Genomic DNA, 72,089 nt, shown 5'->3' with positions numbered 1-72,089 from the left:
CATGATTTTGGTTCGGGTCATGATCTCACGGGTCCTGGGATCAAGCCCTGCATTGGGATCCCCATTCCGTGGGGAGTCTGCTTGAGATTTTCTCCCTCTGCCCCTCCCCCTCATGAATGCTCTCTCTCTCTCTCTAAAATAAATAAATCTTTGAAAAAATTACCTCAGAATTTAGATGTAGTAAAGTAGGTAAATCAGAATTAAAATATTATATAAGTGATCACCTCTGCTTTATTTACCAATGCAAGATATTTGAAATGTGAACTTTTTCATTTTATATTTAATATTTTCTAATTGATTTCAAATATTGAACTTGGTTTTCATCTATTACTATCACAAAATTATTTGTGTAGTGATCGGTAATTAAATGTACTCTACTACTGTTTTTGCTACCTGCTATGAGTGGCAATATGGGAATTATTGGTCAGACAACATTACAAACAAAAACTGAGAATATTCTTCTAATACTTTTTAACTTTTATACTTTTAAAATATTTTTCTATTGAGTAAATTTTTCTTTCAATATAATATTATTTTCCTTTTCAAAAATGTTAGTATGTATGAAAGTATCTATCTTTTAGTAATTTTTTAGAAATGGGGATAATGCAATTTTTGGAAGTGGGTTCACTGGGCTTTGAAAATTATAATTTGTGCTTTTCCATTAATGCTAAGATGACTAGTTCAAATATAAAGTCTGGATATGTAGGTTAATTTTGTCTTCTATAAAATTATTCTGATGCCAGTAGAGGATAAACAGATTTACTAAATGGTTTACAAAGAGCACCCTGTTAAAGAAAAATACATACTATCACAGTCATTAGGTGGATTTAAAAATTTGATCCATGAATTTTCTTAATGTTGATACAAAAGTTTTCACATTTGAAAGGTATACAATGGGTAGTATATAGTTACTCTAACCAGTAATTGAACAAATAATGATATAAATAATCAAATGAGATATAATTTGCTGAAGACTTTCTTAATTAGAAACAAAAAAGAAAATAATTTATCAGATTTATTTAGTCTTATTTGAATTTAGTGAAAATGTTGAAAGCATAATGTCTTATCTTACCTACCTTCTGAGTGCTTTAGGAATAAAGAAAACAATATCTGTGAAAAGACATTAATTTATTTAAAAAATAATTTGTACATGTTTTAGGTGGTTCTCCAGAAGCAGAGTTGGGGATGGGTAATTGGATGTTACAGTTTATTAAGAACATCTCAGGAGAGGGCGCCTGGGTGGCTCAGATGGTTAAGCGTCTGCCTTCGGCTCAGGTCATGATCCCAGGGTCCTGGGATCGAGTCCCGCATCGGGCTCCCTGCTCCTAGGGAGCCTGCTTCTCCCTCTGCCTCTCTCTCTCTCTCTCTGTCTGTCTCTCATGAATAAATAAATAAAATCTTTAAAGAAAAAAAAAGAACATCTCAGGAGAACAGGTAAAAAAGTCAGAGAAACAGGATAGGGAATGTGAAGGAGCTCTGTGAGAATGTGTTTTCAGATGAAGTCTAGCTGATCTCATGGGGAACTCTGCAATGCAATTTGTGGTGCTGAGTTTGCTCATACCTGAGACAGAGCAGTGGGTCACTTCTACATGTATCCAACTCAGTTACTGCCTATGGAGCTGTGCTATCAGTGTGGTAGTGTGCAGCATAAATCCCAGGACCACAGGGCTAGGCAGCTTCAATCATCAAAGAGTATCATTCAGAAAGTTTGCATACATGAGACATTAGTCTCAGTACCTACACCAGGATCAACAAAGGGGTGGGGACACCAATTTATATGGTGATTTGGGGTATGGTACTATATTAGTTTTCTTTTGGTGTTGTATCAAAGTACTGAAAACTTAGTGCCTTAAATTCATCACCTTAAAGTTTATTTTCTTAACAATTCTTACAGATCAGAAGTCCAAATCTTACCTTACCTGTCAGAAGTTCAAATGGGTTTTACTGAGTTAAGTCGTTTCGATAGTATTGTATTCCTTCTGGAGACTATAAGAAGAATCTGTTTCCTTGCCTTTTCCATCCTCTGGAGGCTGCCTATATTTCTTGGCTTATGGCCACTTCCTATATCTTCATGGGCTTATGGCTTCAATGCCTATATACCTATGGGCTTCAAAGTAGTCCTGTTGGTGTGGAGTTCATAGCCAAAAGAGCAGTATATTTCAATATTCCTATGAACCCTACTCTCCTGTCTCCTTCTTATGAGGATTTTTGTGATTATATTGGGTCCACATCAATAATACAAAATAATCATCCAGCTGTGAATTGTGTAAGACTGTTGAATCACAGACCTGTACCTCTGAAACAAATAATACACTATATGTTTAAAAAAAAAAAGAAGGTAGCAGGAAGGGAAAAATGAAGGGGGAGAAATCGGAGGGGGAGACGAACCATGAGAGACTATGGACTCTGAGAAACAAACTGAGGGTTCTAGAGGGGAGGGGGGTGGGGGGATGGGTTAGCCTGGTGATGGGTATTAAAGAAGGCAAATACTGAATGGAGCACTGGGTGTTATATGCAAACAATGAATCATGGAACACTACATCAAAAACTAATGATGTAATATATGGTGATTAACATAACAATAAAAAATAAAATCTTAAAACAAACAAAACCAAAACAAAATAATTATCCATCTCAGAAAACTTACTCATATCTGCAAAGTCCCTTTTGTCATTTAAGGTAACATAGTCACAGGTTCTGGAGATTAGGACATGAACATCTTTGGGAACCATTATTCTGACCACCACAGGCATCAAAAGACTCAGCTATAACAACTTATCAATAATAAGTCATTGTAATCATATAGAGATGTACTCTCCAAAAATTTCAAAAATTAAGTAGTAAGTAAGGCAATATGTATAAAAGTAGAAGAAAACATGATTGTTTCTTTCCTGACATCATGACCTTGCGACAAAGCTAAGCAGCTTGCATTGTCTGGAACTGGGAGTACTGGTTCATGCATTCTACATTTAGTAAAAAGCAAATATTGGTATGCTTATTTTGTTTCTGAGCTTAAGAGTTAGCAGATAATAAAAGTATATTGAGACATATTTGGTTCATTTCTAATTATGTCAGTAGGCTACCAAAGAGAGAGAAATTGGGGAGAAAAGGGAACCTTTTCAATTATTTATGTTTTGGCAGCACATATGCAGATACAACAACATTCTTTTGTATTACATTAAGTATAGGTTAAATATATTAATCCTCAGAAAATAAAACCTTGGGAACATTTGTCTGGAAACTGGGAAGGAGCAGTGAGACATCTATAATTAAGTTCTAATTGAAACTGGTCTAAACAACAACAGCAGCAGTAACAATAACAATACAAGGAATTAAGGAATCACATCTTGAAAAGTCCAGAGGGTAGAGTTTAATTCAGACATAGCTGGGTATAGGTGTTAAAATAACATTACCAGGTCTCAGGCTTATTATCCTATTCTAATAGATGAATCGTATTCCCTTTTGGACTCTCTTCTAGGAGTGCCAAATTGTAGGTAAACAGTAAGGTTTTACTTTATCTTCCAATCATTCCAAGCATATGCAGAAAAATGATGACCCAACTATCCAAACAGAGGTATCAAGTGAACTGAAGTCTCATGGACTGAAATTCAAGGAGGGATGGTTTTCCACAGTAAATAGGGTGTTGGTTTCAGAAGTTGGGTTAGTGGAAGCTGGGCATTCATAAGCCACAGATGTGTATGACCTATGGGACCAGATAGATATGGTTAGTATATTCCAATGTTGTACATGGCTGCCTATGGGCTTCAAAGTAGTTCTTCTGGTGTGGAGATAGTTCTTTCTTTGGGGTCATAGTGCTGCAAAGTAGATGGAGAAAGGTAAAGATTTGTTTTCACTTCCTCTTCTCTCTCTTTCTGACATATACACTACTTTTCATAAGGAAAATTTAAAATTAATTGGAAGCAGAAAAGAAAAGTAGAAGTCAATTTATGCCTTTAAAACCAGCACTCCATGTTTTGATTCTTATTTTTATGGAAATTACTCTTAACACTTGTCTTTAATTCTGATCACTTTCCAAACTATAAAAATGCATCTACTATTATGGATTACATCACTTGGAAATAAAAATAAAAATATGTCTAAAACATAAGACCCATGAAAAAGGACTCAGTTTTTTCTCTGATGAGCAACACAATCAATTTTGTAAACTCTAAATCTTAAAGTGTCTACCTCTTTTATTTATTTTTTCCCTTCTACATCAAAAGTCTTATCAATTGTGGTTACCTCTTCAATCTCAATAACATGTTTGTTTCTCTTTACCTTAAACTAATGAAGAAGATCAGGAATCCTTTCTTTAATTTATTACTGTCCTGGTTTCCTAACTGAACTCAGTCTTATTCTTCTGTACCCAACGAGAGAAGTACAAATTAATTTTAAAGTATGTATTGAATAAAAATTTACTTACTGAAAGAAAATAGCTCTTTATAAGCTATAAAATTAAGTTCAAGTTCCTAGCTTGGCATTCTAGATACTCCAAATCTAGACTAAGCTGTGAAACATCATTAAAATCTTTTTCTCCCCTTGAATTGTTACTACCCTTGAAATGCTTAACATTTTTTACAGCTGCCTCCTATGTAGACTCCATTAAGTTTTTCTTGGTAAATTTTACTTATCTTACAGAACGATGTTTCCCAAAGTGTGAACTGAAGTTCATTTGCTTCTGAATCATCTCCAATGTTCTTAGGAAATTCTGATTTCTGCCCTAAACCCCAGGCCTACTCAAAGGAAGTCCTGATTCTTGTCAAGCTTCCTTGTTGACTCTTTGATACATTAAAGTTTAAGATTCTACTTCAGAAGTTGACCCTCCATTTCCTTCACAAACCTCCTCAGTCACCAAAGTTCACCATAATATTAAAATTCCATTGTTGGAATTAAAACATCTTAGTCCCATTGCTGTATTTATTTTAATGCTGCATAGTTTTTATTTTTAACATTTTCAAGGACAGAGGAAAGTAACTGCTTATTCAACATTTTAACATAACCAAAGAAATATTCTGGACAATTCAAATTTTCCAAATCTTATAAAAATGTCTTTAAATACCACATTTACTTATTAAAGTATTGTAACTACTTATTAAAGTATTGTAGGATACTTATTAAAGTATTGTAACTACTCAAATTAATCCATAGAAAATATTGAACATAGTTTAATCATTTTTGAGCTTAGGTATACTTAACATTCACATCTGATATATTTCTAACAATTGTCTCTAAAGTTGATACTGTTATCTCCATTTTATCAATTCAGAAAGTAAGCCATTGGAAGTCCTGTGGTTGCAAAGTACTTATATTTTTCCCAATGTGATCACAAAGTTACTAAGTATGTCGCTGCCTGGGCTTTTGTCAAGTTATCTAACTGTAAACTTAAGTACTTTGCCATTATGAGACATTGCCTTATATAAATCATTCTATGTTGAACTAGCTTTTGGGGCTAGCCAGAAAGGCAAATGCCTAGGGCATAGATTTAAAGGGAGGGAGTGCTAAAATATTCTTTTAAACACATTGGTGTTATGGTGCCCATTAACTGAGGTTTGCATATAGAAACCCCTATATAAATGGTTAAATGTATATCGATCAAACTCTTATGGATTCAGACAAGATATAAATTTTTTTTCACAGATGGCAAAAAAATTTGTTGATGTTTTTTGGCAGAATGACTGTGAACATATTCACTCCAGTGAATAGAGAACAATTGCTAGCAAAAATCATCTGAAGTCAGAATTCAGTCTAAAACCAAATAATATATAATTTTGGTTTTGTTTGGTTAATGGGAATGGCTTGTTTTGTTATCTAAATTTTAAATAGGTTAAGAAGTAACTTTGCCATTAGAAAATCACATATTGAATATTAGAATAAATATTTACCTAAAATATAAGACAAGGGGTGCCTGGGTGGCTCAGTCATTAAGCATCTGCCTTCGGCTCAGGTCGTAATCCCAGGGTCCTGGGATAGAAAGCTGCATTGGGCTCCCTGCTCAGCAGGAAGCCTGCTTCTCCCTCTTCCACTCTTCCTGCTTGTGTTCCCTCTCTCGCTGTCTCTCTCCATCTCTGTCAAATAAATAAATAAAATCTTTAAAAATAAATAAATAAATAAAAATATAAAAGTGTGTGATTTTTATTTAGTAAAACATGTATTTCTTTTTACTTCCATTAAGTAGATAGTATACAAATATTGATAGAATATAATTTGAATCAGGACCCACACGATTGGTCTCTTAAGTATCCCTCATGTTTTAGTCCAGGCCTAAATATGTGTTTACTCTTTCGAGCTATGATTTTGCTTAAATGCGACATTTGTTGATACATTACATTGCTCTCAGAAATGCTATTTTCAACCTTGTGCATATTTTCCTTTTCAGTCTTTACTGCTTCCTCACTGTCAAAGATCAGCTGTCATTTTCTGCATTTGCACTGTGACTCTACCAGCCAGATGAAATAGAGCATTTAAAACTTAGATACCATATACCGAGATCCTTGAAAATGCTTGTATGTAATCCGATGTACCCTTGGAATCCAGATAACAAATTAGATTTTTAAAAAATCATACAGAAATTGTAAACATATTTAATTAAAGGAAACACTGAGGGGAAATTTCTTGAAAAATTGCATGAGTTTAAGTATTTAGCTATTTGGTCTCTGTCGTGGGTCTTCACATTTGTTTTATTTATTTGTAATTTCTTTGCTGTTTAATAGATTGTTGTTTATGTATGTATGAGGTTGAACTTCACATTGGACAGATTTTTTTATATACACATACTGACTAGCTTTTATATGGTTCAATGTTAATGCTTATTAAATTGTTGAATGACTTAATAAATGGATTATTCTATTATAAATTTCTACAGTTAAATCAACTTTGCTGTAAGTGGGAATATATCAGTATCTGTATTTGACAGATAGAGGATCCAAAATACATGGAAAATGAATGTATTTTAAAGGTCATATAACAAATAAGTGTCATATATTTTGAAGTACTTTGCATATTAGTTTCTCAATCCACAAACAGACTATGGGTTGCCTTAATGAGTAGACAGTGACATCATGAAGATGATGACATAGGTCATTCCTGCCTTCATTCTCCCTCACAAGAGCAATTAACAATATTCAAAACAAGACACCACTGAGAGAATCCTAGAACATGAGGTGAGATTGAAGCACCCTCCTATACCTCAGAGACAGACTGCATTAGAAGTATGAGAAATGGCTACACTTTGACTACATTGCCCCTTTCCCAGTCTAGCACAGCATCACATAGACAGGACTCCCCCTGAGCCTTCAGTTCCTCCAGTGAGAAAAGAGAATCCAGGAGGGAAAACCAGCCTCCCCCAGTATTGTGGGTTGTTTTGTGGGATCACCTACTCTTATCTCTTACCACAGCAATTGCAGGGAAATCTGCAGGGTTCAACCACTGGGAATCTGACTGTGACAGAGAACTGGGTGGGGGTTGTAACAATCAGCACACAGATCTTGGCAGAACAAACTGCCAAATGGCAGTGCCCAGTAGTAGTCCCAAACAGCACCTTTGCTCATCTGCAGAACCAAGTTGGGGTGCACTCTGACAAGGGAACGCAGCATAGTGCAATTCTGTGTGATTTGGATCCTCAAAGAGTTTTGCTGGCCTAGAGCCTGGTTTGCCCACGCCCATGCAAGGTGCTGAGTCACAGCCCTACCTGCAGTGGAGAGTGTCTTTCCACCTCATCTGCCAGAAAGGCTGGTGAAAACATCTGGAAACCATGCTGCCAAGAGACACTTGAGCTGAGAGTCAGGTGAAGACAGCAGATTGCCCCCAGAGCAAAACCAGTATTGGGCAAAGAGTCTTCCTGTGTTATGCATAGGCAGGAGGATTAATTCATAGCCAAGGCTGAGGGTAGGTCCTGGCCACTCCCAACTGGAAAGACTTTTTGGGTAATTGAGAGTAACCTAGAGTGGTCCCTCCTCCTTCCACTCAGGCAAGGAGACTGAGACGCAGCCTGACATGCTATGGAGAATGGCTTCCATTTGATCAGAAGGGCTGGTGAAAATACCTGCAAGCTTTGTGACCCACTGGAGCTTGAGCTGAGAAAAGCATAGACAGAGTTGATAGTTTGCAGATTGAAGCCAGTGGCCATGCTCTACCAGGGAACGTGGGCTGTGGGTTGACTTGAGTTAAAAGAACAAAATGCGTTACCAGATTTAGAGCCACTTTTCCTGCTGCAAGAGCAGGGAATCTAATTTATAGCCCTACTCATTGCTAAATACAACCTGCAGCCTATCTGACCAAGGAACCTAGGGTCATGGGAAGCTGCATAGCCCATTGTTCAGCCTTGGTACAGTGACACTTAAATAGAAAGCACAGCCCATAGCTTCCCCTATTTGCATACCAAAACTGGTTGCCTGATCTGTGAAATCAGTGCACACTTAGGCTTGATTCAGGTTCCCAAACATTAAGCTGTACAAGGCCTGGGCCCTGGCCTGCTGCCCTATCAGGGCAGAGAAGCTAATTCATAATACCTACTATTACCCAATATAGTACTTAGAAAATAGCAACCATAAAAAAAAAGAAAAAAAAAACACAAGAAATCCTGGAGTTGAAAAATGAAATAACTAAACTGAAGAATTCAATAGTTTCAAAAGTAGATTCAACTACGTTGAAGAAAGAATCAGCTACTTGTAGGATAGGACATTGGAAATTATGCAGTCAGGGAAGCAGGAAGAAAAAGAATGAAAAGGAGTAAAGAAAGCCTATGGGAATTATGGGACACGATAGAAAGAAACAATATTTGCATTTTGGGAATCCCAGAAGAAGAGACAGAATAAAGGATAGAAAGTATGTTTAGGACAATAATGGCTGAAAATGTCTCAAACCTGGAGAGAGAAATGGATATCCAGATCCATGAAGCCCAAAGGATCCCAAATAGATTGAACCTGAATAGGGCTACACATTATAAAGACATGTAATTACATGTCAAAAGTAAGACAAAGAATTTTAATAATGGCAAAAGAAAAGATAAACATTACATAGAGGGAACCCCCCATCAAACTACAAACAGATTTCTTAACAGAAGCCTTTTAGGCCAGGAGAGAATAGGATGAAATATTCAAAATATTAAAAGAAAATAACTGTCAACTAAGAATTCTACACCCAGCAAAGATACCCTTTAGAAATGAAGGAGAGAGGGGTGCCTGGGTGGCTCAGATGGTTAAACGTCTGCATTCAGCTCAGGTCATGATTTCAGGGTCCTGGGATCAAGCCCCGCATCAGGCCCCCTGCTCGGCGGGGAGCCTGCTTCTCCCTCTCCCTCTACTGTTCCCCCTGCTTGTGGTCTCTCACTCTCTCTGTCAAATAAATAAATAAAATCTTAAAAAAAAAAGAAAGAAATGAAGGAGAGATAAAGTCTCCCAAACACACAAAAGCTGAGGGAGTTCAATACCACCAGATTTGTCTTTCAAGAAATGATAAAGGGAGTTCGTGGAGTGGAAGTGAGAAATTAATTAACATCATAAAAACACAAAATGGTAGCATAAATCTCTCTTGCACTGTAAATATATAGTCATATATAGATTCTGCAATATGGTAACAGTGGTGCATAACTCATAACTATAGTTTAAAAGTTAAAAAAACTAAAATAATTATTATTACAATAACCTGTTATTAGTTAACACAATATAAAAAGTCATGTAAATTGTAACAGCAATAACCTGAAATATGAGGGAAAGAAGACATAAAAACGTAAAGTATATGAATTCTATTGAAGTTGTTCTCAGTTTAAAATAGGGTATTATGAGTTTAAGATATTTTATGTAAGTCTCAGGGTAAGCACAAGAGAAAATCTTGTAGTAATTGCACAAAAACACAATAAAAAATCAAAGCATATTAATACAAAAAATATCAAAACACAGCAGGTTAAGAAACAAGGAACAATGATACAAATGTAGGGATCTGAAGGAGTACGTGCACCCCAATGTTTATAGCAGTAATGTCCACAATAGTCAAACTGTGGAAAGAGCCAAGATGTCCATCGACAGATGAATGGGTAAAAAAGATGTGGTATATATACGCAATGGAATATTATGCAGCCATCAAAAGGAATGAAAGCTTGCCATTTGCAACTACGTGGATAGGACTGGAGATTGTTATGCTGAGCGAAATAAGTCAATCAGAGAAAGACATGTATCATATGACCTCACTGATATGAGGAATTCTTAATCTCAAGAAACAAACTGAGGGTTGCTGGAGTGGTGGGGGGTGGGAGGGATGGGGCGGCTGGGTGATAGACATTGGGGAGGGTATGTGCTATGGTGAACGCTGTGAATTGTGCAAGACTGTTGAATCATAGATTTGTACCTCTGAAACAAATAATACATTATATGTTAAAAAAAAAAAAAGAAGAAGAAGATAGCAGGAGGGGAAGAATGAAGGGGGGGAAATCGGAGCAGGAGATGAACCATGAGAGGTGATGGACTCTGAAAAACAAACTGAGGGTTCTAGAGGGAGGGGGTGGGGGAATGGATTAGCCTGGTGATGGGTATTAAAGAGGGCACATTCTGCATGAGCACTGGGTGTTATATGCAAATAATGAATCATGGAACACTACATCAAAAACTAATGATGCAATGTATGGTGAGTAATATAACATAATAATTAAAAAAAGAAACAAGGAACAATGGATCTATAAAACAACCAAAAAATTAACAACATATCAACAGTAAGTCCAAACTTATTATTAATTACTTTAAACATACACAGATTAAAATTTCTAATCAAAAGTTATAGAATGGTTAAATGAGTAAAAAAACAAGATCCAACCTATGCTGTTTACAAAAGACCCATTTTAGTCTTGATAACACACATAGATGAGATTGAAGAGATAGAAATAGACATTTCAAGCAAATGATAATAACAATAATAGAAATAATAATAAAAAAGTTGTGGTAAATAATAATAATAAAGAATAGCTGGGATAGCCATATTTATATCACACAAAACAGACCAACTACAAATGGTAAAAAAAAATCATTATATAATGATAAAAAGGTCAATACATCAAGAAGATATAATAGCTGTAAATGTATATTTGCCCAACAGTGGAACACCTAAATAAATAAATAAACCAAAACTAACAGAGATAAAAGGAGAAATAAACAGTGATATAATAATAGTTGGAGACATTAATACCCACTCTCAACAGAGAATAAATTATTGGGTTTTAACAACACAATAGACCAAATGGACCTTACAGACATATACAGAACATTTTATCCAAAAATAGCAGAATATACTATCTTCTCAAGTACACATGGAACATTATTTTAGGGTAGACCATATGTGAGGCCACAAAACAAGTCTTAGTAAATTTAAGAATATTAAAATCATGCTAAGTATCTTGTCTGACCACAATGACATGGAACCAGAAATCATTAAGAGGAGGGAAACAGGAAAATTCACATACACATGGAAACACTTTCCTGAACAACTAATGGGTCAAAGACGAAATTAAGTGAAAAATCAAAAGTTTTTGGATGATACAATGAAAACAGAAACACAATATACCAGAACTTATGGGATGCAGCTAAAGCAATTCTAAGAGGGAATTTCATAGCAATAAATGCCTACATAAAGAAAGTAAAGTTCCCAAATAAACAACCTAATTCTATGCCTTAAGGAACAAGAAAAATAAAAAGCTGAGCCCAAAGTTAGCAGTAGAAAGGAGATAATAAGAATTAGAGCAGAAAATAAATGAAACCGAAAACAGAAAAACAATAGAAAAGATTAACCAAGCTTAGAATTAATTCTTTAAAAAGATAAACAAAATTGACAAATGCTTAGCTAGACTAACCAAGGAAAAAAGAGAAAGGAACCAAATTAAAAAAAATTATAAGTGAAAAAAGGAGATATTGCAATTGACACTACAGAAATTCAAAGGATCATAGGAGGCTACTATGAACAATTGTACACCAACAAACTATAAAACCTGGAAGAAATGGAAAAATTCTAAGAAACATATAACTTACCAAGACCAAATCAGGAAGAAATACAAAATCTGAATAGACCGATTATTAGTAAGGAGTTGAATCAATAATCAAAAATCTCCCAACAAAGAAAAGCACAGGACCAAGTGGCTTGCGATTATTTAAAGAAATAATACCCTCTCAAAGTCTTCCAAAAATCTGAGTAAGGTACATTTCCAAACTCATTTTATAAGGCCAGGATTATTCTGATATCAAAACCAGAAAATGACACTGCTAGAAAAGAAAACTATGGCCAATATCTCAGATATATAGAGTTGTGAAAATTCTCAGTAAAATACTAGCAAATCAAATTCAGCAGCACATTCAAAAAATTCATTCACCATGAACAAAAGGGATTTACTGCTGGGATACAAGGATGGTTCAACATATGCAAATCAATAAATGTGATGCATCACATTAATAGAATGAATCATATGATTATCCCAAAAGATGCAAAAAAATATTTGACAAAATTCAAATTCATTCATGATAAAATATCTTAACAATTTAACCATGGAAAGAACATATCTCAACATAATGAATGTCATCTGTGACAAGCCCACAGCTAACATCATGCTCAATGGTGAAAGGATGAAAACTTTTTCCTAAGATCGTAAGACAAGGAGGCTCACTCTCAACATTCTTATTCAACATAGTACTAGAAGTCCTAGCTAGAGTAATTAGACAAGGAAAAGAAATGAAAATTATCAGAATTGGGGGAGGAAGAGGTAAAATTATCTCTATTTGCAGATATGACATGAAAATCCTATAGACTCAACCAAAAAATTGTTAGATCTAATCAATGAATTCATTAAATTGCACATTTCAAAATTAACACACAAAAATCAGTAACTTTCCATACACTAATCATGACATTTCTGAAAGAAGAAATAAAGAATTTGATCCCATTTGTAATAGCCTCAAAAACAACAAGTATTTAGGAATAAGCTTAACTAAGGAGGTGAAAGATCTCTGTGATGAAAATGATAAGATACCGCTGGCTGAAAGAGACCAAAGAAGACACAAATAAACGAAAAAGTATCCCAGGTTCACAGATTGAAAGAATTAATACCGCAAAAATGTCAATAGTCCTAAAAGCCATGTATAGTTTTGATGTAATCTCTGTTAATGTTCCAATGGCATTTTTTTACAGAAGCAGAAAAACACTCCTAAAATATATATGGAATCACAAAAGACCCCAAAAAGCCAAAGAAATCCTGAGAAAGAACAAAGCAGGAGGTGTCTCAGTTCCTGATTTCAAGCTATACTATAAAGCCATAGTCATCAAAATAATATGATATTGGCATAAAAACAGACAATAGACCAAAGGAACAGAATTGAGAATTTAGAGATAAGCCTGAGCATATATGCTCAGCTATTATTTAATAAGGGAGCCAAGAATACTCCATGGAGTAAAGACAATGTCTTCAATAAATGGTGGTGGGGAAAACTGGATAGTCACATGTAAAAGAATGAAACTGGATCTATATCTTACATTACTCACAAATATTAACTCAAAATAGGTTAAAAACTTAAGTGTAAGACCTGAAACTATGAAACTCTTAAAAAAAATAAAAACAAAAAGAAAGAGAACATAAGAACAAGGGTCTTTGACATGAGTCTTGGTAATTTTTTTTTGAATATGACATCTAAAGCACAAACAACAAAATAAAAAATATGTAAGTGGGACTACATCAAACCAAAAAGTTTCTGCAGAGCAAAAGAAGCCATTAACAAATTGAAAAGCAAACTTATAGAATGGGAAAAATATTTTAATCATAAAGCAAGCCTATAGAATAGGAAAAATATTTTAATCATATATCTGAAAAGGGGTTAATAGTCGAAATATATAAAGAACCCACACCACACAGTAGCAAAATAACAAATAACCGAATTACAAAATGGGCGAAAGATCTGAACATTTCTCCAAAGAAGATATACAAAAGTCCAACGGGTATATGAAAAGATCCTCAGCATCACTAGCCATTAGGGAAATGCAAATTTAAACTACAGTAAGATATTACTTCACTCCCATTAGAATGGCCATAAGAAAAAAATAGGGGGTAACAAATGCTGGCATAGATGTAGAGAAAAAGAAACTCTTGTGCACTGTTGGTGAGATTTTAAGTTGGTAGAGCCACTATGGAAAACAGTATGAAGGATACTGAAAAATATTAAAAATAGAACTGCCATATGATCCAGTAACTCCACTTCTGGGAATATATCCAAAGGTGATGAAAACACTAAGTCAAAAAAATATCTACACCCCATATTCATAATAACATTACTTACAGTAGCCAAGACATGGAAACAGCCTGGGTTTCCATTGAAGGATGAATGGATAAAGAAGTTTTGAGATTTTATATATATATATATATATATATATATATATATATATATATATAATCTCAATATATATATGTGTGTATATACACTCATATATATATGTGTATATATATATACACATATATATCACACACACAATGATTTCTTATTCAGCCATAAAAAATGAGGAAATCCTACCATTTGTAACAACATGGATGGATCTTGAAGACATTTTGCTAAGTGAAAAAAGTCAGACAGAGTAAGACATACTATATGATATTATTTGTATGTGGAATATTAAAACAAACAGACAAAATCAAACTCATAGAAAAAGAGATGAGATTTGTGGTTACCAGAAGTGGGATGAGGGTAATTGGAGGAAGGTGGTCAAAGGGTACAATCTTCCAGTTATAAGTAAATACTAGGGATGTAATATCCAACATAACTGTAGCTAACACTGTTATATGATATATAGGAAAATTGTTAATAGAGTAAATCCTAAGAGTTCTCATCGCAAGGAGAATTTTTTCCCTTTATTCTTTTCTTCTTTCTTTACTTTTTATTATATCTACATGAGAAGATGGATGTTAGCTGAAACTATTGTGGTAATCATTTCACAACGTATGTAAATCAAACCATCACACTGTATACCTTAAACTTATACAGTGATGTATGTCAAATATTTTTCATAACACTGGAAAAAATAAATGCAAACAGAAAAAAATTATTCAGGAAGCCATATATGGAAGATAATAGTAGAAAGCTTAAGCGATTTTTATAAGACATTTAAAAATACCTGTCACAAAGTGTTCAACCTGCATAATTCATTATGTACTGATACAATATGAAATCTGTTTATAAGTTTCTAAAATGAAAGATAATAGCCCTTGTATAATGCATAGGCATGTATCTTTTCCTGTTTAATAATATTTTCTGCATATGATTTATTTTCAAAGTGCTTTGGAAAATATTATTTTACTGTATATTCAGTGTATGAGAAAAAAATCCTTTCCTGAAGTGTGTGTATGTCAGTTTACAAATCATTCTCTTAAATCATTCTTTTAGGAAGAGTGCATAAATTCTGAGAAAGCACAGCACATATAAACATAACTTTGAATATAGATACAGAATAGTAATAAATAATCCATATTTTAGCTACAAATCCTTTTTAGTCATAATTATGTTTGAAGATATTATAACATTTGTAGATCAAACTGCTTATACATAAATGAAATAACAACATTCAAATTGGTCAGAATTTCCCCTTCCCCATCATAACAGAATATATTATTATTTTCTCTCCCTAGGATATAAATCACACACTTTATTTTTTTTTTAAGATTTAATTTATTTGTCAGAGAGAGCACAAGCAGGGGGAGTGGCAGGTAGAGGGAGAGAGAGAAGCAGGCTCCCTGCTGAGAAAGGAACCGCATGTGGGACTCCATCCCAGGACCCTGGGACCATGACCTGAGCCGAAGGCAGTCACTTCACCGACTGCCACCCAGGTGCCCCTAAATCACATCCTTTAGAAAGGAATATCAACATAAGAGAATGATGTCATGTAGGAAATTATCTCTTGTGAGTAGTGTGTGACATAGTTCTCCTCTTCTTTCAATGAGGATTAACAGTAGTAGAAGTTGTGACCTCCATATCAATATATCATTTGACATTTCTTTACCATGATGAGTTCTGAAAAAAGGACTATTTATAAAAAAAAGCAATACAACTTTAAGACATTAAAATTATAAAAATAGAGGGGGCGGAGCAAGATGGCGGAGGAGTAGGAGACCTAGATTTTGTCTGGTCTCAGGAATTCAGCTGAATAGGGATCAAACCATTCTGAACACCTACGAACTCAACAGGAGATCGAACAGGAGAGTAGCAACAACTCTCTGAACAGAGAAGCGACCACTTACTGGAAGGTAGGACGTGCGGAGAAGTGAATCCGAGGCGATATTCGGGAGGATAGACGGCGGGGGAGGGGCCTCCGCCGGCCGCTTCTGGCAAGTGCTAGAGCCGCGGAGCACAAAATCGGACCTTTTAAAAGTTGGCTCGGCGGAGGGACGTCGCTGCAGTGGCTAAGCGGGGGGTGGAATCCTCCCGGGACAGTGTGGTCTCAGGACCTTTGGGATCACAGAGAGACCGGGGGTGCCTGAGTGCAGCAGAGCTCCCAGGTGTCGGGGCGGGGAAGCCGGCTGCAGATACGGAGCAGAGTCGCGGGCTCTCAGCTCGGGGTTGCCATAAACTGTGATCTGCGGCCCAGTCGGGGCACGGCTCCCCCAGCAAGGACCCAACAAGCAGCAGATCCGGGGAGACTCCCCTTCCTTCCCGGGGAGGAGCGGTGCGGGAACGCACTGCAGGGATCTGCTGGGTTTGGAGACTCCGAGCGGGGTCGGGTGCCAGAGATAGCAACGCTCGATCACAGGCTGGGTGAGCACGGAGTGCGGCCAGAGACCGGGGACACGGGAGTGACTGCTTTTCTCTGGGGGCGCACTGAGGAGTGGGGCCCCGAGTTCTCAGCTCCTCCGGGCGGAGACTGGGAGGCCGCCATTTTCGCCCTGGTCCTCCAAAGCTGTACCGAGAGCTTGCAGGGAACAAAAGCTCCTGAGAGCAAACCCGAGCAGCTTGCTTAGCCCGGACCGACAAGGGCGGGGCAATTCCGCCTCCGGCAAAGACATTTGGAAACCACAGCAACAGGCCCCTCCCCCAGAAGATCAAACAGCCAGCAAGCCAAGACCAAGTTGATCGATCAAGGAGAATAGGAGAACTCCAGCGCTAGGGGAATACTGCACATAGATTCATGGCTTCTTTTTTTTTTTTTTTTTTTTTACCACGATTCATTATTTCATCAAAGTTAATTTTTGTTGACTTTTTTTTATTTTTCTTTTTCCCTTTTTCAACCAACATCTTATAAATCCCTTTTTTTAAAAAAAAAAACTTTTTATTTTTTTTTCATTTTTAGAGTCATATTTTATCCCTTCATAGTAGTTATCCTTGTTTTTGGCATATATATATAAGTTGTTCTCTCTTTAAAATTTTGAGGTACAGTTTCTTCTAACAGATCAAAATATACCCTAAACCACTAGTGTATGGCTTTGTTCTAGTCTCCTGCCTGATCACATTCTTTCCCTTTTTCCTTTTTTTTTTTTTCCTTAAATCTCCTTTCTTTTTTCAAACAACTTATCTTACCAAGTCCTTTTATAAAATCTTTTATAATTTTCATCTTTACAGTCATCTTCCATCCCTTCATTGTATCAACCCTTATTTTGTACATATATGTCTTTCTTCCTTTAAAATTTTAGGAGGCACTTTTTTCTAACAGACCAAAATACGCCCAAAATCTAGTGTGTGGCACTGATCTATGCACTAGCCTGATCATATTTGATCATATTCTGCCTTTTTTGAATTGTTTTGTTTTTGTTTTTATCTTTTTTTTCTTTTTTTTTTCTTTTTCTCTTTCTTTTTTCTTTCTTTCCCTTTCTTTTCCCCTGGTTTCAGGTCTTTTCTGATTTGTATACAGTATATTTGCTGGGGACGTTGTAAACCTGTTAGCCTTTTGTTCTCTCATTCATCTATTCTCCTCTGGACAAAATGACAAGACGAAAGAAATCACCTCAGCAAAAAGAACAAGAGGTAGTACCGTCAGCCAGGGACCTACTCAATACGGACATTAGTACGATGTCGGACCTAGAGTTCAGAATCATGACTTTAAAGATACTAGCTGGGCTTGAAAAAAGCATGGAAGTTATTAGAGAAACCCTTTCTGGAGAAATAAAAGAACTAAAATCTAACCAAATCGAAATCAAAAAGGCTATTGATGAGGTGCAATCAAAAATGGGGGCACTAAATGCTAGGATAAATGAGGCAGAAGAGAGAATCAGCAATATAGAAGACCAAATGATAGAAAATAAAGAGGCTGAGAAAAAGAGAGAGAAACAACTACAGGATCACGAGGGCAGAATTCGAGAGATAAGTGATACGATAAGACGAAACAACATTAGAATAATTGGGATCCCAGAAGAAGAAGAGAGAGAGAGAGGGGCAGAAGGTATATTGGAGCAAATTATAGCAGAGAACTTCCCTAATGTGAGGAAGGAAACAGGCATTAAAATCCAGGAGGCACAGAGAACCCCTCTCAAAATCAATAAAAATTGGTCAACACCCCGACATCTAATAGTAAAACTTACGAGTCTCAGAGACAAAGAGAAAATCCTGAAAGCAGCTCGGGAGAAGAGATATGTAACCTACAATGGTAGAAACATTAGATTGGCAACAGACCTATCCACAGAGACCTGGCAGGCCAGAAAGGACTGGCAAGATATCTTCAGAGCACTAAACGAGAAAAATATGCAGCCAAGAATACTATATCCAGCTAGGCTATCATTGAAAATAGAAGGAGAGATCAAAAGCTTCCAGAACAAACAAAAACTAAAGGAATTTGCAAACACGAAACCAGCCCTCCAAGAAAATTTGAGAGGGGTCCTCTAAGCAAAGAGAGAACCTAAAAGCAGCAAAGAGCAGAAATGAACACAGACAACAGACAGTTAACAGTCACCTTACAGGTAATACAATGGCACTAAATTCATACCTTTCAATAGTTACCCTGAATGTAAATGGGCTAAATGCCCCAATCAAAAGACACAGGCTATCAGATTGGATTAAAAAACAAGACCCATCAATATGCTGTCTGCAAGAGACTCATTTTACACCCAAAGACACCCCCAGATTGAAAGTGAGGGGGTGGAAAACCATTTACCATGCTAATGGACACCAAAAGAAAGCTGGGGTGGCAATCCTTATATCAGACAAACTAGATTTTAAAACAAAGACTGTAATAAGAGATGAGGAAGGACACTATATCCTACTTAAAGGGTCTATCCAACAAGAAGATCTAACAATTGTAAATATCTATGCCCCGAACATGGGAGCAGCCAATTATATAAGGCAATTAATAACAAAAGCAAAGAAACACATTGACAACAATACAATAATAGTGGGGGACTTTAACACCCCCCTGACTGAAATGGACAGATCATCTAAGCAAAAGATCAACAAGGAAATAAAGACTTTAAATGACACACTGGACCAAATGGACTTCACAGACATATTCAGAACATTCCATCCCAAAGCAACGGAATACACATTCTTCTCTAGTGCCCATGGAACATTCTCCAGAATTGATCACATCCTAGGTCACAAATCAGGTCTCAATCGGTACCAAAAAATTGGGATCATTCCCTGCATATTTTCAGACCACAATGCTTTGAAACTAGAACTCAACCACAAGAGGAAAGTCGGAAAGAACTCAAATACATGGAGGCTAAAGAGCATCCTACTAAAGAATGAATGGGTCAACCAAGAAATTAAAGAAGAATTAAAAAAATTCATGGAAACCAATGAAAATGAAAACACAACTGTTCAAAATCTTTGGGATACAGCAAAGGCAGTCCTGAGAGGAAAGTATATAGCAATACAAGCCTTTCTCAAGAAACAAGAAAGGTCTCAAATACACAACCTAACCCTACACCTAAAGGAGCTGGAGAAAGAACAGCAAAGAAAGCCTAAACCCAGCAGGAGAAGAGAAATCATAAAGATCAGAGCAGAAATCAATGAAATAGAAACCAAAAGAACAGTAGAACAGATCAACGAAACTAGGAGCTGGTTCTTTGAAAGAATTAACAAGATTGATAAACCCCTGGCCAGACTGATCAAAAAGAAAAGAGAAATGACCCAAATCAACAAAATCATGAATGAAAGAGGAGAGATCACAAGCAACACCAAAGAAATACAAACAATTATAAGAACATATTATGAGCAACTCTATGCCAGCAAATTAGATAACCTGGAAGAAATGGGTGCATTCCTAGAGATGTATCAACTACCAAAATTGAACCAGGAAGAAATAGAAAACCTGAACAGACCTATAACCACTAAGGAAATTGAAACAGTCATCAAAAATCTCCCAAGAAACAAAAGCCCAGGGCCAGATGGCTTCCCAGGGGAATTCTATCAGACATTTCAAGAAGAATTAATACCTATTCTCCTGAAACTGTTCCAAAAAATAGAAATGGAAGGGAAACTTCCAAACTCATTTTATGAGGCCAGCATTACCTTGATCCCAAAACCAGACAAAGACCCCATCAAAAAAGAGAATTACAGACCAATATCCTTGATGAACATGGATGCAAAAATTCTCACCAAAATACTAGCCAATAGGATCCAACAGTACATTAAAAGGATTATTCACCACGACCAAGTGGGATTTATTCCTGGGCTGCAAGGCTGGTTCAACATCCGCAAATCAATCAACGTGATACAATACATTAACAAAAGAAAGAACAAGAATCATATGATCCTCTCAATAGATGCAGAAAAAGCATTTGACAAAGTACAACATCCTTTCTTGATCAAAACTCTTCAGAGTATAGGGATAGAGGGTACATACCTCAATATCATAAAAGCCATCTATGAAAAACCTACAGCGAATATCATTCTCAATGGGGAAAGGCTGAGAGCTTTTCCCCTAAGGTCAGGAACGCGGCAGGGATGTCCACTCTCACCACTGCTATTCAACATAGTATTAGAAGTCCTAGCCACAGCAATCAGACAACAAAAAGAAATCAAAGGCATCCAAATCGGCAAAGAGGAAGTCAAACTCTCACTCTTTGCAGATGATATGATACTGTATGTGGAAAACCCAAAAGACTCCACCCCAAAACTGCTAGAACTCATACAGGAATTCAGTAAAGTAGCAGGATATAAAATCAATGCACAGAAATCAGTGGCATTCCTATACACCAACAACAAGACAGAAGAGAGACAAATCAAGGAGTCGATCCCATTTACAATTGCACCCAAAACCATTAGATACCTAGGAATAAATCTAACCAAAGAGGCAAAGGATCTGTACTCAGAAAACTATAAAATACTCAGGAAAGAAATTGAAGAAGACACAAAGAAATGGAAAAACGTTCCATGCTCATGGATTGGGAGAATCAACATTGTGAAGATGTCAATGCTACCTAGAGCAATCTACACATTCAATGCAATCCCCATCAAAATACCATCCACTTTTTTCAAAGAAATGGAACAAATAATCCTAAAATTTTATGGAACCAGAAGAGACCCAGAATAGCCAGAGGAATACTGAAAAAGAAAAGCAAAGCTGGCGGCATCACAATTCCGGACTTCCAGCTCTATTACAAAGCTGTCATCATCAAGACAGTATGGTACTGGCACAAAAACAGACACATAGATCAATGGAACAGAATTGAGAGCCCAGAAATGGACCCTCAACTCTATGGTCAACTTATTTTTGACAAAGCAGGAAAGAATGTCCAATGGCAAAAAGACAGTCTCTTCAACAAATGGTGTTGGGAAAATTGGACAGCCACATGCAGAAGAATGAAACTGGACCATTTCCTTACACCACACACAAAAATAGACTCCAAATGGTTGAAAGACCTAAACGTGAGACAGGAGTCCATCCAAATCCTAAAGGAGAACACAGGTAGCAACCTTTTTGACCTTAGCCGCAGCAACTTCTTCCTAGAAACATCGCCAAAGGCACGGGAAGCCAGGGCAAAAATGAACTATTGGGATTTCATCAAGATAAAAAGCTTCTGCACAGCAAAAGAAACAGTCCACAAAACCAAAAGACAACCGACAGAATGGGAGAAAATATTTGCAAATGACATATCAGATAAAGGGCTAGTATCCAAAATCTATAAAGAACTTATCAAACTCAACACCCAAAGAACAACTAATCCAATCAAGAAATGGGCAGAAGACATGAACAGACATTTCTCCAAAGAAGACATCCAAATGGCCAACAGGCACATGAAAAAGTGCTCAACATTGCTTGGCATCAGGGAAATCCAAATCAAAACCTCAATGAGATACCACCTCACACCCGTCAGAATGGCTAAAATTAACAAGTCAGGGAACGACAGATGTTGGCGGGGATGTGGAGAAAGGGGAACCCTCCTACACTGTTGGTGGGAATGCAAGCTGGTGCAACCCCTCTGGAAAACAGTATGGAGGTTCCTCAAACAGTTGAAATTAGAGCTACCGTTCGATCCAGCAATTGCACTACTGGGTATTTACCACAAAGATACAAATGTAGGGACCCGAAGGGGTACGTGTACCCCAATGTTTATAGCAGCAATGTCCACCATAGCCAAACTGTGGAAAGAGCCAAGATGCCCATCGACAGATGAATGGATAAAGAAGATGTGGTATATATACACAATGGAATATTATGCAGCCATCAAAAGGAATGAGATCTTGCCATTTGCAACGACGTGGATGGAACTGGAGGGTGTTATGCTGAGTGAAATAAGTCAATCAGAGAAAGACATGTATCACATGACCTCACTGATATGAGGAATTCTTAATCTCAGGAAAGAAACTGAGTGTTACTGGAGTGGTTGGGGGTGGGAGGGATGGGGTGGCTGGGTGATAGACATTGGGGAGGGTATGTGCTACGGTGAGCGCTGTGAATTGTGCAAGACTGTTGAATCACAGATCTGTACTTCTGAAACAAATAATGCAACATATTTTAAGAAAAAAGAAAAAGAAGAAGATAACAGGAGAGGAAGAAAAGGGGAGTATGTCAGAGGGGGAGACGAACCATGAGAGATGATGGACTCTGAAAAACAAACTGAGGGTTCTAGAGGGGAGGGGGGTAGGGGGATGGGTTAGCCTGGTGATGGGCATTGAGGAGGGCACGTTCTGCATGGAGCACTGGGTGTTATGAACAAACAATGAATCATGGAACACTGCACCAAAAACTAATGATGTAATATATGGTGATTAACATAACAATAAAAAATTAAAAAAAAATAAATAAAATTATAAAAATAAGTTAACATTATAAATCAGTATACTAACTCATTTGTAAGGTTTTTAATCTTGATTAAATTTTGTCCTTTAGTCACAAACATCATGCACTATTCAAATAAAGGTACACAATTCACGTTGATGACATATGGAACATTTTAGAGAACAATGCAATTTGTTTGAATCTATATCCATATTTCCAACCAAATCATTGTTGAAAACTTGCCCATATATTTTTCTATCTCTATCATAAAAATAGGTAAGAAAACATCCTTAAATATTTGTTTTAAGGAAATTAATTTTTTTTCTTCTTCCAGATGAATAATTATATTTCCTTTATTTGAGACTCATTTAGTTCGATTTTTGTCATGGCAATATTAACTGAAGTTTTTAGTTTGTTTTAATTTAACTTTTAATTCCAACTCCACATTTCAAATAGTGTATTTTTAGTATATAAATTTTACTATAAATTAAACCCCTTATTTTTAAAAAGATTTTATTTATTTGACAGAGAGAGCAGGCTCACGTACAAGCAGGGGGAGAGGGAGAAGCAGACTTCCTACTGAGCAAGAAGCCTGGTGTGGGGCTCAATCCCAGGACCCTGGGATCATGAGCTGAGCCAAAGGTAGACACTTAACCAACTGAGCCACCCAGGCGCCCCTAAACCTCTTGTTTTTAAGAAGTGTTTGAGAGATATATTATAAACAAATAAGTAATATTACATTAAATATAAAAGATGAAAATATTAATTATAGAAACGTGTGAAACAATTCAATTATAATGAAACACATTTAAGTAGCTGATAAAAAATGTATGTCTGTACCAATAGGGAAATTTCTTTGTATAAAAAAAGTTACAGCATGACAATTTTAGAAACATCCCAAGGGATATGAATGAGAGTGAGAAAAATTCCTTATTATCTAAAGAATAGAGAAATATTCCTTCATCCAAAAAGGTGATCCCAGAGACCCACTGGAGTAACAATAATGGCATTGGCTCAAAGATAAGGCATGACTGGGCTCATGATCTTTAATTCATTTTCATAAATAGAGGGAAAGCAATAAGATGAAATTTTGTCCTTAGAGCATGGGGCTTTTAACGGTAGAACTTACAGAAATCTTCAGTTTGTAGTTAAAGGTTATTTTGTTAAATAAGGCAAAGTTTATCCTACAGGACTGTGAATCAGAGATACTAAGCTCTGTATCTGCTACATACTTAATTTCCAGGATTGTTATGAAGAGCAAATGAGAAAGTTTCTATGACCTGATTATTACCTACTTGCATGTGGATAATACCTAATAAATTTTAGCTATGATCCTTATTATAAGTAGTCAATTTATTTAAATTTTATGTCTTGCAATCTAGTCAATTAAAGAAAAGTATCTTTGAAGAGACTGGCAGTTGTTTATTCACTATCAATTCTATTTTACTTCCTTATTAAAAAACCCACATTTTGTGGTTTAGTGATGTGCTCAGTTTAATAGTGACAAATCCACTCCAGATTAGGATATCTAGTGAAATACGAAGAGAGGTTTTTGTGTGGGGATTAAGGGAAAGTTCCTAAAAGAGATCCAACTTGGACTTTTGCTCTGTATCCTTCCATTTTCTGCTTGTCTAGAATAGGATGTGATGCCAGAACTGTAGCAGTTATTTTGACACTACGAAAAAAAGACCATAAGGACTTCTAAGATCCCATGCCGACATTTTTGAGCATCTAAACCACTATCACCAATTGCCTACCTCAGAGCTGTTATTACATAAGAAAACTAAACCATTTGTGTTTAGTCCAATGTAGTCATGTCTCTGTTGCTTGCAATTGCATACAATGCCTCATTAATTAACTAGCCTTGTGGGAAGCAGAAGAAGCTTAACATGTTTACAATCTGCAATTACTAAAAATACCGTTTAGTAAAATTCTTTTTTTCCTGCATCTTAATAGAATATTGTTTGTTTTACTAGACATGGTGATTCCAGAAACAGCATGAAATCTGGCCTGTCATTTCAGCAAAAATAGATTAAGGCTTTGATTTTTCATAAAATTAATATAAAAAGAACATTGTGAGATTAACTCTGGGAGAAAAATACAATGAAGTATCATTCACATTGATGACTTAAGATTCATAAGTTGAGGAGCAGGAATGTAACCCACTGCTATAAATAATACCAAAAACTACAATTAATTATCAAAGGGAAGTAAAGATAGTATTCCTGGGATCTCATACTCTGCAATAAGAACACAGAATTAATGGTTGCATCTTTCTTCAACTTGCACTGCTGGTAAGAATAATAGCCAATGGTACATTGCCTTCCCATTAGAGATAGTAACCTCCAGAGAGACTATGAAGGCAAAGAGCATTCCACAAAGTTGCTATTTGATAAGGGTCATTGGTGAGTATATTGAGTTTCTTCTCTGTGATTTCAGAGGGAGAATTTACAAAATGTTACGGCTGCTTATTTGCCATTGAGAGCCTGAGCTGGAAGTTTCATTTATGGATATATTAGAAGCTCATATTGCTGCATGGCAGCTGATATAATGTATTTTAAAATTTAAGGAAGTAAAAGGCCAAGATGCAAACCCAGCTCTACCCAGGGGAGGACTACCTATTGTGTAGGTTCATTACCTGAGTGAATAACAGGAAACTGTTCAGCTTCTGTGTTAAGGTTGATAAGCCAGACCATTTATTTTGAAAGTTCATATGCAAAAGATATGCTACAACTTCTAATACTACAAAAAATATCCTTAAATGATAAACTCTGAAGTATATACTATCTACATATTTAAGGCAGCATTTTAGAGGCAGAATTAAATTGCATAGTCACACACACGGACACACACACACACACACACACACACACACACAACACACACAGAAACCCCATCCTTCATTCTCAAGACTTTTTATGCTATCTGATTATATAATAGGAAAAATATGGCTTAGCTTAAGACTATTGATAGCATTTTGGAAGGGCATCAATAATGTCCAGATTTAAAAGTACATACATTAAGATCCATTTAATGCTGACAATATGGCATTTATTTCATGCTACTTTAAATATCATAGATTGTGTCTACTATTAATACACTTTGATATGGATAGTTTGGGAAAAAAATTTAACCAAGGAATCTGATGTTTATTTATAGTATTGTTACTAATAGGTGGCCAATTGAATCAAGTTTTACTAATTTATTTTATAAATACATGAATTATTAGTTATTCTCACTCCTTCTTCCAAGCCAGGAAGTTTTCTTGTGATTATAATTTATCTGCTTTTATATAACCATGCAAAAAATGAGGTAAATATAAAAGAGAATATTTCTTTAATTCTTTAAGTTTGATGTTATCAAATAGTTCATTCATTTAATCATTTTTTATTCACTCAGAAAATATTGGCTGAATTTCTATTTTCTTCAAGATATTGTTAAAAGCTGCAAGGCATGCAGTTGTAAACTGTTGTTAATGTATTTAAAGAGGAAATTGATCTCTTCTTTTGAAACATTTGAAATATTTCATCAACCTTTCTTTCAACCAAATTTAATTTGTTAGACTGAAGAGTGTGACCAAGATAGAGCAGATTTGTTAAACCGTGGCTGGAGAACCCCTAGAAAATCTATATCTGGGTTTTGGCTTTGACAAATCACTTGAACAAGTCTATTAATCAGCGTTTATAAATGTGTGTGTGTGTGTATTTTGGCAGGTAGAGAGTCTATAGCTTCTAACTGAATGCCAAAAACATACCCTACCTTTTGTTCACCTCTAATGTGAAATCACTGATGTAAAAAAAAGTATATTTCAGAATCTTTCTCTAGCACGTCACTTCAGTCATTGTTGTTGAACCACTGGTAATACTAATCCACAGGAATGAAGTAGTGGTGAGAAATAAAGACTCCTTTGAAAAATTTGTTGGAGATAATATTGAAAGAATAACTATGAACAAAATGTCTTGCTTTGGAGCCTGAAGCACTTCATGGACAGCTTCTGAGATAGACATACATATACACAAAGTACATATTCCCCCAAAGACTGAACCCGTGGTTATTATACCTATGCATTTTATCCTTGTAATTTTTTTAGAATTTAATTTAATTTGAATAGATATGATTGAAAGGCCTAGCGGACTCATGTTAAGAGATAAAAGAATGGAAGAGTATTAAATGTATCGGTAACAGTAGGGCTTTAGAACTCAGACTATATTTACAGACAAATTGAAGATCTGGGTATAGTAGGGTGATCTGGGGAACTAGTGGTGTTTTGTTTGTGCACATCTGAGATATTGTTGCAGGAATTAACAAGGAACACCAGAAGAATTTGAGCATAGTGCTTAACCTTAGGTTTAACCACATTTGAGTTATAGAAACTATAAAGTTATTTTATCAAAAATTATAAAATCATTCCAAGTATTACTGTCAATCATGAGTTACATTATTAGTTCCTAGTTTGAATATACAAAACTAGAGTAAAATCTTTTTCAAGGCTGTTACTTTAAATTTTTTTCTGTTAATAAAAATTACTAGTAAAAACTATAAAGCACATATTAGGTAATGAAGTGAGAAATAGAAAGAATTTAGAAATTATAAATTACTTGGAAAAAAACTTAAAACTCCATAACTTCATCTTTAAGGTAGGATGTGGGTTTCATTACATTTTTAATTAACCAACAAATATATATTTATTTCTAAAACTAAGGTAGAGTTTTGATATTATCATACTCTTAGTTCATATAAAATGAGTTTCAATTGTACTTGAAGGCATTTTATATTGTTGTTGCTGTGGTCAGGTTAGAAGTGTGTAGTCTTAATCCTTAGTAGAAAAACACTATCGCTCTATTTCCATTGACTCCCAAAATTTTGGAAGGAGCATTAACTCTTTTTGGCCATCAAGGTATTACCTAGTCTACTGAAGCAATGCTTATTAAATAGTCAGTAAAATACTGCCTATTTGGAAGCTAACTACTTTTGGAAACTGCATCAGCTGTTGCAGGTCACCAGTATAGTATTAAGTTACTGCTTCAGTGCACTAAATGGTACTTGGTGGTCTGAAAGACTAGAGGCAGCCTCTGAAGGCTGACTGATGAGTAGAGATGAGAGTGTAAATAGGATGAATCAGGTTAAACTAAGGAATTTTTACTTTAGAACCATAACTAATAGACAGGACTTTTGAGCCTTAAGGGGATAATAAGCTTTTTTGTTTACATGGAAATTTTAAAATATGGCCATTTAGAGTCTCAAGCTGTTCTTTTTTTCTCATTTTCCTCTTCCAACAGTTAAAATACAAGTTTCTTTTTTTTTTCAAGAGTTCCACATTAATAGCATTCACAGCATGTTGCTATGAGTGTTTTAATAATAGAAAAGAATTATTAAATTACTGATATTATATAGTAAGTTTTGAATTAACTAAAATTAAGGTCTAAAATAGAGCTTTTAGTGGTATTTCATTTTTTTGAATTTGCATGTTTCAATTTGAGTTATATGAAATTTGCTTTTCTTTGTATTTACATAACAAATAGTGATCTTAAAAGCAGCATATATAATTGGAAGAAAAGTGTCCCTTGGAAACACTAATTCAAGGAACTTTTAAGAGTTTAAAAGACAGAGAGAGACAAATGCTATATGATCTCACTTATATGTGGAATCTAAAAAAAACAACCTCAGAGAACAGATTTGGGGTTGCCAGAGGCAGGGGGTGGGGTGGGCAAAGTGAGTAAAAGTGGTCAAAAGGTACAAATTTCCAGTTATAAGGTAAATAAGTTCTGGGGATGTAATGTAGAGCTTGGTGACAAATAAAAAAAAAATATTTACTATACCCAATCTAAGATAAATGAGGATCTGTTTTTTTGTTTTGTTTTGTTTTGTTTTTGTTTTTGTTTTTGTGAGGATCTGCTTCTACCCCACTGGTGAGATTCACTGATTGAGTAGATGACTTGCAGCTACCCAACAGTAGTTAGGGTGTGGGAAGAGGAGTTATCATCTCTTAAAAGGAGGTTGCTTGACTGCTACTCAGGAATAGTGGTTTCCTTGATCTAGGTTTGTTTACACAAAGCAGAATAGGCATTGCAATAACAACACCAACAACATTAGCTAACATTTACTGAGAAGTTTCTACTTGCCAGAGGTATCCATTTATTTTATGAGCATTAATATTTCTAATACAAAACAGGTGGGCATTATTATAAACACTATTCTACAAATGAGGATTCCAAGGCACAGAGAAAGCAAGTCATTCCCAAGGTCATACTGATGGTATGTGATAGAGTCCAGAGCCCATACTCTTAACCAATATGGTATTTTGTCTTGCTTGTCTATATCTTTAGACTAATTACATAAATTATGCTTACTTTATACATAGAGCATACATAAAGTATAAACCAGATACATTTTTGCTAGGTGCAGAATAACATACAGAAAAATATCCAAGAAGTCATGTCAAACTAGGCATTGTTAGACTTTGTTCAGAGGCAAACAGGGCTGGGGACTAGATAGACTGAAAAGAAAGAGGGATTCTGTGGAAGATTTACCAATTACGTCAAAGGAAATGATTGGTATCTTTTAAAAAATAAAGTTCTACACTTCATTCTTCCAACAACATGGGAAGTTGGTCACATACTTATGTTTCCCGAATAGAAATTAAGTCAAGCCTTTCTCTTTCTTTTCTTTTAATATAAAGGTAGATGATTTTAGTTATTGCTAATAAATTTTAATTTGAACATCCTTCAAGAATGGATACAGAAAATAGATCTCTGCCTCCATTGCATTCTTGTATGGAATAATTAAAAAGAATTGAAGGTACGTGGAAATAATGACAATATATATTTCTCAGAGTTGTCTTGCAGATTATATATTACATAAGATAATATTATTGGAAGTGAAATATTTACCTTAACCACCCATATATTTTAGACAAATGATGTCAAAATGTTCAGATAATATTTGGATCTAGCTTATCCAATGAATTTTGTCCTAAAAATGCATGAATCCAATGCCACATTTGTATTTGAAAGACCCAGCACTAAAGAAGATATATAAAATAGATATAAATTTTGGAATAAACTATAACATAAAATGTCACAACTCTTAAGAGCATTTTTCTGTAATACAAATTAATATTCTTCATATGTGATTAGAGATTGAACTTGGATTATTCCACTAAAATTTTATATTTTAAATTTATTACAAATTTAATTAAGTAGTGTAAGATTAGTATAATAGACTTTAGAAGAGGAACTGATAATAAGGGAAAGGAGTGACATTTTGAAGGCAACAGTTATTCTATTTTTTGTGGACTTGTGATCAGTGATAAAACCATTCAAATTTGCCTATCAGGATGGTAACTTTCCAGATATTAAGGATAATTTGAAAATATTTGTGATACTTGTTTTTATTTTCCGTACCTATAACATAGGATTGTGAATTAAAGTTTGTAATAGACATTTTCTTCTCTTTTGCTTTCTGCATGCTAATTCTTAGTGAAATATTTCCCCTTCTTGTATATATAAGCTTGACATGTGAATTCCTTCAACTCTATATTAATTTTCTTTAGTTTTATAAATTCTTTCTACCAGTTTTACTGAAAAATTTGCTTGAATGGAGGAATTATGGGGATAGATAGATGATAGATATAGAAAGATGCATAAACATGTAGATACATACATGCATACATACAGGTTCATTCAGTTCATTCAGTGATTTGCATTTATATATGGCCTTCTCATTTGAATGTTCCTCTTTATATTTACCCAGGTTTTGATTCCCAGTCTCATACTACCTCTGATTGGCTGAGCCTAAATCAGATTTGAAACACTAGATTCATCAAAGGATAATGGAAATAGAGATTTCAGTTTTTCTAAATATGATCAAAGTGGGCACTTCAAGAGGAAATTAGAATAACTGTTGAGCAAGCCAATCCAAGTTTCAGCAAAAAGTTGCAAATATTTTTTCTTAAAAAAATCTCCAAAAGTGCCATGTTTTATATACCAACCTAATAGCAAATTTATTTAATAATGGAGTTTTATATCTTCAAAATTACTTTTTACGTAGCACCAACCAACAAAAGTAGATAAAATGTCTATTGTATTTTTTCAGTACTTTGTTTTCCTTGTGCATAATGCATTTAACCGATTAATTACCCCAATCAGAGGTGTACCTAAAATTCAGTACATATTTCTCTATAAAAGTATAGTTGGAATGAGCTTTCTAAAAATTAAATAGGGAAAATAAGTAATCTCAAATAGAGATGTGGATAGTTAAAGGAACAAGGATTCTTCAGATAGGTCTAATATTTCAACGATTATCAGTGTAAGAATATATGGAGTATATAAAGTTACACACTGAGTTCAGAAAAGAAATTAATAATCCAAATTAACTTCTATGCTGAGTAAAATAAAGAACTAGTGTTGTGGCAGGACTTGGCTTCAAATAACCCAATGATTTAAGGAATAATAATCATTTTTAGCAGGGTCCAAATCCTATTTCATTAGAATTCAAATACATTTGTCATTATGAAAAATATTATGGCTAATTTCAAATTCTAAGTCATTACAAAGTGATATTAGCTGCAATAAATTTCTGAGTACAAAATGTTGCTTTCTAAGAAATGATGTTAGCCTTATTTAATTTGGTATTACAGTATTAATTAGTATCAGAGTTATAATATTGCAGTTTTACCCTGGGCATTTTGCCACTCCAAGTGCTGTTTTTGAAAATAAATCTAGCTAGAAATAATTATTTTTATAGTGTGAGAGCAATGATTCTTTATTATGAATTAGATCCTGGAGATGATATTTCAAGAGCTGTTTGTGCCATAATATTGTTACCCACTTACAAATGCTCACAGAATTATAAGTACAGGAATGAATAAATATTCCATATGCACATAGAGAGGATGGATTTACATTTTTTTTCTCCTTTTAAACATACTTTAATCCCAGGAACTTCCACATAGTGACACTCTTTTGGGTATCCCACTTGGATAGTAACTGGTTCTCCTGCTCCTACAAAGCACTGTAGTGTCTAAAGTAGAGACTAGCCCTTCACATTGCCTCTTCTGTACTAACACTCTGTTCTTAATTTTCTTTAATGGTTTTCTTTAATGCATGTTGTACCTCTTTATCCTTCTACTTTTTATTTAAAAATTTCATTTTGAATCTTTCCCTAAAACAATTGGATATATATATATATATATATATATATATATATATATATATAGTAGCAATAAATAGATAGAAAAAAACAAAATTTCAAAATGCTCCTGGCAGCATGAAATTTTAGGATATTCTCCACCTGATCTGTAATATAAATGCTTGCTTATCATTAAAATTTGTTGATCCATTATATAAATTTATGATTATTTTTAAAAAATCTAATGAATTATAAATGTATTTTTTTGTATTAAAAAATCTAATAAATTAAATCTCTTTTATTAGAGACTGTCAGGAAACAAGGTGCTATTGACCTGCATTGACTTTAATATCTCACCCACGCATCTAGCTTTCTACTTTCCTAAAGCTTACTAATACTTTGTTCTAGTTATAGTAGCTACATTTCTTTAATCTAAAAATTTAGTCAGGAAGCATAGGCACCATAAAATCCTTTCATTAGATTCATTTCAATAATGAGGAAATTTTGTTTAATATATATGGTAGATATTTTAATTTGACTAAACTGTTTATACCACCCAGAACAAAAGGAAAGTTTGGGAGAGAATAGTCTGATTTAATGCTAAATCAACTGTCTTTATTTTATGATATGGCAAAAAAAAATTCTTTCTTGTAATAAATAATTTGGACTTAGAGCAGGTCACTTCTGCCCAATCCCCAACAGAAAATACTACAAAATTTTCCATTTCTATGATCCAAATTCTGACAAATTATCATCCATCCTAGTGTCAAAATAAAGCTCTTATGGATTTTATTTATAATTTAAAATTTTAAAACTTTGTAATTATAAAATATCATGCATCCCAAAGAATGTTAGTTCTTTTTGATCTCTAGAAGGCTTCTGATTAGGAGATTGTATTAAAGAGGGGTGCCTGGGTCGCTCAGTCGGTTAAGCGTCTGCCTTGGGCTCAGGTCATGATCCCAGGGGTCCCGGGATAGAGCCGCACTGGGATCCCCACTCAGTGGGGAGTCTGCTTCTCCCTCTCCCTCTCCCTGCCTCTCTGCCTACTTGTGCCCACTCTCTCTCTCTCGCTGTGTCAAATAAATAATGTCCTTAAAAAATGAGATTGTATCAGAGAGAAACATAAAATCAGTGTGATTTGTTGTGAGTCTATAGCATAGATAAATAAATTTAGTTTTGCTCAACCCACTAACCATCCCACCCCCAAGGAACTCACATTAGCATTTATTTTTTTTCTTTATACTGGAACCATGAGGACCTGTCCTCTGAGTCACAAATTAATTGCATTCATTTTTGTAAATAAAGCCATCAGTCTTTTTTTCTGTGTGATCTGTTCATTTTATTAAACTTCACATTTATACAATATGACAGTAATACTTTGTTATAATTTAACAACTGTGTAATTATTTGATCACAGTGAGTAAAGAATAAATTCTGTTCTGTAATAAGTGTAAATGGTTAAAGACACTCCTTGCATGAACTCCAGTAACCTTTGGGATTCTTCAAATTCAGTATGCTAGTGAATCATCATAAGGTGACTTTCTCAGAAAATGAATGTTCCAAGGAGGCTAAGAAAACTGTTTATGTTTCTTACATAGTAGTGGAAAATTAAATGTCTAATAAGAACTAATGATGTAAATTTGAAAATATATAAATGTTAAGAGAACCAGATAATATTTACAGCAACTATATTTAATATCTATAATATTTATAGCAAATGATTTTGAGGCTGTTAAATGTTTAAGGAAATAGCTGCTAAAACAAAATCAAAGATGGTTGAAACCAAGCCTGAGTGATTCCGAGAGATACAAACCCTCATTAGTTCTATAATCTTCAGAATGGAAATAAAAGTACTTGTTATGGCATAATAATCATAAAAGACTTTGATGATAAGAAAAGTAAAAAAAATAAAAACGTTTTATATTTAGAATTTTATAAACTATAATAATGTGATAATATAAATACCACCCACAAATATAAATGCTGTTTCACTAATATTATAACTGCTCATAATCTTGATAAACAAGGAGTAATTTTATTTTAGCAAATTACTTCTTAAGATCATTTTTAAAATCTTCATTCTTCTGCCTGTATTATTACCATGTTTTGGATAAAGATGCTGTTGAATGCTATCTATAGATTTTGAAATTTTATTTTTAAAAACTGTAGAACTATAGAAAAACTATAAAACTATAGAAATTTGGAGAAAAACCTGACAACCTGTGAAAATATGTTCCCTGTCACTTTTCAGAGATGCCTTATAAAATTACAGTGCCTTCTAAAGGACGAATATAAAAGCTAGAAATTGGCCAAAAATATCCTTGAGTATGGTGTGACTTCCTCATCTGAAAATGCACTGACAAACCATGAGAGACTATGGACTCTGAGAAACAAACTGAGGGTTCTAGAGGGGAGTGGGGTGGGGGGATGGGTTAGCCTGGTGATGGGTATTAAAGAGGGCACATACTGAATGGAGCACTCGGTGTTATACGCAAACAATGAATCATGGAACACTACATCAAAAACTAATGATGTATGGTGATTAACATAACATAATAAAAAAAATGCATTGATCTCACTGGGCTACAATTAAAATAAAATTTTAGGGACATCTGGGTAGTTCAGTCGGTTAAGCGTCTGCCTTCAGCTCAGGTCATGATCCCAGGGTCCTGGGATCGAGTCCCACATCGGGCTCCTTGCTCGGCAGGGAGCCTGCTTCTGCCTCTGTCTGCCTCTCCCTCTGCTTGTGTTCTGTCTCTCTCTCTGACAAATAAATAAATAAATAAGTCTTTAAAAAATAAATAAATAAAAAATAAAATTTTAATTAGTATAGCATTACACAACATACCAAAGAAACACACTGTTGTTTTCTATATAGTTATAAATGCTGCTATCTCAAGAAACTTTTATTATAAATCAGCATGATGTCAATGGATTATTCATATTGTGTAATATTAGGTAGTTACTAAAAATCTGAAGTACTGGGGATATTTACTATTTGAAATTGTTGCCATAGAATAAACTCCCTAACAGAAATTTATGAAATAGAATACCTATAATTCTCTGAGCCATTCAGGTACTTTGGGGCTACATAAATAAGGGATATAATTAGTTAATTAGTAGAGGTTTATAGTCCCACATATTTCCATTTTGTTCACCAGAAAAATACTGGCACTATATTAAAAAATATACAACCATTATGTACATTATACTGTGAATTTTAGTGTTTGTGACTTATGCACTGGATTGTAAAATAATAGTTTGAAGGCATTTGATGTGAGTTTAATGACCTAGTCTATAGCTTCAAGAAAGTCCCTGGTGTTGTAAGACAGACCCGATTCTTTATTATATCATGATAGCGTATACATTATTAAATGAAGGATATAATTAACTTATTTTCTTACCTACTTAACTCCTTAAAATCACCTGGCAGACTTTGTTGTTACTTGGTTTCATACCAACAATTTGACCTCAGCCAAGTTAATTAGATCCTTTACACCTCAGTGTATTCTTCAACAAAAAGGGAATAATGATACCGGTGATCTCCTTTGGCTAGAGTGAGGGAGAAGCTGAGTTTGTGCATGTAGATAACCTCGGGAACTGTTTGATATTCAGTATATACTTATTCCCTTCCATATTTGACTTTCAGATATTTAAAATCTTTTCAACTGACATTCCTCTACAGATGTCCTAAAATTCATAGAGCTATTTATTATTCACATTTATCATGTATTTTTCTTCTAACTTTCTGTACTATTGAACAGCTATTTCCTGGGAGTGGAGGTCTCTTTCATCTCACCTGCTCCTGCTCCACACACACTAAAGTCCTTCTCATCCTTACATGTAAATTCTAGAGTGAAGACCATCTTTCCCCTGAAAACTTGTCTCCCAAGTTGTAATAATACCTTTTGAGTCTTTTACAAAAATTCATTTCCATTTCATTCTTGGCATCTTCACCTTGTAAACTTATTTATGTTTATCTCTATCCCACTGGGATTTAGGCTTTTGAGGGTAATATCTGTTTTTTAATTCCTTTTCATATTCTACTACCCCTAATTTTTAAATACTTTCTTAACAAATTGTCTATTCAAGTGTGAATAGAATTAACTCTATGTACATACAATAAAATCAGCATAAATGGCAAGTAATGTTTCATATGAACCTAGCAAGAATAATTTCCAGTTAGCACACTGTAGTAGTATCCATCTTCAGAGCTCTCTAGTCCTGATTCCCATCTATCCATCATCTGTTATCTCCTGTGTTGAGTCACTAGTGAGGTGAATAGTCAAGTAATATGCAGAGGTGTGAGACTCAGGAGGCCTCAGGCTCTAGTCAGGGTACAGATAGAGGAAGCTGGGACAGCATACTGGTCCAAACTAAGTGAATCCAAGTACTATTCAAGTACTTAGCCCTTTCTACACTTAAGATTGTGAGAGCTGATGGGAATCTGGTGAGCTGAGTTTTCTTCTAGCGATATGACACGAGGACTAGAAACTTTTCAGAAGCTTCTGTTCATCTCCTACATTTAAGGGATGGCCACTATTCACATGGACATGGATTGGATTAATAGACAAAGGAAAACAAAAACACAACAAAACAAAACAGAATAGGCAGCTCTTTATATTCCAACTGTTGGAAGAAACTAAAACAGCTTGAATAAAACATAATAAAAACACAAAGAAATTCAAATATAGCTACATGAAAAATTTTCTGAAACAAAAATTCATAAAAATGTGATATTTATATTACAATAATTCAGTAGCTTATTTGAAGTATATCAGTATAATATAAACATGTAGTAGCTTAAAATATCATGTAGAAGAAATGTATCACTTGAAAGAGGAAAACATGAGGGTTAAAATATGAGGTAACTTCAATAGACAATCTTGTGTGTATTTCAGATATTTTCTCAATATTCATTTACATGTTTTTTCAAAGCTTTGTTGTTGTCTTATCCTTTTTATTCTTATTATATGTTGTGTTATCTCTTTCTGTCTTTTTAAAAAGTTTTTATTTAATTTCCGTAAGCTAACATACAGTGTAATGTTAGTTTCAGGTGTACAATATAGTGATTCATCACTTCCATACAACACCCAGTGCTCACCGTGACAAGTGACCTCCTTAATCCCCACCACCTATTTAACCCGTCCTCCACCCCACTTCCTCTCTGGTAACCATCAGTTTGTTCTCTAAGAGTCTGTTAAAAGTCTGTTTCTCAGTTTGCCTCTCTCTCTCTTTTTTCCCTATGCTCATTTGTTCTGTTTCTTAAATTCCACATATGAGTCCAATATAGTTTTAAAAGGAATAGTTTGAGTTTTCAATATTCTGTTAATCGCAAAAACACATTTTAAATTAATATCCCTCTATATCCTTTGAATCATTTGTTGTCTTTTAAAGAATTTTTGACATTATTTTACTATTTCATATATGAACATCAGCTTTAAGGGTACTAAATAACTTCTAACATATTGTGATAAGAACAAAAACACATATTAGAACAAGTCTTCATTTTTCAAAAAAATATATTTTCATTACAATAGTTGAACGATGCTTTTTGATTATGAATACTAATTTGCTCTAATTTTAAAATATGAACATATAATATTAGAATTATGTACTATGCTTCCTGTATTTGTAACTTGGCTTTTATTTTTGGTATCTTTCCAAGGGCCAGTTTCTTTTTTTTGTTTGTTTTTTAAATAATCTCTACACCAACATGGGTCTCTAACTCACAACCCCAAGATAAAGAATTGCATGCTCTACCAACTGAGCAAGCCAGGAGCCCCTCCAAGACCCAGTGACATTAACATGATAGCTTTTTAAACAATGTATTATATATGCAGATATTTAATATCCTATTTAAATCCTATTATATATGCCTTAAAGTATGTATTTTCTCTAATCTATAGACAGATATTACAAAGAATTAAATTGGACTTAAATGGCTATATTTTATGCAAATCAATTCTTTGGCAGAACTATAAGACCTAGAAGATTTATTTTTTTATTTAATTAAATACAAATTGGGTCAGTTTTCAAGTTAAGGACCAGAGATAAAACAAAATGAAGAACTCTGCAATCTACAAACTTATACTCAGCCAGGCAACAGGAATGCTGGTTCTATTAGGTATTGTGACAAAGTGGTTATAGCCAAAAATAATGTATAGACTATTGGAATTGTTAATGGTTCATGGACTTTTGTGCTGGATCAATATCAATTTGATGATGTTTAATGCAACTCTGAGGTTTTATTATGCCAAGCATACAACAAATAATACACCATTTTTCTTTATTATTCATAGCCATTTACTGTCTCATTGCCTCAGCCTATTGCTTTCAAATTATTTTCTAAATGTATCTTTGCATAATTAATAGATTCATTAAGGAACTTTTATTAAAAAATTGTTTTCACATGAATCCTGCTTTTCCTATAGAATTTAGAAACAGATGAAAGCATCTTTTAGGACCCCTCCCTTTTTTTTTCTTTTTAGCTGGTTAATGAGTCCAAATCATTAGGAAAAAATTGAGCCATAGGTAAAAATCATCTCTGAAAAGTTTTTGAGTGGGCTAAGCATACGAGAGTAAATATTTTAAACATTGTCATTCTGAAATGCAGAACAAAGTAAAGTTTTATGAAATCCTTTATTCTTCTCATGAACTGCTATCCTATTACATCGTGTGTGGGAGGGTGTTTATGGGGCAGATAGTGTAACAACTGAAACTTGTTAATTCATGCTTTTGAAGTCTTTTCAATTTTAAAGAACTGTCTCATAGTTAACCATTCATTAATTACAGAATTTAGCTCTGTCTCATGACTGTTCCCTTTATTGCCCTCTTCCTTTGTAAGATGGGATCCAGATAACTGGAAAAACTAATCATATGATTATGAAGATAGTATTGGGTTTGGCTTTACCTTTATTATAGAGTGGCTGGTATCAGTAGGAGTATTTAGAAGTAGACATTATAAAGTAAAAAGTACATTCAACATTATGCAAACATGATCTTTTTATGGACAGAATTGTAAGACTTTGCTACTGATAATTTCTAATATTTTTTAAATTTCACATTATTATTTGATACAAACTTACAGAAAATTTGAATATCAAAATGCTGAAAACTGTTTAATTTGATTTTAGTTAAGTAACAAAGCCACACTGTTTATGTTTGAAGAACTATTTGAAGTCATGAAATCATTAAATTTATATTGGAGTATACTGAATACTCCAATATAAACCAATTTCATCTTTTCTATTTATCCATATTCTTGAAATCACAAAAATCAGTCCCCTTTATTTTAACTCTCCAGTTCTAAAAAATGGCACGAAACTTTTTGACATCCTTCCCTTGAGAGTTGGAACCTAATCTTCTCCCCTTGGATCTGGACAAGATTGTGAATATTTTAGGTAACAGGGTATGGCAGAACTGATGATGACTTTCGTGCAAAGCAAGGTCAGAAATGACCATGACTCTTCTCCTTGGTTCTTCTGGAAAGATCACTTTCTTAGAAAGCTTCTTCCTGGAACTTTGTCATCATGCTGAAAACACCAAGCCACACCCTCTACTATCTGAATCTCAACAGCCCAGTGGTAGATATGAAGAGAAAATTTATCTGGAAATTGAAGCTCTCATCCTCAGCTTTTCCAGCTCCTAATCTTTTAAGGCATTCTTAGTCGTTTGAGTCAATCTTAGCCATTGTGTATCCCCATCTGAGGCTTCAAACATTATGAACAAGAAATAAAGTCATCCCTGCTCTATTATGTCCAAATACTCGAGCAACAGAATTTTTGAGACTAATCAAACTGTTATTTTATGCTACTAATTTTGATAGTTTATTATGCAACAATAGCAATCGGGAAAAGGCACATTTGTAGTTTGAATTAAAATTTGTATAATGTTATAGGGTACTCAATTATTAAAGCAGAGATTTTTTTTCTTATTAATGAAATATTTTGTCCTTTTAAGAACTTGGAAACTTCCCCAGATCCTACAACTTAAATCCTCAAATCATGATTTACTTTTTTAACATTGAGATTTGTTTTCTGTATCATCTATTAAACAGTATCGTAAGAACATTCTTATGTATTTGTATTCAATTGCTTTGTAGTTTTATATTTCATCCTAGTTTTATTGGATAGTAATCTTTCTTACAATAGCATAATAATTTCCCTGTCCCAACTTGTATCAAAACTATATTTATATGATGGATTTCTCATGTGCCAAACACTTCATCATTTTAGCTCACAGGAGTTTGACTTAAAATGCTGGTGACTAAATAGATAGCAATAGTTTCTATTCATTGCTCTCTCGATCCACATTTTCACAAGCAAATAAATATTCAGTATTTCTTTTATGACAGAACAACTCTGCTTAAGAGAACAGTTTATTTCAACAAAGAAAAATAACAATATAAATCAAATGCCCACTGCTAGACATATACTTTATTGTTTAACTCTTAGAAATTAATATATGGGGCACCTGGGTGGCTCAGTCATAAAGCATCTGCCTTTGGCTCAGGTCATGATCTGAGGGTCCTGGGATTGAGCCTCATATTGGGCTCCCTGCTCGGCGGGGAGTCTGCTTCTTCCTCTCCCACTCCCCCTGCTTGTGTTCTCTTTCTCGCTGTGTATCTCTCTGTCAAATAAATAAATAAAATCTTTAAAAAAATATAAAAATAAATTTAAAAAGAAAGAAATTAGTATATGGAAGTTCATATCAACTCAATTATTTTTTTTGAGAGACTTCTATTTCTTTCTCTCCATGTATCTACCCACACACATGTAGGCATGTACACACATATAATACACATATATTTCATCAAACATATGGGTAATACATTCTATATATTTAATTTATGTATTTATTTACTTACTTATTTGTATTTTAAGTAAGCTCCACACCCAGCGTGGTGCCCAACGCAAGGCTTGAACGCACGCCCCTGAGATCAAGACCTGAGCTGAGATCAAGAGTCAGATATTTAACAGATTGAGCCATCCAGGCACCCCTGCATTCTATATATTTTAATTAAGATTTATTTTCATAGACTATGATTACTTATTCCTAAAAATGGGACTTAAATTATGAAGTAATGGATGGTTCTTGAGAAGGGTATAAGTTCTTTCTGTGTCACTGAACTCAAATCAAGTAAATATAGCAGTCATTAATAGAATGGATACACTAAACATGGAATAGGCAATGTTCCAGGCTAAGTGAAGTTGAGATGTGAGAAATCCCAGGGAAAAAGATGGTACAAGGATTATAAGGCTCAGCAATGTCAGTATCCTAGAATGGATATACTATGTAGGTTTGGAAGACCCACCAAAAGATTGTGTTTTAAGAGAAACACCAGACCACAAACATACCATTTAACAAGTTTATAATGAATGTTCTGGTGAAAGGGGAACCAGTATTTTTAATTAATTCAGTAGTATTTTTCTTCTGTAAGGCCAGTAAGAGAGGCTGCTACAGAGCTTGTCTGATTAAAATGGGAATTATAAGACCTCAAAATAGTAGACAACAGATTACAACACTTAACTGTCAGAAGCCAGGGGACTGTAGCATCATCATATCTAGCAAGGTTCAAGTAGTGACCAGGGGGACTTGACTCACATAGAGTTAAGGAGATTGTTAGTAGAACCATCTCCAATCTACAAGTAAATAAGCGAATAGCTGTAGCACAGGAAACATCAAGGATAGCTATCCAGAAGCCTGAGGACAATCATCTAAATAAAGATTCATGATCTCCATTCCAGTTTTCAGACCTGAGCATGAGATCAGACCTGGAATCCATGGACTGCAGAAGTGACTACATCTCCAGGAAGCAGGAATCTGCAATTCCAAGTCAGTTATACATGGGAATGAATTTATCAGTACTTCTTCAAAGGACTCTATGGCAATTTATATGGGTAACTCTGCCCTGGGGAATGGAGAATAACCAAACACTTTCAGGAACATGGGCAGAAGTACCCAATTGTCACTGATACCAGAGATCTGAAGGGTCATCATGACCATCCTCTTATGTTGTAGCTCAGAGAAGCCAAATAATAAATTAGGTCTTCTTTAAGGTCTGGTTTACACTGGGATAACATAGTCTCTTAACCCAACTGTAGTCATTTCCCTGGTCCCTAAATATAGCATTAGAATTGACATAATTGGTAATTTGCATAACTTCAACATTCCTAATCTGTAGGAGAGGCACTATTAAGAAGGAAAAGCAAACTGAAAGACTCTGAAACTAGTTCTCTCTCCAGCTAAGATAGTAAGTAAAAAATAAGATCACATGCCAAGATTATAGGGAGATTAGTGCCACTTTACTGACCTAAAGGCTGCAAAGATGGTAATTAGTCTCCTATGTCAATTCTGCTTTCTATCACAATATAGTCAGAGGACACCTGGATACCTTGGACATACTGCAAAATATCACATTGATTTATTACATTGATGATATTATTTTAATTGCATTTTATGGGCATGACATAAGTAACATGCTAGAAGATTTGGTAAGACACCCACATTCCAGAGTGTGGGACATAAACCCTGTGAAGATTCAAGACCTGACATTCAAAAACTATTTAAGAATACAGTTAGTCAGGAGTGTGCTGGGATATCTTCTCCTAAATAAATATAAAGTTGTTGCACCTTTTTTACCTACAAAAAGCACAACTCTCAAGGACCTCAAGGGGGTATACCCGTATTCTCTGTCAACTCACACCTCTACCTGGTGAGGAATTCCATATGACCTCCTGAATAAGGAGAAAAATTTCTGAGCTTAGTTTATAGATGGGTCAGTCATCGCATGGGTGTACATAAAAAATGGACAGAAATTATATTATAGCCCACTCAGGGGTGAGCTTGAGAATCAGTATCTAAGGAAATTGGACATTCTACTTTTGTGGAAAAAAATAAATCAAGTTTAGGATGTAAACAGTTTCAAGAATAGAGACAAATATCCTGGATAGTTGGTCAGGGACATGGAAAAAAAAAGGTGGGAAGATGGGAGGGAAAGTATTCTGAGGTGAATGTATGTGGATAGACATAATGGAGTAAGCACGAAGTACACAGAACTTTATGTCATGTTACTGCTCACCAAATAGTTTTCACCATGGAAAAGGCACAAAACTATCAAGTAAACAAAACTACCTGGCAAGTTGGTATCGGCCAGACTCTGTCAATGGCCAGGCCAGTGCTGGCGTAAAAAGTTAGACAGAAGTGGCCATGGTGGCAGAGACAGAGGCCCAACAAAACGAACTCACACTTACCAAAGATGATTCAACATTCTAGCAATAGACACCAACAAGGAAACTCCCAACTGCAACAGTCTTACAGGAAACCTACTGGAGATTGGTGGCAAATTTATTACCCTTCCATACTGGTTGGATCAGAAGTTTGTTCTCATATGTTTTTGAATATGGCTTTGCCTTTCTTTTCAGCAGGGCATTGGTTGGTACCTACATCAATAAGCTTATGGAGTATTTGATTTACTGACATAAGACCCCCAAAGATCAGACCAGGGGTCGCATTAAAATCAAAGATGTTGTGGGAGTGAAGCCATGTCCACAAGACCCAATATTTCTGTCACATATTGTACCACCCAGAAGCTCCTGGAATACTGAAGAGACATTTGCCTCACAAGCCCTAAGGAAATATTATGTAAGAATAGCATGCATCATCCAGGATGCATAATATGCATTGAATAGAAATATTTATTTTGTACTGTTTCTTCAAAGGAAGAATACATAAGTCTGAGAAGCAAGAAATGGAAAAAGGATCATCCCCTGTTATTATCACTTCTAATGACCCACCAGGAATTTTTATGATTGAAATTTCCACACATCTGGGCACTGTAAGATTTAGGTCCTTTACCCCAAAAGGAGCACACTTTTGTCAGAGGAAATGCAAGAGTCCCATTGAACAATTGTCTATACCTTCCCCCTGGAGACTTTGGGCTTTTTGTATCCAGGGAACAGCAACCAAGATGGAAAGTCACTGTTTTTTTTGCAGGTATTGACACGGATCATAAGGTGGTATATACTACTCAATAAATGTAGGAAAGAATAAAATAATCAACTTAAGGGATTTTTGATACTATATTTCCCAACTGTGAATATAATTGAAAAAGTACAATAACTGTATCTTAAGAAGGTCATGGTGACCTGGGGCTCAAGCATCTTGGGGATGAGGTTCTGGGTCATACCAATTGGTAAGCCATTAAGGCAAAAAGAGGTAGTTGTTGAGGGTAAGGGTAATCTAGAATGAACAGTGGTGGATGGTGACAATGAGTATCAATTGAGGTACTAAGGCCAAGTACATTGGCAAAGCCTGAGGTTTATTCCACTAGCATCCCTTTGTTAGGTCTTCTATCAGAAAGAAATGCTTAATGGGATCATGCAGTTGTTGCTCCACATACATATATGGAGAAGCAGATCCAAGTAGCACAAGTGATTGGAAAGAGGTAGACATGCTAATATGCCACCCAGATCTAACTTCAAGGAAGAGCTTGCTGCTCTGAGGAGTTTGGTCAGCAGACTGCCTCCAGCTACCACCTTCTTTAGGGTCTGCCCCAGCTGTAAAGAATGGCCTTGGCTGAAATCTCACTTCCTCAAGGAAACTTGTATCCAGGAACTAAGCAAGGCAGGTGTATAAAGGCCTGGCCATTTTGGCCCAGTTGAGTAAAACTTGATGAATGCCACTCTCAGGAGTTTCTCCCCCAGCCTGGCCAAGTCTTTGTCCAACCTGCATCAGTGTTTGACTTGTTCTTCTTTCCCATTCTGCTTCTTCCCTCTTCTTTTTGCAGATTTTGATTCCTAATAAATATGTGACACCTCACTATCGATCTCAGAGTTGTCTTTTAGAGAACATACTGGACATTCCCTTTAAATGCATTAGTACATAGAAAAGGAACACTTATAAAGTGAATTCTTTGTTATTTCTGGTAGTATAACCAATTTCTGGGTAGAAGCAGTACCTGCCATTTGAATAAATCATCAACTTTCTTATAAAAAAATGTCTTAAACAGCCCTTTGTAAAGTGACTCTGGCAATTACTCATTTGTTCTAATTAAACGATGTGAAGGTAATCCTGAATATCTAATGATAAAACATGATTATAATTAGATTTCCAGTTCTTTTTGTGCCTCTGAAAAGATCTTTTATATTCTACTCTACCATCTTAATTCTCTCTCTTACTAGAGCTGCTATGTTTCTGTATCTTTGACATGTTTAATGATTATAGCTTCAACATTTTTGAGCTGAATAATGAAGCTTCATCAGACAACTGCTACTGGTAACATATGTTTTATCTCTGAAGAATGCTCTTCACTGACTATACATTCCACTTTGATGTAATTTTGTAAATTAAATCAGATGTAAAAAATGTATTTTAAAATAAATATATCATTTTAAAGGGAGAGTTGGCATTTGTATCTGGGGTTCTGGTTAATTAATGAATTAATTTATATCAAGTATTTTAATATCTATAATAGTTGCCATGTATTTATTTGATTGTCTTTAAGTCAATCTCCTTCATCAATTCAACATTTCTAATAGGTTTTATTAATACATAGATTTATAGCAATTAAGATTTACTAATTAAGTTGTTAACTTGATACAATAAGGCATTTAAGTGATATTTCCTTTCATTCCCAGTATTGTGCATTTTTCAATATATTAAACTCTCTAACGTGGATTAATAACTTGATTTTTAAATTTGAAATATATATCAGAGTATAGTATATATTATATACACATCATATACATATGTATGAAAGTGTGCTCTTTTCTCTGTCTTTGGGATATAACAAACATGTTTACCAAAAAACAAAAACAAAGCAAAATTAACAAAAACTAATTTATCATTAGTAGGGCAATAATATATATGGCCAGGTTGCTAAGCATCCAGATTTATTTATAACATACAATACTAATGACAAGACTTTAAGGAAAATAAAATTGTGACTTCATAACCAATTTTGAGTTATAACAAAGCTGCCAAAATAAATAAATACCATGAAGCACTGTGGTTACATAAGGCATAGATTAAATTAATTAATGTATAGATATTAACTAATTCATATATACACATATACAAACACGTGTGTATATTTTCTGCTATTCTGCAAAAAAGATTTATTTATGGTTTCCCTACTATTCCTCCTACCATGTTATAGAAGTGAATTGTACACATTTATTCAGAATATTCTTGAAAGAACATAAATCAAATAGATTCTGACACTCCCTTGCTGAAAGCCCTTCAGTGATCAACTCTCACACTTAGCATAAAATAAAAACTGGTTAGTCAGTGTATTAATTTGCTAGGGCTTCTGTAACAAAGTACCAAAGACCTGGGAGGCTTAAACAAAAGACATTTCTCATATTTCTGGAGCCTTCGGAAATCCAAGATCAAAATATCAGCACGATGAGGCCTTTCTCCTTAGCTTCTAGATGACTATCTTCATGTTCACATGGTGTTCTCCCTCTTGGTGTATCTGTGTCCTAATTTCTTCTTCTTTTAAGGATACTAGTTATATTGGATTAGAGTCTACCTTAATGACTTCATTTTAACCTAATTACCTCTGTAAGACCCTATCTTCAAATACATTCACATTGTGATGTGCTAAGGGTTAAGACTTCAACTATCAATTTGGGGTAACACATTTCAGCCCTTATAGCCAGGACACAAAGGTCTACATCATCTAACTACTCTCTTCCTGGGACATTTTGTCTCTGTCAAAAGAAAATTCAGAGAGTTTTCCTTGAGCTGTTCATGAATAAGGAAACATCATACAGGAAACTGGTTTGCAGTCTGGAGGCATGTTATAGGGTGGCGTACAAAGTGAAAATGAGGAAGTTGTTTAACCTCTGCAATTATTGTTTATTACAAAATGTGCATTTCCAAATGGCAGAGAAATGGTTAAAAGTGATTATTTTATACCATTTTAGTTGTGACTCACGTTTCATTTATGATTTTCAGAGCCATTTACAAGAACTAAATTTAATTTTGATTATGTTTATGAGCTAAGGTAGACTAAGTTTTTTTTTTATGTAGCTTAAATGGTTTTGTCTTCCTGAGGGATCTTCAAGCCTGGTCTTCATTTTATTTTATTTTAACATCCTCTATGCACTCTGGTCTAGGCACAGACAGCCTAAATATGTTTACAGTTTTTCAAGTACTCAAATCTATTCTACCTTGACACCATTTCCTCTGCCATAAAAGCTATTCACAGTGATTTTGATTTTGCAAGACTTGCTCCTTTCTTAACATTTCAATTTTAAATGTCACCTCCTAAGATAGATCTTTCATAATAACAACAAAAGTAGAAATCACTGTATACCATAATGCTACTTTAATTTTCCTTTTTGCTATTTGAAATTTTCTTTTTTAGTTATGTGTTAAATTTTCTTCTCTCAGTTGAATATAAGGAGAGAGAGAGAGAGTATGTGTGTTTGTGTAAGAGAAAGAAAGAGAGAGAGAGAGGGAATTCTTTTCTCATGTTCATAACTGAATTCTCAGTGAATAGAAAAATCGCTGTCAGGTAGAAGGTAGACAGTAAATATTTATTTTATGACTTGAATGCATATATTAATGAATCAAAGTATTTTTTTTAAGATTTTATTTATTTATTTGACAGACAGAGACAGAGCGAGAGAGGGAACACAAGCAGGGGGAGCGGGAGAGGGAGAAGCAGGCTTCCAGCTGAGCAGGGAGCCCAATGCAGGGCTGGATCCCAGGACCTTGGGATCATGACCTGAACCGAAAGCAAACGCTTAACGACTGAGCCACCCAGGCGCCCCTACAACTTTTCTTTGTTTTAAGCCACTATGTTTCCCAGATGTATTTAGGGAAAACCTAGAAACCTGCTTTGTAACAACTGGAAGTTCTCAAAGCAAGTTTTCTTTTTCTTCCTCTTTGTCTCTATTTCTCTATCAGATAGGTTTGGAAAATGCCTAAGCAGGCAGTTTTCTACAAGTCTTGTCCTTACCTTTAACCTCTAATATGTTTTGGGAATCTCGCAATCAGAGTTATGATATGCATCTTGTTTAAAATTATTTAAAAAATTATTTAACTAGGAAACACTTTTTTTTCTCTCCCTCATGACTTTTGCAACAAATCTAAGAAATACACATTGCAATATTCTTCATAAAATTTAATGGTGGTGTGACTATTTTTCTAGGACATTTCTTGACTGAGATCTAAATATTATTAAATAAAATAATAAAATGGATCTTGCCATTTCTTTCTGTTTTTTTCCACCAACTATTTTAAAATAATGGATGATACAATAAATAGCTTGCAATATCTAATAACAAAAAATTAGAAAATTCTTTGATTTTTTATTCCATAGTTCAACTGAAACAAGCAAAAGAAGAAATTTACTTGCTTATTATAACTTTCCAATGTATAATCGAATGACTTTAGGACTATTTTTCATGTGTTATTAAAAAGGAATTGTTCACGGTACTATTATTCTAAATGTGACAATTTTTTATTATTTGTAGTTATCACAAGAAAATTTTATTTTTTAAACTTCAGATTAAAATAAAATGTACTTATACCTGAAAATGCTCAATTAGTATAATTTAATTTGTAATTATGTAAATCAATCTTATGTTTTCAACCTTATACATAATTATACAGAGCAAAGAAGCATTGAGGAACAAAAAAATTACTTAGGAAAAAATGCCCATTTTAATTAATTAATAAAATAAAGTTTTTTAAAGTCATCTAATTGTGCTATTTTGGTTTTCAAATCAATTACATATTGAGTAGAATGAATTATTCATATGCTTTTTCACACTACTCTAAGAAACAAAGGGTTTTTCATTTATTACATTTTTTTCTATTTACAAGAGAAAAAAAACCTTTTGAAAAGAAGGTACTATTGGTTTTTGGATCTTCCTTACTCTAAATATATATTAACACCAAAACCTATGAAAATATGACAGTACTTGTTTTTTGTTGTGCTGGTAAATGTTGTTACATCTTCCAGGGTTTCAGGATACACTACTTCAACGATCAGTAGTAGATATTTTTATTTATTTATTTACTTATTTATTTGTATTTTTTATTTTTTTGATGTCTGATCTTATTTATTTGTCACTCTTAGAAAATGTCATTTTTGACTGGACTCAGACTTAGAGGTAGAGGTTCTCAGAGAAGACAGTCTCCGTCTCTTGGCAATCTGTTCCTGGCGTTTTTCTTTGGCCTCCTTCATATTCTTGGCTGAAAGTTTAGCATATTCTGCAGCCTCTTCCTTATTTTTCTGAGTGTGCTGCTTCTTCAAAGCAATACACTGACGTTTGTGCTGGAGGACATGTGGAGTAACAAGATGCTGAATCTTAGGTGCTTTGGTTCTAGGTTTCTTACCTTCTTTTTTTAGGGGCTTTCTCACAACATACTGGCAGACATCATCTTCTTTAGAGAGATTGAAAAGTTTGTGGATTCTGCTGGCCCTTTTGGGCTCCAGGCAATGAGGCACAGTAGTATCAGTGAGTTCAGGAATATCTTTCTCCCCTTTTTATACAATGACCAAGTTGAGAACACTGAGATTGGCATGCACAATGCAACCCCGAAGAGATTTGCGTTTTCTCTCTGCAGTCCTCCTTGGTCTATAGCAGGAATGCCCCTTACTCAGCAGCAGGCGGACACGGTCATGGGTCAAGACACCCTGCCCCATGGGGAAAACCTTGTTCGTTATTGCCACCACTGATTCGGACCACATAACCCTTCCATTCTTCAGCCAGAGCATCAGCAGCAACTTCTGTGGTCATACACTTCTCATAAAAGGTACGAAGGTTGTGTTCATCATCCACTTCAGTGAGTTTCTGGCAGCCAGTAGCTGGGAAAGAGATGTTCAGCTTCATCCTGAAGCAGGCTATCGCCTCCGAGGTGCCATGAAAAATAGCAGTAGTAGATATTTAAATTTATACAAATATTTTATTATAAATCTTTAAGGTAGATCTTTTTCCTCTCCAAGCTGATGTATCAATGATCTGGCCTTCCCCAAATAGACAATAGTTCTCTCAGAATTTTCTATCCATAGTTTTTATTTGATCATTCATAACCCACTCACCCTCCCATTTATCACAGAGTGTAACATTTCAGCTTGTATTGAAACTGAATTTTAACGTCTATTTTATTTACCCAACTAGATATTATGCTTGATATTAAATTACTGTAGCATAAAGTTTGGCCATTCTGTGCATGTATCCCTGGAATAACTTTAGCTAAATAATATGTATATATTTGGTGGAAGTTAAGTGTTTATTAATTTGCCGAGTCCAACAATCACCATTCATTTCTATTTTAGCTTTATTTTCCTCCACCATTTTGCTGAGTAGTCATATTTCCAAAAGTGGAGCTTGAGAACTCCCAGAGGTGCATGTTAGGGTGAGTTTAATGTGCTGAGTCACAGGATAAATATGGTCCAGTTAGTTCTTTTTGACAGTTTGAGGAAAATTCCAAAATACCAGTAAAATATTTTTCATATTTAAACAAATATGCACATAATTTGGGATAGAATACAACTCAAGAAGTGTTGCATGTGTAATTGATCATCTTCAGACTCAATCTACTCACAAAAGTAATTCTTCTCTATCATTAAGGACACCATACAATGTGAAACTTCCTGCTCCTTTCCCATACCTTACCGTTGGTTCTGTTGCCTCTTACATTATTTTGGAGTGTCAATTTTTATTTTCAATAAATTTTATTGAATTGAATTTTATTGAATTGAATTATTGAATAAATTCAATAAATTTTCCTCGTCTATCGCTTAGGTCCTGTTACTATCACTGTCATCCTCAGTACTTTGTGATAATTTGATCAATTCAAATAAATTCAACTTTTGGAGGGTACTCTTAAAGTTGATACAATCTTGGTTGTATGTAGGAAGGCCTAGCATACAGATCAAATGTAGAGTGAGTCCAGTTGATGGAACACATTCTTTTCACCTTGCTTTTAAAGGGAATTCACAAGATTGACTTTTAATGTCTATTTTATCTACCTTGGGTCTTGAGGTGTTAGTTTGTGTATCCTGAGAAGTGAGTTTGCATATCACATTATAGAATTAATTTGTAGTTTTCTTGTTTGTCTCCTGAACTAAAGAGCGGATATTGTTAGTACTGAAATGGGACCACAGAAATGTTTGTTACCCAGGGTAACACATTAAGTACCAATAAATTACATACTGTTTCTAGTCAATGATTATTTATTGAGCAAAATGGATTTATTTCCCCCTACAGCAGAATTTAACAAAAAACTTTTGAAATAGTAAGCAAATATCACTTTTCCAGGGGCTAGATTTTTTTTGTTTGTTTGTTTGTTTTAAAGATTTTATTCTATTTATTTCAGAGGAGATAGAGCACGAGCAGGGTGGATGGGTAGAGGGAGAGGGAGAATCAGAGCCCCCAGTGAGCTGGGAGCTGGATGCAGGGCTCCATCCCAGGACCCTGAAATCATGACCTGGGCCAAAGGCAGCTGCTTAACTCACTAACCCACCCAGCAGCCCTTTTTTGTTAATGACATTTTCCTTTCTTTAATTTGTAATTGCTTTTACAATTCTCAGGGTCTTGAAATGGGCTTGCAGCAGTCTCTGCACTCAGTGCAGAGTCTGCTTCTCTCCTTCTTCCTATCCTCCTGCCCCTCCCCTGCTCATGCTCGCTCTCTCTCCCTCTAAAATAAATAAATAAATCTTAAAAAAAGAGAGAGAGAGAGAGAAAGTGATGGAATGGAAAAAATATATTCCATGCAATTGGAAAAAAGAAAAAAAAAGCTGGGGTAGCAATATTTATATCAGACAAAACAGACTTTAAAACAAAGAATGTAATAAAAGACAAAAAAGGACATTACATAATGATAAAGTGATCATCCAACAAGAGGATATAACTATGGTGTTCAATTATCATGAAATTCAGGCTAGTTGCTGCAGGTCCTGATTATATTATTTTCCACTATACTTCTCATGAGTAGTTGGCAAATATAAACTGTGAACATGCCAGAGGAGAGTTAGGAATTGAAGTGAGTCCTGCAGTTATTATTTTGAACTGTTTTTACTATAGGGCATAAAAGGACTAATATGAAAATTCAGATATGTGAAGGCATATTTGTGAATTATATATTTGTAATTCCTGTGGAATGTTGAAAAAAATCCTGAAGACTATATATAGTAGTTGCCTTTTTTTTGTTTTCCTCCCTCAAACTTACCATAGCTTTGGGATATCTTCTATGTAGGGAAGAATTTTTCCACAATATTTTTTAAATGAAAACAACTAAAAGTCTTGCCTTATTTATCCATCTACCTTTTTTTTCCCTATCTCTCCAAGCTATGTATCACCAGTGATCATGAAGCCCTTTTTTTTTTTAGAGAAGTAAGTTTCAGTATTATATTTTAAATTATATGCAACTTTGCCTTTGTAACACAGCATACCACGCAGTGTGTCATCTTGGGTCAGAATCTTTATGGGGAAAAGCTATTTACTGAAAGGAAAGAAATAACATTTTTACTGTTGACATCAATTCAACTTTTCACTATATAAGATATATGATGTAAAGTTTCAAGAGCATTATTTCACACTTTAAAATCAGACATGAAAATGAGAGTAAGAAAATGTGACTTCAATTTCCATGCTCCATAAAAATGATTGAGAGTGGAAAAGAAGTGTAATGAAGTATAGTGTCATAATCTTTTTAAATGGACAGGTCAATATTTTTTAGTTTTCCTAAAGGCAGAGCTTATCATATCAAAAAAGGCTTAGAGTTCCACAAAGTGATTCCTATGCACTAATTATGTTCCTTTTATATAAGCCCTAATTATGCAGACAGAAAGAATGTTTTGTAGTTAAGTTGTGGAAAAACATACTGATTAATATCAAAAATGTTCTTTTTCACTGCATGAAAAGACAATTGATTTGATTACATACAAAATTGTTTACAATGAAAGAAATTGTAGAGAGGTGATATACTGGATAAAATACTTGCAATGTCTAAAAGAGATAGGGGATAATAGAATATTCCAAGAAATCTTTTAAGACAAGAAAATGAAATCCCAAGAGAAACACAGTCAACATATGAGAAAGCAAAAATCACTAAAGAGGAAATCTGAAGTGCAAGTAATTATAAGGAAGAGATGCTCAAACTCACTAGCAGTAAGAGATGCTCAAACTAAAAAAATGTTAATTTATAAGAATTAGCATGGCAAAAATTAGATAATAAACATTTTGGTTTGGAGATGAAAAATAAGAACTCATTCCTGGTGAAGGACACAGTAAGAGCTATTTTGGAAAGAAATATGGCACTTTTCATTATATTATACATATCCTGTGATCTCATTACTAAGTTCCACATTGAAATTTACACACAAATATTTTACAGAACATGTAATTTTGTAGTAATGAGGAGACAGGGGAAGTTTAGAGATCATCGTTTGACAACTGATAAAATATGGTAGATGCTACCACAGAATACTATGGTATGTGTTATAATCATCAAACATATGTAACTAAAAAAACATGCACATATCTCAGAAATATACTATTGAGGACCAAGTAAGTATAATGGAGTTGTAGAATGCCTATATCTTTCCTATAATGATGATGGAAATGTAAAATAGTACAGTCACTCTGGGAACCAGTTTGGCAGTTTCTTATAAAGTTAAAGATACACTATACAGCAATTACACTGTAGGTATTTATCCTAGAGAAATTAAAACTTTCATGTTTAGCAAAAATTTGTACACAAATGTTCATAGCAGTTTTATTTCTAATAGCCAAAAAAAACACATAAATTTTCTTCAACAGGTGAATAAACTGTGACATATCTATATAATGGAATAGAACTGAGCAGAATTCACCAATAAAAAGGAACAAAATAATTATTCACACAATGATTTTGTGAATCTCAAGGACGTTATATTGAACAAAAATACCAATCTGAAAATGTTACATATTGCTTTGTTCCTGTTCTATAACTTTTTTCAATGTTCAAAATTACAGTCATAGAGAACAGATCAGTTAGTATTTGACAGAGCTTAAGGTTGGGGACGGATAGGGCTATAAAAGGAGAGCAAAAGAGAGTTTATTTGTGATTATTGAACAGTTTTCTAATCTGACAGTTATACATGAATCTATACATGTGAAATTTCATGTAACTATACAGAATAAAAGAATGCAAGCAAACCTGGTAAAATCTGAATAAGGTGTCTAGTTTTGTTAATAGTTTCAAAATGTCAAATTCCTGTTTGTTTTTTTTTTTAAGATGATACTGTTGGGGAAGATAAAGGGCACAAACAAACTCTCTAGTATTTTTACCATTTATTTTGAGTCCAAAGTTATTTTTAAAAGGAAATTTAAAAATAAAGTAAAAAATATATTTGGGAATTAATAGCATCACATTAAATTTACTAATTTACAAATCGATTTCAAGAAAATTGATATATTTATATTACCTTAATCTTTTTCAAACAGGAACATGGTATCCTAATATTTCTTTACATTTATCCATTTATTCAAGTCCCTTTTTTGTACTGTTCAGTTAAGATTAAAAAATTATATACATGTTGGGCGCCCGGGTGGCTCACTTGTTAAGTGTCTGCCTTTGGCTCAGGTCATGATCCCAAGGTCCTGGGATTGTGCCCTGCATCGGGTTCCCTGCTCAGCGGGAAGCCTGCTTCTCCCTCTCCCGCTCCCCCTGCTTGTGTTCCCTCTCTCGCTGTGTCTCTCCCTGTCAAATAAACAAAATCTTTAAAAAAGAAATTATATTACATGTATTAAGTATATGTATTATATTATGTAGATTATATATGTATTATATATTATATGTAGTAAATATATGTATTAGTATATACATATAATTTTTTCCAATTCAGCTTCTCTATGTTTAATTCTACTGAGTTTATACTTTTATATCATGGTTATTAATTTGAAGAACATATTTAACCTTGCAATATCAGATTGGTTATAGTCCTTGTCACAGACTTTTTTGTTTCTTCTAATGTTTGAACTTGCCCACATAATTCATTCCTATTTTATTAGTTTTTGTTTAATTCTATCAGTTTCTCCTCATATAAATCATAATTATTTCTAAAAATATCAACAGTCCTAATTAATGATTCAAATATTTCATAAATATAGCAAGTGAATAAGAGGACAAGCCACAGGATGGGAGAAAATATTTGCAAAAGTTACATCTGATAAAAAACTGTTATCTAAAATAGACAAAGAACCCTTAAAACTCAACAATAAGATAACAAATAGCCAAAAAAGAAAGAGGCACACCAAGAAACAGACTCCTAGCTATAGAGAATAAACTGAGGGGAGATACATTGGGGGATGGGTTGAATGGGTGATGGTATTAAGTAGGGCACTTGTGATGAGAACTTACTGATGTATCAAAGTGTTGAATCACTATATTGTACACCTGAAACAAATATGACACTGCATATTAATTAACTGGAATTTAAATTTAAAAAAATTTATTTAAAGATTGTTATTTATTTGGCAGAGAGAGACAAGACCTTAACAGATAGCTCACCAAAGAAGATATACAGATGTCAAAAAGCATATGAGAAGATGCTCCACATCTTATGTCATCACAAAAATGCAAATTAAAATAATGAGATACCACTGCACATCTCTTAAAATGTTCCAGATCCAGAACACTGACAACACCAAATGCTGGTGGGGATGTAAAGCAACAGGAACCATCATACCTTGCTGGTGGGAATGCAAAATGGTACAGCCACTTTGGAAGACTGTTTGGCAGTTTCTTATGAAATGAAACATACTTTTACTATGGGATCCAGCAATCGTGCTCCTTGGTATTGATGCAGAGGAGCTGAAAACTTATGTCCACACAAAAACCTGCACATGGATGTTTATAGCCGCTTTATTCAGAATTACCAAGACTTGGAAGCAATCAAGATATCCTTTGGTAGGTGAATGGATAAATAAACTAATACATCCAGAAAGTAGAATGTTACTCATTGCTAAAAAGAAATAAGCAATCAAGCCATGGAAAGACATGAAAAGAAGCTTTAATGCATATTACTAAGTGAAAAAAGACAGTATGAGAAGACTGCATACTACATAATTCCAACTATACAATATTCCAGAAAAGGTAAAACTACGAAGACAGTACAAAGATCAGTGGTTGAGAGGGGTTGGTGGGGAAGAGTTGAACAGATAGCACAGATTAATTTTAGGTCAGTGGAAATACTCTCTAAGATTTTATAATAATGGATATATCTCATTATATGTTTGTCCAAACCCATAGAATATACAACACTAAGAATGAACAAGGTCACCTATGGACATCAGGGGATTATGATAGGTTGCTGTGGGTTCATCCTTGGAAAAACTGTACCACTCTGTTGAATAATATTGATAATGGGGAAGACTATACCATGTATGGGAGCAGGGCGTATTTGGGATATATCTGTACCTTTTTAAAAATGTTGTTATAGGGGCGCCTGGGTGGCTCAGTTGTTAAGTGTCTGCCTTCAGCTCAGGTCATGATCCCAGCGTCCTGGGATCGAGCCCCGCATAGGGCTCCCTGCTCAGCAGGAAGCCTGCTTCTCCCTCTCCCACTCCCCCTGCTTGTGTTCCCTCTCTCGCTGTGTTTCTCCCTGTCAAGTAAATAAATAAATAAATAAATAAATAAATAAATAAATAAATGCTTTAAAAAAATGTTGTTATAGACTTAAAACTGCTCCAAAAAAGAAAGAAAACAGAAGAATTAAGTTATCTCACTGAACTTGATAGTAGGAACTTAGTTGTTATGAGATGTATCTAATTATACCACAAATATGTATAGAAATACTGGGTCAGAAAAGAAAAATTACTTTTTAAATCATGTGATTTTTATAAGAATGAAGTTACTTTATAAATTGACAGAGTGCTTAGTAATTACCACCCCTGTCAAAATTTGGCTATGGTATTATAACAGTAGGAAGAAATAAGAAATTCACACAGAGACAGAGACATGAAAGTAGATTTAAAAAAACTCTCAAGGAGGAAAAACGTGTTATGTCTTAAGTAAGCTAGTGATAAACTTGATAAGAAAAAAATAACTGGCGTATAACTGTAAGAGCGATTTCCTGATACATTAGCCACTATTATCAGGACAAGGAGACTCATTCTAAAATTATTTAATACACATGCATAATTTAAAACAACACTAAATTCAGTAACATATGAATTTTAAAAGATGGGTAGTAGGGAATTGTCAGCTAGCTATGACTTTACTCCGGTGAAGCGGTGAGATTGACAATACACTTTTAAAGATTGATTTATTTATATTAGAGAGAAAGAGAGAGAGATCAAGAGCAGGGGAAGGGGCAGAGAGAGAGGGAGAGGGAGAGAATCTCAAGCAGACTCCGCCTGAGTGTGGAGCCCGACATGGGGCTTGATCCCAGGAACCTGGGATCATAACTTGAGCTGAAATCAAGAGTCAGACGCCCAACTAACTGAACCCCCCGGGCGCCCTGACATATACTTTTAAAGTTAATAAGGCAAACATAACCCGGTTTATTCGCAGTTCTTTGTAATAAGTAAAATAAACACAACTGTGAACAGTGGAATTAAAAAGGGGGAGGAAGTTCATAAATTTGTATCTGCCTCATTTTTCAAAATAGAAGAGATAGGATTTAAAAACTGGATACCAACTTTTGCTCAACTTAATGTAAGTATGTGTTCATTAACAAGATGATTCTGATTTTAGTGAAAGGATCGAAGAGCTTAACAAAGGATAAAGAATAATTCAGTGGGAGAAAACATATCATTCAAATGATACATTTTTTAAAAGTTGCAGGTAACTGACAATAAAGACCAAGACACTGAAATATTTTATCTCAGTCAATAAGTTCAGTAGTTTTCCAAACACAGATTTTCCCTGCTGGTCTTAAATGGGGTAAGTTTAGCAGTAAAGGATAAAGCTAATGAGCAAATGAAATTTATATGATAGACTGTGTCTAATTGAATGTACCACCAGCTGTCCATTTACAGTTCATTAGAAATGTAATCATGGTTACACTTGTTGCTTTCATTATGTTTATAGTTGTCTTTGAAGGTACTATGAGAGTTCTCTGTTCATAAATTTTATTTTATGCACTAATATAATCTAAAAATAGTATACTTTTATTTTTACATACTAAGTATTTTAAAATAAAATGATTAGTAACATGGTATCTAAAAATTTACCTTGTATCTAGGAGTGAGTTAATCAATGAGGAATATTAAAGAACACATCATATATTTTTCTGTTACTATCCTGCAAAACCTATAAGGTACTGATGTGGTTATGTATTTCCAGTTAAGAAACTCTACTGCAGAGTTATTATTACATAACTGCATAACTGTGTATTATTACATAATTAAGTTAATATCATTTTTCATTATTTTGTTTTTACCATTAAGTTGTCACTTCAAGGAATTTTAGTCAACAACTCTTGCTGAAGCTATGTTCAAAATTGGTCTTCAAAATTGTTATTTATTACCATGCTTCTTATAAGAGGTATTAACACATTTTAAAAAATTAATTGTTCAATAAATATTAAAATAATATTATATGCATTTGGAAAAAATTAATGACTATTATGTATTTACTGTGACATGCCATTTCACAATACAACATCAGTCTAATCCACTAACTTTCTTTTGTCAGAAATTTTTACCACAATCCCTGATTTTGTTTGCTTGAATTTTCTCTTACATATATGTGCACACTATACATAACACATGATATAAAGCTATCAAGCCTAATCTGAAACTGTACAGAAAATCTCTTCATCTATCCCTCAGGAAGTGAACCATTCATTGATTGGATTTTAAGGTTAATTCCATCAGGCTTAATTTTGTGGCTCATATTGCTGGTTTCTGTCAATTGTTTCAACATCATTACCCCATCGTTTTATACAATGGTTCTGTGATCCTGAATATGTTTATTACCTTCTTTCTAATAAATGTGCATAGGTTTTTGAAATAGAAGCTATCCTCTGCTTTCCCATTTCTCTATTATTTCCTTCCAATAATTTCCAGGGGATATTTAATGTAGCAATCTCTGTGCATTTCTGGAATTTAAACATTTTAAGTCTGAGTCACTCTCAGAGTTCTGTAAAATTGGAAATTTCAGGTTACTGTTTTAATAACCACTCAAGTTTTCTATATAACACTATTCCAGAGTTTCCTATATTAAATCTTACTAACCAACACTATAGTGCAGCAAATTCACACTGCATCTCAAAAGAATACATGGATGTTTTCAATATTAACAATTTGAAACTCCCTGATAACCTCATATGTAATAATAATAGAGGCTTCCCAGGATTTACTGTTCAATTATTGATTTGGTCCCAGTGGTAAACCTAGTGAAAATACCAGCTAAAGTATATCCGGTCAGTACGTGTGTATCTCTGTGTGTGTGTGTCAATGTTTTTGACACAGCTAGCAGTCAAGTTGTGAGTGTATGTTCGGCATATACACATGTGCTAACTGTAATACGTTAATCATTTGGAAAAATAACTTCTTTTATATGATCCATAAAAGGAGGAATTAAAAAAAAGAAGAAGATAGCAGGAGGGGAAGAATGAAGGGGGGGAAATCAGAGGGGGAAACAAACCATGAGAGACTGTGGACTCTGAGAAACACACTGAGGGTTCTAGAGGGGAGGGGTGGGGGGATGGGTTAGCCTGGTGATGGGTATTAAAGAGGGCACGTACTGAATGGAGCACTGGGTGTTATACACAAACAATGAATCATGGAACACTACATCAAAAACTAAAGATGTAATATATGGTGATTAACATAACATAATAATAAAAAAATAAAAATAAAGCAATACTTCCAAATATCTCATGGGTTAAAGGAGAAATCACAGGGGAAATTAAGAAATACTATGAAGTGAATGATAATAAAAATACAACATTTAAAAAAAAAGAAAAATGTTAAATTGCTGCTATACTCATACTTCCAATGGGGCACCTGGAGAATATGTAACTTCCACTAATGTACTGTACAGGTTTAATCCTTTAACATAAACATGATACAAAAAGTAAAAAAAAAAAATGCTCTATTTGATTATTAGTAAATATTTGTTGGATAAATGCTTTGCCTCACTGTATAAAATTGTGACTGCACTATATATATGGCTTTAGGTATGTGTCCCTTTTGACTGCTTCAAAAAATAAAGTTAACAAGAGAAAATAAAACCCACTATTTATATTTATTTCTGAACTCTGGAGTTCACCAGGTTCTTAAAATCACAAATAAAATTATTTAATACCTAACATATCTTCCAATTTTCTGTAATAACTGAGAGGTTCCTGTATAGAATAGAGAACTTAAAAATGAGTATATCAATTCATTGAATTCAAACTTTATTTCTGATTTTCTTTACAACACTGTGACCCCAGGGTTTTTGCTTTCAATACAGTTGTTTTTAAATTTGCATAGAGCAAAACCCACACATTATCAGTGTGTACTTTGATGAGTTTTGATGAGGTTGAGTTTGGTGTACAAAGAATAGGATTATCCATCATCCTAGAAAGTTTCCTAATCATATCCTTTCCAGCAAATACTTCCCATATAGAGGAAATTAAAAAAAAAATTCACCATAAATTAGTTTTTCCCATTGTAGAATTTCATATAACTGAATAATACAGAAGGTACACTTGTGTCTGGTTTCTTTGCTTAGAGATGAATTCATATGGTATCATGCACATATTAGTAAGTCATTTCTTTTTATTGCTAAGTAGTATTTCATTTAATATATGTCAATTTGTTTATTTGTTCTTCTCTTCATGGGCATTTCAGTTGTTTCCTGTTTGGGGCTATTATGAATAAAGCTGCTGTAATAATTTTGGTATAAGCTTTTTTATGAGCCCATGTTTTAAGTTACTGGGGTAAATATCTAGGCATACAATTATTTGATCATAGGATAAGTCTATGCTTATCTTTATAAGACATTTTCAAACATTTTTCCAAAGTGGTTGCCATATTTTACAGTGTCATCAACAATATAAGAATGTTCTGAATGTGGGTGCCTGGGTGGCTCAGTCAGTTAAGCGTCTGCCTTCGGCTCAGGTCATGATCCCAGGGTCCTGAGACCGAGCCCCACATCGGGCTCCTTGCTCAGTGGGGAGCCTGCTTTTCCCTCTGCTTCTGCTCAGATAGTCTGCTTCTCCCTCTCCCTCTGCTCCTTCCACCTGCTTGTGCTCTCTCACTCTCTCTCTCAAATAAATAAAATCTTTTTTTTTAAACAATGCTCTGAATGTTTTATATGTTTTATATTCTTGCTCATAATTTAGACTTCTGTGATGACAAATACTAAATGCTTGTTCTCAAAGACTGAATGTAAAATTGGTTTTATTTATTTTTTATATATTAATACCATTCCTGAGTAAAATTATTGGCTTATTTTATTTGTGTGTGTGTGTGTGTGTGTGTGTGTGTGTGTGTATGTGTATGAATCTTTTTTTAAAATACAGTCTGTTTAATAGTTATGGATTCTTTAAGTTTTTTGTTTTATATTGTATTCCTTTGTTAAAGTTTTTATTCAAATTCCAGTTATTGTGTCCCTTTTGGTAAGTTATGCTTTTCAAAGTATTTGTCAATTTCTTTTAAGTTGTCTAGCTTATTGGCAAATAGTTGTTCATTATATTTTCTTATTATCTACTTAACATCTGCTGAGTCCACATTGTCTACTTTCTTTTCTTATATTGGTATTGTGTGTTTTTAAGCTTTCATTCTTTTTTTTTAAAGATTTTATTTATTTATTTGAGAGAGACAGAGAGAGAGAGAAATTGAGAGGGGAGAAGGTCAGAGGGAGAAGCAGGCTCCCCGCTGAGCTGGGAGCCTGATGTGGGACTCGATCCCAGGACTCTGGGATCATGACCTGAGCCGAAGGCAGTCGCTTAACCAACTGAACCACCCAGGCACCCTAAGCTTTCATTCTTAATGTCTTATTCGATTTTATTAATTTCAAATTTATTTTCAAAGAACCATTCTGGGCTTATTTGTTTTCTTTTTAAAACAATTAATTGAGATACCTTTGACATATAGAAATTTTATATTATTAAGATGTACCACTTGATGTTTACATGTATACCTTATGGAAAGATCACTACAGTCAAGCTAAAAATCTTATCCATCACCTTTGTGTGCTTACCCTTGTATGTGTATGTGTGTGTGTGTGTGTGTGTGTGCATTAAGAAGATTTAATTTAAGATCTCTATCTTAGAAAATTTTCAAATGTACACTACTATGATAGTCCCTATGGTAACTATTATCACCATTCTACATATTAGATCTCCAGAATTTATTCACCCCACATAACTGAACTTTGCACCCTTTGCCCAACATCTCCCCATTTCTCCCATCCCCTAGACCCTGGCAACCACCATTCTCCAATCTGTTTTTATGAGTTTGACTTTCTTAGAGTCCATATATAAGTAAGATCATGTGGTATTTGTCTTTCTGTGTCTGACATTTCAAGCAGCATAATGTTTTCCATTTTATTTTCTATTTCACTGATTCTCTCCTTGTCTGTGTTACTTCCATTCTGTAACTAAATTTGTTGTAATTCATTCTTTACTACTTTTGTTTAAAGCAGGGATATATACAACTAATTTGTCTGTAAACTTATCTCCAAAAACGGGTTTAACTTCTTTACACAAATTGTGATTTGATGTATTTTTATAATTCTCGGCTCAAAACATTTTCTAATTTACCTTATTTTTCTTTGACCCATTCTATACTAATTGCTGTGTAATTTTCACGTGCTTTTTTTCACATACTTTGATCTTTTTTAAGTATCTTAAAATTATAGTTTACTAGTTCAAGTATTTTGTGAGCAGAGAGCATTCTCTAAAGTATTTCAGTCTGTTCAAATTTATTAACATGTGTTTTCATGCTCAGAATAATATTTAACATTATTATATTCCATGTATACTTGAATTCTACAGTTGTTGGTTGTAGTATAAATATCAATTAGGTCACTATGGTTAATGGAGAAGTACAGTATGTGTAAATTCTTACTGAAATTTTTCGGCTAATTTTCTATCAATTACTGAGGAAAGGATACTAAAATCTCTGTGATCATGTTTTTGTCTATTTCTCCATTTATTTCTATCCATTTTGCCCTCAAAAATTTTTACATAAATCAAATTATTGCCATATAATTTATACATGATAAAATACAGTTAAATATATAGTGTGATGAGATAGGACATATATAACCACTATATCATTCAAGGTATAGAACATGTTCATAATCACAAAAGCTTTCTTATTCTCTTTTACTATGAATCATACCCACATCCATTGACTCCAGGCCACAAAGAGTTGTTTTCTTTAATTATACATTTGTTTTGCTTTTTCTACAGCTTTATAAAATTGGAATGATGTGTTCTTTCTTGTTTTTTTGCACTAAATCTATGTATATATTATTTATATTATTATATACTGTAATTAAAATATGGTGTTGTCTAATCAGTATGCCGTTCCGCATACCACAATTTATTTTTTCTCATTATTTGTTTTTGAATATTTGGGATTTTCCAGTTTAGGCTTCTATAAGTTCAGCTACTATGAACATTCATGTGTAAGTTGTTTTGTAGAAACATGATTTTGTTTCTTTTTGGTAAAGACCTAAGTGTATAATTATATAACTATATTATATACTAATATAAAAATGTAAATGGATAATTAAAATTTATAAAACCTATCAGACTCTTTTCCAAAATAGTTGTCCCTTTTTTGATTCTAATCATCAATGTGTAAAAGTTCCAGTTACTTCACATACTGGCAGGACTTTGGCATCTTCAGTCTTTTAAAATTTTGGCCATTCTCCTAGGTATATGTTAACTTCATATAGATTTCATTTTTATTTCTGTGGTGCCTCAAATTGTTGAGAATTTTTATGTTTATTTTGACCATCTGGATACCTTCTGTAAATTTTTCAAATGTGTTGCCCATTTAATAGGTTTGTCATCTTACCATTGAAGAGTAAGAGTTATTTATATATTATTTATATTTATATTATACTATATGAATATATTTTCATTATAACTATAATATATTTATAGTATGTAAATTCATGATATTATGAATGTGGTATTATATATTACTATATTATACTTTATTTCATATATTTATATTCCTATTCATTTATTTATTATATAAATGCTGAGTTTTTTCCATCTTCTCTACTCAAAGTTTCATAGTTTAAGATTTAATGTTGTTTGTGAGTTAATTTTTGTATAGAGTGAGATTAGAGTTGAAATTCACTTTTTCTAAACAGATATGTGATGGCATCTTGTTATTAGCAAAATACATTTAATACTAAAATAATTTTGTTGAATACTTTTGTCATAACTGTTTACTGTTACCTGCATTAATGTTGCTTACCTTGGATTGTCCTAGCTTGATTTTAACTTTCAAAAAATCTGTTATTGTACTATAAATTTATCTTTCATAGACATTCCATAGCGAGGTTGTGTTTTTTATTCCTTCTGACAATTTTTTCATTTAATTGAAGTACATTTATAGTTAATGTAATTATTGATAAGATTGGATGAGGCTGTTTTTCTGTTGTTTTTCCTTCTATTTGGTCATCTGCGTTTTTTCTTTTTCCCCAGTTTCATGTGTTTATTTGTATCAATCACAACTTTTTTCAATACTTTGTTGTAATCCCTTAACTATATGTTAGCTGTTTATTACTTTAATATGATAGTGTTTGCACTAAGGATTAGACTAGGTTGCCTTAAATTATCACAGTATACTTAGTGTTAATAATATTCCACTTCACAGACCTGTACCTCTGAAACAAATAATACATTATATGTTAAAAAAGAAGAAGAAGAAGAAGAAGAAGAAGAAGAAGAAGGAGGAGGAGGAGGAGGAGGAGGAGGAGGAGGAAGAGGAGGAGGAGGAGGAGGAGGAGGAGGAGAAGAAGATAGCAGGAGGGGAAAAAATGAAGGGGGGGAAATCGGAGGAGGAGACGAACCATGAGAGACTATGGACCCCGAGAAACAAACTGAGGGTTCTAGAGGGAGGGGGGTGGGGGTATGAGTTAGCCTGGTGATGGGTATTAAAGAGGGCACGTTCTGCATGGAGCACAGGGTGTTATATGCAAATGATTCATGGAACACTACATCAAAAACCAATGATGTAATGTATGGTGATTAACATAATAAAAAATTAAAAAAATATTCCACTTCATATAAAATACGAAAAATTTACAATAGTATAGTTTCATGGATCCACTTCTGTTGACACTTTGTGGTATCATTATCACATATTACATCTATATACATTATAAATCTTCAAATAGTGTTACAGTTTTGTTTTAAAGAGTTATATGACCTTTAAAACTACAAAGGAAGAAAAACGAGCAGTCATATTTACTCTCAAATTTTTCATTTTTGTTGTTCATTACTTTCTGCACACTTGAATTTCATCTTTTGCCATTTCTCTTCAAGCTAAGAACATGATGTAGTATGTTTTTGTAGTGCAGATCTACTGGCAATAAATTCTTCCAGTTTTTATTTAACTGAAATTTTCTTCAATTTGCCTTCAATTTTGAAGGCTACATCAAGTATATATAAAATTATGAGGTAGTAGATTTCTCATGTTATAGCTTTGAAATGAATTCGTTATATGACAGAAAAAGAAGAATCTCTCCAATAATTCGTCCTAGTAAAATTTCCTAGGATGAATGCATTTAATAAATACAGAAACGCTTGTTAGTACTTTTGTTTATGTTCCCTATCTACTCCCTGTCCTTCTACCCTCTTTTGAACCCAATCCAATCAGGATTTAATCTTCATCCATTCATTTTAAAAGCTCCCTTTTCAGTCCCTAATTATTTCCACATTATCAAACTGCTCATTTCTCTTGACATCTCAGTAGAATCTGAAGTAGTTGTCCTCTCTCTCTCTCTCTCTCTCTCTTTTTTTTTTTTTACAAAACATATCTTCATATAGATTCTGAAACACTGTGCTGTTTGTTTGCTCAGTACTAAATGTAACTCCTACTTTTAACTCACTATTGCTGGATCTTCTACTTTTTCCCACTTAACTCTCTCTGTTCCTAGGTTTTCTATCACATCCTGTTCCTAAAGTTGGAGTGACCCAAGATCTAATGTCTGGTCCTCTTTTCTCTCTGTAGCTGTCTTTACTAGCCCCTTAATAAACCCAACATTTTTTTCCTTATTACTTTTTGTTGACCTCTGAGAGTTGGGGACCTGGGGCGGTGAAGGAACCAAGAAAAAGAGACGACAGTATAGCAAGGCACAGGGGAGCCCGAGCAAACAGCCCAAGGTGCCGAGGTTTATTTTCCATCCTCTTACATACCTGCTACAGCAGGGGCGTAGTAAGGCACATTCCTCCATGTATACAGGATTAGTCAAGCACGTAAGAATCTTTAAAACAGAATAAAGGAACAAAGAGGGGAGTGCCCAGTGTGCTGTTTACAGCTGGCTTCCTATCTACTAAACATCTGCTGCTGCGGACTTTAGAACTGACCACACACGTCCCAAGGGCATTTCACTCTGATCCTTTCGGGTTATTTTTTAACCCTGCAATCTCGAGTTTTCTCAGAGATCTTGGAGTCTGAGCAAACATGCACCAGTGGTCGTTGTGGCGTTGTTTCCCACACTTCTGTTTCCATAGACTCTAGAATACAGTGCAAGAAGTAGAGTACTTTCTTGTGTTAGTTTCCTATTTCTGTAACAAATTACCAAAATATTAATTGGCTTAGAGGGCATCTATTTATTATCTCAAAGTTTTTGCAAGTCATAAGTCTAGGCATCACTTAACAGGGCTCTTTACTCAGGGTCTGTCAGGCTGAAGTCAGAAGGGTCAACAAAGATGCATTTTCACCTGGAAACTCAAATAAGAAATTATCCACTTCCAATACATTCATGTTGACAGAATTCATTTTCTCATGGTTGTAGAACTCATAGTGGCTTTTTTCTTCAAGTCCAGCTAACCATGTCTTTCTTTTGAGGTTTTCGCTTGATTAAGTCATTACTCAAGAAGGATTCTCACTTTTGACTAACTTTAACTCAATGGTCTTGAAACCTGAATTATATTGGTAAAATTCCTTCTCTTTTGCTGTATTCCATTGGCCAGAACTGCCACATATTCCACCCACATTCAAGGTGGGATGAGTTATACATGGCATAACACCAGGTATAAACATAGAATTCTGTCTACCATGTTGCTCAATAAATATTTGTTTAAAAAGTTAGTGAATAAAGATGGGGAAAGGCAATTATATATTATAATGGGCCTGTTTCATACTATTGATCCTTAGGTTTATATTGCAGTCTTAGCAAGCTTTTACAAAGATTAAGTAGAAAACAACAAAATCAGATTCATGTTCTAGAAAATTACTTTGATAGTATTTGTATAATTGATGGTAGCAAATCCTCATGTTTTAACTTAACATTGTGCAGCTAGTAATAAGCACCAGAATGAAGTAAAAGTTAGAGCAAGGAAAGTGTAAGACAAATACAGAAAATATTTAGTGACCAACTAGATGTGGAGATAATGAGCCTTCAGGGAGACTCTCAGTTTGCTAACACTAACAATTGAAAGAATGTTGATATTTTGTCAAAAATGGTTATACTAAGCAAAGTTTAGTCCAAGGTTCAGGGTCCCGAAGGTTCTCCATGATCTTTCACAACGGTTTTTCTAAATCCTGACATAGCTTTCAAAAACAATTTGTTTAGCATATAGTATTGGTACAATGCAATCATATTTATTCTTACTTTCTGACCTTTGTCAACGTACTTTGATATTCATACATTTTGTTGCATATATTAATAGTTAATTTCCTTTATTGCTGAGTAGTATTCTGTTGTATGAATTCTCTACAATTTGTTTATCATTCACTTTTGGCGGATTCATATTTTTGTTTTTCACTGACAAGCCTGCAATGAATTTTAATTTATGCCCAGATGTTTTATATTTTCAGTTTACCAGATTAGAATTGCATTACTAGGTATTTACCCAAAGTATACAAAATTATATATATATATATATATATATATATATATATATATATATTTATTTATTTATATACCATTTCTTCTTTATCTATTCATTAGTCAATGGACACTGGGGATGCTTCAATAATTTCACTATTGTAGATAATGCTGCTATAGACATCGGGGTACATGTACCCCTTTGAATTAGTATTTTCATATTTTGGGGGTAAATACCTAATAGTGTAGTTGCTGGATCATAGGGTAGTTTTATTTTTAACTTTTTGAGGAATCTCCATACTGTTTTCCACAGTGGCTGCACCAGTTTGCATTCTGACCAAGAGTGCAAGAGGATTCCCCTTTCTCCACATCCTGGCCGACACCTGTTGTTTCTTGTGTTGTTGATTTTAGCCATTCTGACAAGTGTGTGAGGTGATATCTCATTGTAGTTTTGATTTGCATTTTCCTGAAGATGGGTGATATTGAGCATCTTTTCATGTGTCTATTGGCCATCTGTATATATTCTCTGGAGAAATGTCTGTTCATGTCTTCTGCCTATTTTTAATTGGATTATTTGTGGTTTTTTGGTGTTGAGTTTTGTAAGTTCTTCATATATTTTGGATACTAACCCTTTATTGGATATGTTATTTGCAAATATCTTCTCCTGTTCAATAAGTTGACTTTTTATTTTGTTGATTGTTTCCTTAACTGTGCAGAAGCTTTTATTTTATTTATTTATTTATTTATTTATTTATTTATTTATTTATTTATTTATTTTTATATAGTCTCAATAGTTTAGTATTGCTTTTGTTTCTTTTGCCTCTGGAGACATAGCTAGAAAAAAGTTGCTACAGCTGATATCAAAGAAGTTACTGTTTGTATCCTCTTGTAGGATTTTAATGGTTTCAGGTTTTACATTTATGTCTTTAATACATCATGAATTTATTTTTGTTGATGGTGTAAGAAAGTGGTGAAGTTTCATTATTTTGCATGTAGCTGTCCAGTTGTCCCAACATTTGTTGAAAAAAATGTCTTTTTCCCACCTTACACTTTCCTCCTTTTTTGAAGATTAATTGACCATGTAATTGTGGGTTTATTCCTGAGTTTTCTGTTTTGTTCCATTGATCTGTGTCTATTTTTGTGCCAGTACCACACTGTTTTGATCATTACAGCTTTATAATATAAACTGAAGTCTGGAATTGTGATACCTCCTGTTTTGCCTTTCTTTTCAAGATTGCTTTGGCTATTCAGGTTCTTTTGTGGTTCCATACAAATTTTAGGATTGTTTCTTCTCGTTCTGTGAAAAATGCTGTTGGTATTTTGATAGGGATTGCATTAAATGTGTAGATTGCTTTGGATAGTATAGACACTTTACCAGTTTTCTTCCAATCCATGAGCATGGAATGTCTTTCCATTTCTTTGTGCCATCTCCAATTTCTTTTATCAGTGTTATATAATTTTCAGGGTACAGGTCTTTCACATCTTTGGTTAGGTTTATTCCTAGGTATCTTGTTAATTTTGGGTGCAATTTTAAATGGCATTGTTTTCTTAATTTCTCTTTCTGCTGTTTCATTATGGATGTATAGAAATGCAACAGATTTCTGTACATTGATATTGTAACCTGGAATTTTTCTGAAATCATGTATGAGTCCTAGCAGTTTTCTTGGTGGAGTCTTTTGAGTTTTCTATATACAGTATCATGTCATCTACGAATAGTGACAGTTTGACTTCTTCCTTGCTGATTTGGATGCTTTTTATTTCTTTTGTTGTCTTATTTCTTTTTGTTGTCTTTTTATTTCTTTTTGTTGTTTGGCTAGGACTTCTAGTACTAAGTTGAATAAAAGAATTTTCGCATCTCTATTCATCAGGGATATTGGCCTGTAGTTCTCTTCTTTAATGGTATCTTTATCTGGTTTTATCAGGGTAATGCTGTGCTCATAGAATGAATTTGGAAGTTTTCCTTCTTTTTTAATTTTTTGGAATTGTTTGAAAAGAATAGGTATTAACTCTTTTTTAAATCTTTGGTAGAATTTTCCTGTGATGCCCTCTGGTCCTGGACTCTTGTTTTTTGGGAGTTTTTTGATTACTGATTTGATTTCTTTGCCAGTTATTGGTCTGTTCGAGTTTTCTATTCCTTCCTGTTTCATTATTGGTAGTTTATATTTCTTCTAAGTTGTCCACTTGTGAGCAAATAGTTTTTCAAAATAGATTGTTTGCATTTCTGTGGTGTTGATTGTTTTCTCTCCTCTCTCATTTGTAATTTTATTTACTTGAGTTTTTTCTCTTTTTTTCTTGATAAGTCTAGCTAGAGGTTTATTAATTTTATTGATTTTTTTTCAAAGAACTATTTCCTGGTTTCATTGATCTGTTCTATTGTTTGTTTAGTTTCTGTATAATTTATTTCTTCTGTAATCTTTATTGTTTCCTTCCTTCTGCTGGTTTTATGTTTTATTTGTTGTTCTTTTTCTAGCTCCTTTAGGTGCAAGGTTAGGTTGTATATTTGAGATTTTTCTTGCTTCTTGAGGTAGGCCTGTATTGCTATAAACTTCCATCTTAGAACCACTTTTGTTACATCCCAAAGGCTTTGGATTGTTGTGTTTTCATTTTCATTTGCTTCCATGTACTTTTTTATTCCTTTTTTAATTTTCTGGGTGACCCAACATTGTATAGTAGCATGATGCTTAACCTCCATGTATTTGTGGTCTTTCCAGATTTTTTCTTGTGGTTGACTTCTAGTTTCATATCATTGTGGTCAGAAAACATGCATGGTATGACTTCAATCTTCTTGCATTTGTTTAGGCTGGTTTTGTGGGCTAATATGTGATCTATTCTGGAGAATGTTCCATGTGCACTTGAAAAGAATGTGTATTCTGCTGTTTTAGGATGGAATGTTCTGAATATATCTGTTAAATCCATCTGTTCTAGTGTGTCATTCAAAACTATTGTTTTCTTGTTTATTTTCTGCTTAGATGATCTATCCATTGCTGTAAGTGGGCTGTTAAAGTTCTCTGCTATCATTGTAGTAGTATCAATTCCTTCCTTTATGTTTGTTATTAACTGTTTTAGTATTTGGGTGCTTCTTTGTTGGGACAATAAATATTTACAATTGTTATATCTTCCTGTTAGAATGTCCCCTTTATTATTATATAATGTCCTTCTTTGTTTCTTTGTATAGTCTGTTTTAAAGTCTATTTTGTCCAATATAAGTATTACTACTCCAGGTTTCTTTTGACATCCACTTGCATGATAGACGTTTCTTCATCTCCTCAGTTTCAATTGGCAGGTGTCTTTAGGTCTAAAACAGGACTCTTGTAGGTGGTTTGTAGATGTGGATCTTGTTTTTTCATCCATTATTTCACCCCATGTCTTTTGATTGGAACGTTTAGTGTATTTATATTCAAATTAATTACTGTATCTGTCTATCTATTGATTGATCAATCAGTTGATCCCTCTACCTGCCTTTAGGTCTCTCTGTACTCCAGTTGCCTGTTCTCCCTAGACATCCAGCTCCATCTTTGCATTTCAGAAAGACCACTAATCTCTGCCTGGTTTCCCCTTTGGCAAATAGCCAGGAAGCTCTGTTCAGAGGATAATCTGGGCAATAGTAGTCTTCATTCATTTACTTATTTTTGTTCTTCATGAATCACTGGCCTTTGTTGCCTGATGTTCAATAGCATAACTGTTTCATATATATATTAGGGTTTTGTTTGTTTGTTTGTTTCATGTAGGAAGATAAATCTGACATTCAGAAATGGAAATTCTAGTATGGTATCTTTAATCAATTACCTGTATTCGATTTTCAGATGCTATTTATGTTTTCCCTTGATGATATA

The 72,089-nt window shown here is 34.1% G+C and overlaps 1 pseudogene; it reads right to left on the bottom strand.

Moving 5' to 3' along the window:
- Positions 1-49,387: 49,387 nt before the first annotated feature.
- Positions 49,388-50,138, bottom strand: LOC114221076 (small ribosomal subunit protein eS6 pseudogene; annotated as a pseudogene).
- Positions 50,139-72,089: the final 21,951 nt, after the last annotated feature.

This window comes from Eumetopias jubatus, unplaced genomic scaffold (genome assembly GCF_037043125.1).
Source record: "Eumetopias jubatus isolate StellerSeaLion01/CBP00866 unplaced genomic scaffold, mEumJub1_p1.0 scaffold_1, whole genome shotgun sequence".
Classification (NCBI taxonomy): domain Eukaryota; kingdom Metazoa; phylum Chordata; class Mammalia; order Carnivora; family Otariidae; genus Eumetopias; species Eumetopias jubatus.
The sequence above is the reverse complement of the archived record's forward strand: the minus strand, read 5'-3'. Positions and strand labels throughout refer to the sequence as shown.